Raw genomic sequence first — 72,089 nt, 5'->3', positions numbered from 1 at the left:
TGACTTTGAGGCGACAGTATCAGTTGTTGAGAGGGGAAGCTGTTTTAAGACCAACTCAATATTTAACTCTAATTATCTTTAATTTTGAGCAGAGCCCGCTTTAACAAAAAGCCTGCACCCAGTTAACTGCCGGCAAGATTTAAGATGCAGATGGCTGTAATCAAGACTAAGAGGGCACTGACACTGTACATTGGTGGATTTTTTATGTTTTGTTCTGTACCTGTATTGCTTTTTCTGCCTCAGAAGTGCTAGCTCTGGTCATGGCATTAGGGCTGGTGGTCTCTCCCGGAAATGAATAAGAACATAAGAAGAACATAAGAACATAAGAAAGTTTACAAACGAGAGGAGGCCATTCGACCCATCGTGCTTGTTTGGTGTCCATTAATAACTAAGTGATCCAAGGATTCTATGCAGTCTATTTTCAAATGTTCCCAAATTTTCAGCATCTACCACATTGCTGGGGAGTTTGTTTCAGATTGTGACTACTCTCTGTGTAAAGAAGTGTCTCCTGTTTTCCGTTTTGAATGTCTTGTAGCCCAATTTCCATTTGTGTCCCCTGGTGCGTGTGTCCCTGCTGATCTGGAAAAGCTTGTCTGGTTTGATGTGGTTGATGTCCTTCATGATTTTGAAGACTTGGATCAAGTCCCCACGTAGTCTCCTCTGTTCCAGGGTGAAAAGGTTCAGTTCCTCAGTCTCTCAGTAGGACATTCCCTTCAGACCTGGAATTAGTCTGGTTGCTCTCCTCTGAACTGCCTCTAGAGCAGCGATATCTTTCTTGAAGTGTGGAGCCCAGAACTGTCCACAGTATCCAGATGAGCTCTAACTAGTGCATTGTACAGTCTGAACATTACTGCCCTTGTTTTAAATTCTACACTTCTGACAATATACCCTAGCCTTGTGTTTGCCTTTTTTATTGCTTCCCCACACTGTTTGGATGGAGAAAGTGAGGAGTCCACGTAGACTCCTAGGTCTTTCTCATGCGATACTTCATCTAGTTCTATTCTTCCCATTGTGTAATTATAGTGGACATTTGTGTTACCTGCGTGTAATACTTTGCACTTGTCCACACTGAATTTCATCTGCCAGGTGTCACCCACAACTGAATGTTATCTAAGTCCCTTTGAATAGCCTGTGCTGCAGAGATTGTATCTGCTGAGCCACCTATTTTAGTATCATCTGCTAATTTGACAAGTTTGCCAACTATCCCAGAATCCAGATCATTAATATATATTAGAAAAAGCAAAGGCCCTAGTACTGATCCCTGTGGATCTCCACTAACAACCTCACTCCAGTCAGAAGCAACTCCTCTAATCGACACCCTCTCTTTCCTATACATCAACCAGTTCATAATCCATGTACTTACATTACCCTGAATGCCTACAGCTTCCAATTTAAGGATCAGTCTTTGGTGTGGAACCTTATCAGAAGCTTTTTGAAAATGTACGTATATCATATCATATGCTTCCATATGATCTACAGCTGCAGTTACATGTTCAAAAAACTCTAATAAATTAGTAAGACATGATCTGCCTCGTCTAAACCCATGTTGACTATCTCCAAGAATATGGTTTTCATTAAGATGCTCCTCTATTTTCTGTCTAATAATTTTTTCCAACATTTTACAAGTGATGCAGGTGAGACTGATTGGTCTGTAATTTCCTGGCTCAGTTTTGTCCCCTTTCTTGTGGATTGGTATGACATTTGCTGTCTTCCAGTCAGTTGGCACATCCCCTGTTCTAAGTGTCTTTTGGAATATTTGAGTTGGCGGCCTGTAAATAATTTCCCTAATTTCTTTAAGTACTGTTGGAAATATACCATCTGGCCCAGGTGATTTGTTTGTTTTTAATTCTGCTAGTCCCTGTAGTACCTCCACCTCATTTATCCTGATCTCTCTTAGGTTTTGACTGGACTTGTTATTATCCTGTGGCATGTTATCTGTTTTTTCTTTTATAAAAACCTCTAAAATACATTTACCACATCTTGTTCATTTTCCAAAATACTTCAATTTTTGACCTTTATCTGTTTCACTTCATCCTTTATTGACCTCTTGATGTTGTAGTATTGAAAAAAGCTCTTTGCATTAGTTATAGCTCCGAGAGTTATGTTTCTTTATATTTCCCTCTTTGCTTTCTTGATCCCTTTCTTAAGATCAATTTGCAGTTCAACATATTCTTTGTATTTTGTTTAGTCTCTATCCCTTTTTTATGCGCTATACAACATTTTCTTTCTCTTGATATTTTTCTTTATACTTCCATTAAACCATTTTGGCCACTGTTTTTTGGTTTGCTTTTCTAAAATTGTAGACCATTGATTTAGACTTGGTCCTTGTTTCTTGAAAGAATACCTCAAAGATGACCATATTGTGATCACAGTTTGCTATTGATTCTATAACTAGTGTCCCTCTAACTCTATCTAACATCTCGGTTATTTGAAGGGAAATCTGTCAAGGTCACCGTTGACAATTGGAAAAAGCTCTGCAGTGGAATATGACAGTAATGAGGACATAAGTGTACAAACATAAAGAAAGTCCTGCTATTACAAACTGCCAGCAAATGCATGTAATGCATTACTCATCTATTCAAAATACCTAGTTTACTGCATTACTATGATTATTATTATCCAATATAGAAATATATTAACACATTAGTCTCAGTAACGTGCATTTTTCACCTTTAATTTTGTGTAATTTCCAGTAAAATACTGTTGATACATTTTGAATAGTCAGTGAAACATATCAATTTTCAATGACTTCATGTCTCTCTTAACAGCCCTAGCAAACAATGCATTTACAGCATATTAATAAATAAAGAATACTTTAAGGGGGATGGTGTAAAACATCCATAGGAACAGCAGAGAAACTGTAAGTTAAACCTGAACCTGAGATATTTCCACAATGTTTCTGGGTTAAAAAATAGGATCACCAAATAAATAAGCAAGTAAATCCATAAGAAATTAAAGTACAGCTATAGATAATTCATTTTTGTAAGGATATTATACATTATTGACAATGTTTTGCTGTATCAGTTGTTAAAACCCCTAAAAAGAGCACGTTAGAAATGGTCAATGTGATTTATTTCCAGCACACAATCCCCAAATAAATGACAACAGGAATTTAGGACTGTGTTGTGGAAATACCATTTTAACTTGTATAAAAGGAAAGCTTTAAAGTTAATCTCTACTTTCTTTGGGTCTCAAATATTTAATTCTTAATTCCCCTAACTGGTCTTGGTTTGTATCGTTGAAATGCAATTTGATCACAGAATTTCCCAATCTATTTAACATGTCAAACAGTAGGTGGCAGAGTTGCATTAATCACAGAGTGTGCCAAGGCTCCATGTGATTCTTTATTGCACTTATACTGTTATTATTGTTTATTTGATTTAATTTGTATTATTCACTGATTGAGTCGTGTTCTCAAATTGTTTGTTTTCATTGATTGTATTCACTGATTGATTGACTTTAATTGATATTCACTATTATTGAACAGGCAGAAGCTTTGATCCCCGATGCGGCGCACCTGTATCACTGAGCAGCGGCCGCCTTCCCTCATGGCCACTACACCTGTGGACACTCAGCTGGAGATAAAGGCTGCCCTGCCAGAACAAAGGGGCACGGCGGAGCACCAGCAGGGACAGTGACTGCAGGACGGGTTACAGAGGAGAGGATATCGGCTGTGAGGGTGCCAGCCGGTAGGCACTAACTCCTCGCAGGGTCGGAGCGGGTCCCTGCAGATCGGGAGCTGCCTGGAGAAACATTAGCCGCTGGACGCAGTGACTCGACAGCGACAAGAGGATCTAAGGGACTATTACTGGCCAGAGACATTGACTTGGCTTCTACAAGACTGTATTCCTGGACTTGCCTTCTTGGCTCTGCGGTTTCCAGCTTCTCGGCGATAGACGGCACTTTGGGGCTCCGGACCAGCAGCCGGAGGGAGAAGCACATAGCGGACGGGTGAGAGGGACGCGCTCAATATCCCTGTGAGCTTGTGATCGCAGCACTTGCCAGTGAGCGAGCGTGTCCTCCTCCTGAGACTGCTCTTTGTCCTGGATTGGGGCTGCTTGTGCGGACGAGCTGCTCGTTTGTGAGGATCTCTAGCCTGGGACGGAACCGGAGGCCGAGCCGGGTTGGGACTGTGTAATTGAGACCATTCTCTCGCCATTCTCCATCGTTTCATACATACGTTTTTTGATTGTGAATATAGGGGGTATTATGTGGCCAAATCATAATGACAGGCAGGACGATGCCTGAGGTTTCAGTGTTTTCTTTTCTCTCCATTCATGTGTACTGTACAATACTGAAACTTTTTGTTGCTTGATGATACAAAATGTATATTTGTTATATATAAATACATTTATAATTTTTGGGTGGCCAGGATCAAACTTTGTATAATATAAAGTTCTTCTTTACTGGCTGTGTTGGTGGATTCTTTTTGTTTTCCTACATGAATCTTCCATTTTGATGAGAGAGTTTTATGGCTGGAACGGGTGGGTACTAGTTGCAGGCAGGCCGGCCAGGAGGGAGTTGCAGTAGTTCAGGTGGGAGAGGACCAGTGACTGGACAAGCAGCTGAGTCAAGTAGTCGGTGAAGAAGTGTCAGTGTCAGAGTATGTTGCTCAGGAAGAATTGACAGGTGCATGTCAGCATGGTGATGTGCTGAGTGTAGGAGAGCACAGGATTGAGGGTGACTCCTAGGTTCTTAGCAGAAGAAGAGGGAGAGAGTGTCATAGATTCCAATGGGAGTGAGATGGAGAGGTGAGAGCAGAAGGTGAGCAGGAGGGGGTGGAAGAGGATATCAGATTTGGAGAGGTTGAGATTGAGGTGCTGCGAGTGCATCCAGGTGTAGATAGCAGACAAAGAGGAAGAGATGTGAGAGGGGATGAGAGGCTCAGAAGAGGGAAGATCTGGGCATCATCTGTGTAAAAATGGTAAGAGAAACCATGGGATGTGATGACGGGGCCCAGGGAGCGAGTGTGGAGAGAGAACAGGAGGGGGCCCAGTACAGAGCTTTGGCATCTGCCAAGAAATAAAAATAATAATAATAATGAAGAAAAGGAAGCTTGATTAGTGGGAGACTTTGGCACAATGGGAAAGGAGGGAAGAACTAGCAGATGTCTGTGATCTTGGAGGAGAAGAAAGAGGCAAAATCATCTGCACAGAGAGAGGAAGGAGGAGGAGGGGTTTGCAGGGGTTATTGACAGAGGATTCAAAGAGTGATTGGAAGTAAGACTTCTTAGCTCCGTCAAGTTGCCCCCCCGACTTACAGCACAAACGATAAAGTATATCGTTTTATTTGTTTGTGCTATGTTTGTGCTGGTTTGTGCCATTGAAATAAATGTTTGTGCTGCTTTGGTTTTGAAGATATTAACATTTATAAATTTTCTGCGAGGGCTGAATTTTCACTCAGCCCCCCCACAACAACAGAATCAGACCAAACATATCACTTTCGTTTGTGCTACGTCTGTGCTGGTTTGTGCCGATTAAATCAATGTTTCAGTTATTATACTTTTAAAAATATAATGAAATGAAATTATAATAAAATTAATAGAAGCAATTGCGTATGAAAAACAAATACCGTAGAGTCCTAGAATACTCTTGGATACACTGGAGTAGGGCTGTTGAAATTTGTGTAATACATTTTAATAATAATACAATATATGCTTATAGACTGCAGTATTTATTTTTCATGTATAGTGTATATATACAATATTAGGAAATTATTTGAGAAATATCAAATTTTAATATTATTTATAGACTAGGCATGAAGCCCTACCACTTCCCTTAAAGCAGGTGCATGTTGCGACAGGAGGTGTAACGTGTCATAAACCTAGAACCTTCTTATACAGTTATTATAAAATTATTCAACCCCCATTGCAAATCAGGTTCATTGTCAAAATGTACAGACTGTCAGTTGTTTGTAATGAACAAATCAAACAAAAGCAATTGAAATAGCTCAACACAATGACTGCTTCAAGTGGTTTCCCCAAATTAAACTGAAAATGCAACTTATAATGACTTCTCCAGTCTCAAAATTATACAACCCCTTCATGGCAAGCATCTTTAGTACTTAGTAGAGCACCCTTTTGCTGTTATGACCTGCTGCAAACAACATGCATAGCCAGACACCAGCTTCTGTCAGCGTTCCTGAGGAATCTTAGCCCATTCCTCATGAGTAATTACCTTCAATTCAGTAATATTCTTGGGTTTGTGTGCTACAACTGCCTTCTTCAAATCCCACTAGAGATTTTCTATGGGGTTCAAGTCAGGTGACTGTGATGGCCACTGTAGAATCTACCAGGACTTCTTCTGCAACCAAGCCTTGGTGGAATTTGAGGTATGCTTGGGATCATTGTCCTGTTGGAAGGTCCAATGACGCCCAAACTTCAGCTTTCTCACAGATGGCATGACGTTTTCTCCTAGGATTTCCTGATACTTCAATGAATCCATCTTGCCTTCCACATGCTGCAGGTTTCCAGTGCCAGAAGATGCAAAGCAGCCCCAGAGCATCACTGAGCCACCATCATGCTTAACTGTGGGCAGAGTGTTCTTTTCAGCGTATGCTTCATTCTTCTTCCTCCAGACATACCGCTGATCCATCATGCCGAAAAGTTCCAGTTTTGTTTCATCTCTCCACAGGACAGAATCCCAAAACTTCTGTGGCTTATTTGACCATATTGGAGCCAACTTTTCTTGTGCTTTTGGGTCAGTAGTGGTGTACGTCTTGGATTTCTGGCATGGAAACCTGCGTTTAGTACACGCCTTATTGTGCTCACTGAAACCTCAGTGCCTGTTGCTACCAAGTCTTGCTGCAGGTCTTTTGCAGTCACTCGAGGGTTTTTCACAACCTGCCTTCTCAGCTATCTGGTTGCAGCTGTTGATAGCTTCCTTTATTTGCCCTGTCCAGGTAGTGTAACCACTGTTCCTTTCACTTTGAACTTGTGAACTATGCTTCCAGCAGTGTCTCTAGGAACATTCAGTGCCTTTGCTATCTTTTTGTATCCTGTTCCTTGTTTGTGAAGGGTAATGATCTATTCTCTTAACTTTGTGGACCATTTTTTTGACTTAGCCATATTGCGATGCAACCCCGGTTATCTGAAAAAGGAAGCACTGCCCAAGTGGGGGGGGGTTCTGTGCATATCCGTAGGAACCCGATCGAAACGTCACTCTATCAAAGCTGCCATTGGCCCATACGCTCGTCACTCAGAACAGGTCCCTTCCCACTTCCTGTTCTATAAAACGTGACGTCAGCGCAAGTTCATCCTCTTTTGCCGGGAGCCAGGACTCCCGCGCGACCTTGCAACCCTTGGACAGGAGGGGTTGCTGTATAACAAAACCGTCGCAAGGGCGGAGGCAGCAAGCTGATAAGGGAGCCTGCCCTGAGGTGCACCGCTAGGGGGACTCAGCAACACAACTCCAGACAGTAACCTCAGGGGCCCCGTAGGGCCGCACCTGAGCCGTCCAGGAGCGAGGACCGTAGTCACGCTCTACCGGGAGCTGTCTGCAATCAGCATATACAAAGCGGGGCTACAGAGGTTAACTCTTACACCCTCTGCTTACAAGAGCAAGGCCGGCTGCTCTACTAGTGCAGCTAGGAGCGAGGCCGAATCTACTTGCACAATGTCTGGCGCAGGCAATCAAGCACTTGTGCGGCCTCCGCGCAATATCATGGCAGTGGATCCCTGATCCAATAGGAGCGGGGCCACAGACCCAATGAGAAAAATACAATATAATACATAGCTGGCTAGTCAACAGAGTAGCCGAGCTGAACAATATACAATATAAACATATCGCGTGACAGCAAGACATATCGCGTGACAGCACAAGAGCATCCAACTCAACTAAACAGTACAGAGTGGAAGAGCTCCATTGTGCTGACAATTTAGATTTCGTACAAACGAACTATATACACCACGGGGCGCAGGAACAAACTCATGTGCCACCCATGGAACACAGGAGCAGTTGACACCTGGTGGTTAGACCGGCTAACTCAGGGCAACATTAGTTCTACTGTGTTAACAAGGAACTATATACACAGCGAGGCAGCGAAACTCAAGCGCCATCAGCTGGGAACAGCAGCAGTGAACTCCATTCTACAATCTTAGAACGGAGCCACAGTCCTGCTGTTTAACACATAATACATATATACACATATATACATCACGGGGCGCGGCGCCGCTATCTCTGAGATTCGGGGCGGGGTGGGTGATGTGCCATGTTGCTCCGAGGACTCCGCCAGCTGAGCCAAGTACAAGGCCAGCAGGCTTTCTGTTGGGGCATGCCAGGTCGTGTGGCTCCGTGGACAGCGGAGGTAGGGAGACTAGCGCGGCTATGGTGGAATTTACACGGGGAAAATCTACCGTGCCCCCTTGGTCCTAGCATAAACCTCCCCTCTCCTGGCTAGGGCAGGGGCTGTTGCCGGATGGTCCCAGGTAGCCCTCGAGGAGGTCAGGCAGCAGCGGGAGGGCCTGTGTGGGCCGCTGCGCACGCTGACCCCTCTCAAAACTGGAGCGTGGCGGGGCAGGATCAGAGGGCCAGGGGAACTGAAGAGACTCCACAGCCCTCTGGATGACTGCCCAGAACTCCCTGTCCTGTCCTGTGGGAGCAGGAGGGGCGTCCATGCTCAACAGAGGAGGAGGGGTGGGAGCAACCAGCTCCGCCTCGAGCTCTGAGCCCTCGGGTGGCCCGTCTGCTGCCCTCCTCCTGGGATGAGGCAGACAGACTCCCCTCAGTCTCCATCGGCGCGGTGTGAGCCGGTGGCGGAGCATCATGGTGTGGGGGGGGGCGGCACCTGTTGCGCTGCTTGCGCTGCCTGCGCGGCCAGGAGAGCGCAGATTTGGTCCATCCTGCTGTTGAGAGCAAGGATGGCCTCATCGCGCTCCCTGTCCGCTGAGCCTGACCTCCTTCGCCGACGGCACAGCGGGGAGGAGGCCAGCGAAGACTCAGAAGAGGGGGAGGGAACCCGGGGGGCATCGCTCCGCCGCTCTTCCTTGTCGCTCATGTGCACACACATGGGGGGCACGCACGGCCGTAGCGGCGTGCACCGCAAGCACTGCAGGCAGGGGCGGCGCGGCTGCTGTGGGGGATGCAGCTGCCATCGCAGGTGCGGGAGCGACAGCCAGCGCAGCAGCGGGAGTAGGTTCGGATGCCGGCACAGGAGGCTCAGCTGTCCCCAGCACTACCATCCTGGAGGAGGAGACAGAGGGGATCGGGGAGAGTCGGAGATCCAGCGCCTCCGAAGCCCCCCTGTCACACTCGACGCCGCGCCCAGTAAGATGGTGGACCTCCGGGGGGCGCCGTAGCTGACCCGGAAGTCGCGACCAAATTGTGCCCCTGCTGTCGGTGCCCAGACAGACGGGACATAAGACTTCCCCGCTCCAGGTGGGCAAGGTGCGCTGGCCGCAAGCGGCACAGTGGCGGGGGTGAAAGGAGCTCATCGCTGAGCATCGAGCACACACGCGCGTGCACAGGGTAACGTGCAGCAGAGGCGCCGGTCAGTGTTTGCACCGGGGGCACACAACAACTGGAACGCCTCTGCAACAATTGGAGTGCCTAGCGGGCCCGCCGCTGTAATTGCGTCTCCACCCGGCAACATTTATATACACGGGGGCGCTGCGACACCAACCACATGCAACCTTGCTGTTGCCGGACTGAACACTGTGTATACCAAGCACCAGGTGCTGGATACAAGTGCTGCGTAGGCCCGTAGGCTTAACCACACCGTGTGTGCCAGGGTTTCCGGGGACACTGGGTGACGCGGAGTCCGGGGTCCGCGGGGGCCGAGGGTAATAGACCACCAGCCGTAGCGAAATCTAAAACTGAGGCACGCACACACAGACCGGGAGGGCTAGCAGTGCTCGTTCTCAGCGAACCGAGAGAGCGAGATCTCCTACAGCTGCAGCCGCGGGCTTTAGTGCGGGCACAAGCCGCCGGAGGAGCACCTCAAGCGGGCGAGAACTCTTACGATCTCTTGCTGCTGCTAGCGCTCCTGCTGTGGAAGAAGAAACCCTGTGGACAAAAAACCAACACAGCAAGCAGTCAGAATATATATAGCACTATATAATCACTACTATTGTTTTTAAAAGGCTCTTCTTGTGAACGAAACTGAAACTGAAAGCGCAGCCGGACCTCCGGTGCACGGACGGGGCAGAATCGGGATTAGCTATCAATAATAACTAAACACACACAAGACATTTTCTTTGATAGAGTGACGTTTCAATTGGGTTCCTACGGAAGTGCGCAGAAACCACCCCCCCTCCCTTGGGCAGTGCTTCCGACTTAAAAAAGAAGCGACTTATGAAAGATAACTAACATGCAGTCAAACATGACACTCAAAAAACCCCTAGCCAGTTCAGGTACTGCATGTGTTCTAGCTGAAGATCACCTGGTGCAACTAATGAAGCCCTTGATTAGTTGCATCAGGTGTGCTTAAGACAACACCTGTTTTGCATATTTGTCCTGTTGTGAGGGATTCTATTCAGGGGGTTTAATAATTTTGAGACTGGAGAAGTCATTATAAGTTGCATTTTCAGTTGAATTTGGGGAAACCACTTGAAGCATTCGTTGTATTGAGCTATTTCAATTGCTTTTGTTTGATTTGTTATTATTATTATTATTATTATTATTATTATTTGTATTTCTTGGCAGACGCCGTTATCCAGGGCGACTTACAACATAAGTGTAAAACAAAGTGCAAAAACTTCATATGCAGCCACACCACCTCTTTTGATTAACGAGAGAGGACCTCATACACCCACTCGCTCTCTCCCCGGGCAGGCTTGACGGGACCCCAAGACACCACCACAAGGACGGGTAAGTTTGAACAATAATGATATTATATGATTGCTAACACAGGGCACGAAGACTGTACGTTAGCAGGGAACACAATACAAGGGACTTGGGGGTAAATATATAAAACCTATGCTAAAACTGCTTTAAATTATAGGGGCAATAAAACAGTAAAAACCCTACCAAAAACACAAAGAAAATAATAAACAAAGGGAGCTAATTTAGAATAGATAAAACCCAATATCCCAGTTTCTAATAAAATATGATAAGACAACATCTCTTATTATTTTCCACAGGAAGGTGCAGCAGTGCCCACCACTGCAGGTAAGTGACTGCACAAGAAGGACCTCCCCCCTCAGAGGATGTCAGAAACTACTTATTTTCAGGCACCCAGGCCAGTGCCCTGTCGGCCAAACGGGATCCCAGCAAGACAGCAGTTATGAATATTATAAGTATTAGATCAGATTTTAAAGTCACAAATAAATGAGTTAATCAATATCTCAGTATCTTGTTTTAACACAGGTGCAGCTCCAATGCCAGTTGCTAGAGGGGAGAAAGCAGGACACGTGGCAGCAAACTTCAAAGACCCAAGGAAGCTATGAAACTTATTGTAATCCAGGTAAACACAGTATTAAAGTGCCAATGCAGAATCTCTTCATTTGTTTCAATAAAGAATATCTTATATCAACTGTGTGTATCTTTTCCTTTGTTTAATTTATCCAAGAAGAATACTTAACGGTCCATAGTCTCACCATTGACTCTAGCAGTTAAGTCCTTCTTTGTTACTTTGTCGCCATTCTGATTTCCAGGTTGCTTCTTCTGCAATTATTTGTAATCCTTTTTATGGGAGCTTTTGCCGTTTTCCTTGTACTGCCGTCCCCAACGCCTCCTACCACTCCAGCACTGCATCTTCTACTCAGTTGCAAGCATGCACTGCACTCCAAGTGTGCTCTTGCTATCAGTCTCTGTGTCACTCCGCTGAATGAAAGAAACCCTCAGCCTATATAGGCAGACCAAGAGACAGTGGCACAAGTGAGGATAATTAACAAGGGAAGGTTCAGGTAAGTCCACGTGAGAATGCTACTTGGTGGCGTGCATCAGGCTAAAGAACAATAATTAACCCAATCACCACAATTACAAGAAATCATAATAAAACCACACAAAAAAAAAGTATAGGAAGCAACTGCTTCAATAAAAATAAACAACCAGTGAAACCACTTAATACATCTATATATTTAAAAGTAAAAAGTGCAAAGAACCAAAATCAGCAATTAAAGAATTAAAATCAAGTGCAATTAATTAAGGCCCGTCATGCCCCGCCTGACATTTACTTTCCCTTATAATTTGTTTTTTGTCTTTATATACACCGATCAGCCATAACATTATGACCACCTGCCTAATATTGTGTAGGTCCCCCTTTTGCAACCAAAACAGCCCTGACCCGTCGAGGCATGGACACCACTAGACCTCTGAAGGTGTGCTGTGGTATCTGGCACCAAGACGTTAGTAACAGATCCTGTAAGTCCTGTAAGTTGCGAGGTGGGCCTCCATGGATCGGACTTGTTTGTCCAGCACATCCCACAGATGCTCGATTGGATTGAGATTTGGGAGTTGGGAGGCCAAGTCAAAACCTTGAACTCGTAATTCATCAGGGCCACCTTCTTCCATTGCTCCGTGGTCCAGTTCTGATGCTCACGTGCCCATTGTAGGCACTTTCGGCAGTGGACAGTGACTGGTCTGCAGCTACGCAGCCCCATACGCAACAAACTGCGATGCACTGTGTGTTCTGACACCTTTCTATCAGAACCAGCATTAACTTTTTCAGCAATTTGAGCTTCAGTAGCTCGTCTGTTGGATCGGACCACACGGGCCAGCCATCGCTCCCCACGTGCATCAATGAGCCTTGGCCGCCCATGACTCTGTTGCCGGTTCAATGCTTTTCCTTCCTTGGAGAAGCTCTGACCCAGTCGTCTAGCCATCACAATTTGGCCCTTGTCAAAGTCGCTCAGATCCTTACGCTTGCCCATTTTTCCTGCTTCTAACATATCAACTTTGAGGACAAAATGTTCACTTGCTGCCAAATATATCCTACCCACTGACAGGTGCCATGATAACGAGATAATCAGTGTTATTCACTTCACCTGTCAGTGGTCATAATGTTATGGCTGATCGGTATATATTATATATATATATAGCTCTGGAAAAAATTAAGAGACCACTCCAAGTTCAGAAATCAATGTTAAGTGGTCTCTTCATTTTTTTCAGAGCTGTATATATTTACATATACATATATACAGTGCAGTTTTCACATTGTGTTGCTTTAATGTTTGCACTCATGACACTTTGAAGTAGGAATAATATATGTTATATACACAACCTACTCCAAACATAGAATAGAAGTAAATAGAATATTAATATGAAGTAAATATGGAAAAGTCATGAGTGCATAAGTACTCAAACCCTTTCGTGTGGCAAACCTAAATTAAATCAGGTGCACAAAATGACCTTAACATGCTACAAAATTAGTTGAATTGCCTTGGTCTATGTACAATAATGGTTCTTGTGATTTCAGACTAAAAACAGCTGTCTGTGTGAGGTTCCTTGATTAGGTATTTTGGTACCTTGGTCTAGTTCATAACAAACAAGGTACTCAGATCACTTTTGACAAACTCTAGCTAACAGAGGAAGTGTACATGGGTGTGGCAAACATATTTTATGAGTTTTGGTTCTGGCTGAATAAATCTCCTCTTGGAGAAAACCTGTCACTGCTCATAAAAAATATTCTTGCATAACCCTGGTATTTGGCATGTTTTTGATTTCAGCATAGCTCTTTCATTATATTTATCATGTACAGACATGTTAAGAAGGACACTATACTTATTACAATAATTTTATAAAAGACAAGTCCTAAATGACATTTAAATTAAATTAAGAAAATTACTCTTCAAAAATCTATTGAAAGGTGATTAACAGAAAGCATGCAAGAGATACATACTCCTTCTCTGTCTCACCTTACATCAATTTAATATTATTAGTGATAGAATAGACACTCACAGATTCCATGAAGTACAGTGTGCGTCCTCCCAATCAATACACCCAAGAAAACTACATTTCTATATTTCACTGTACTTTGCCATTTCTTTAAAAGTTACTTTATTGATTCATGCGTGATAGGTGGTTCTTCCCTTACATGCATTGAATAAAATACCTGCAGCTGAAAATCAACCTGAATCTTGAATCTCTTTGGATAACAGAGAATAATTCCACTACACAGCAACCAGGGTTTAGCTTGTCACACTTGATGTATTAGGCCCTACTAAACTGTTTCTAAACAGAACAAGACCAGTCTGCTACCAATGATCACAACTGAAGTGTTTGGAACAATTCAAACTGTACACCTTGTCAATAATTGTTACTTAGTTTCAAGGTGGGCTGTCAGCACTGATTACTGCCTGTTTGCCTGGCTATTGAATTCTCTGGTTTTGTATTACAATTATTAATACCTGTATTTCATGAAAGTCTAGAACGCTAAGGGAAAATTCACTTGCAAATTCCCTTTCAGTGTTAAAATGTATATGAAGATTTAACTTTAAACTGACAAGTATGATTGCTTGCTTGGTAAACAACTACAAAATAAAAAAACAGAAAGAAACATAATCTGTGCTGACAATCTGACAGTAATCTGTGCTGGTGTGGAAGAGTGGGTTGATGTTTCAGCTGTCATCAATAATTAATACCAAACTTTATTTAACAGATCAAAAAAACAAAACGATCACTATACAGTATTCTTAAACACCAAATCATATAAACTGGCAGCTCAACAAGAGAAGCTAATGATCAAACATATCAAAGAGTGGTGGAATTGTTTACTTGCATTCAGGCATAACATACCCACACCCCACTCTCACCTCGATCAAAACACAGTAAACACACACACACACACACACACACAAGAAATACAAAAAAATGGCTCACAAATTAATCTGCAGGTGATTTTCCTCAACCCCAAACAACACTACCCCCACACCCACAGCATTAGGAACATGACCAGTTGGTGGACCAGTTTTATGATATGTGAACTCCAATCTGACTCTACAGGCTCAGGAGGAAGTTGGCCAGCAGCACTGTGTGTGTCTTATTTTTACAGGTCTGTACCCCTAAAATTAAAACAGTGTCTCTGAGCAAGACTCCCAGCCCAGCAAACAACTCCTTAAGAACAACAAACAGAGGCTGTAGCCTAGGACATGTTAAAAAGCAATTGTAGCTGTCATGTCCTTGGCCACAAGGTCAAGAAAGTTGTACAGGTCACTCGCTAGGCTTTCCATTACCCCTTCGTAGGGCCTGTGGAGCTGGAGCACTGTTTCCGAGAACACAGGATTCAAAGACCAGTGAGAACATATGTAAGTCTTGATTGCTTTTATTAAAGTATTGTTTCTCAGGCATGTACACAGTCTTGCCAGCTAACGCCAAGGGGATGAAGAAGAAGAGGGCGTTGTGCATCAAACATCCATTTTTATAAGCCTTGTAATAGGTCACGTGTTCAACATGTGACGCTGCTCATTAACATAAAAGGCAACATTATGTGACAGTAGCCCTTATTTTAAATAAGCTAATAATAACAATGTGTAAAACAGTTGTGTCCAGCACACAAACAGTTAACTGCCTCAGCAACTGGCATTTCAGGGGCCTTACAAATAAATGTATATTTTTATAATGTAGGCGCTTTCGGCAGTGGACAGTGACTGGTCTGCAGCTACGCAGCCCCATACGCAACAAACTGCGATGCACTGTGTGTTCTGACACCTTTCTATCAGAACCAGCATTAACTTTTTCAGCAATTTGAGCTTCAGTAGCTCGTCTGTTGGATCGGACCACACGGGCCAGCCATCGCTCCCCACGTGCATCAATGAGCCTTGGCCGCCCATGACTCTGTTGCCGGTTCAATGCTTTTCCTTCCTTGGAGAAGCTCTGACCCAGTCGTCTAGCCATCACAATTTGGCCCTTGTCAAAGTCGCTCAGATCCTTACGCTTGCCCATTTTTCCTGCTTCTAACATATCAACTTTGAGGACAAAATGTTCACTTGCTGCCAAATATATCCTACCCACTGACAGGTGCCATGATAACGAGATAATCAGTGTTATTCACTTCACCTGTCAGTGGTCATAATGTTATGGCTGATCGGTATATATTATATATATATATAGCTCTGGAAAAAATTAAGAGACCACTCCAAGTTCAGAAATCAATGTTAAGTGGTCTCTTCATTTTTTTCAGAGCTGTATATATTTACATATACATATATACAGTGCAGTTTTCACATTGTGTTGCTTTAATGTTTGCACTCATGACACTTTGAAGTAGGAATAATATATGTTATATACACAACCTACTCCAAACATAGAATAGAAGTAAATAGAATATTAATATGAAGTAAATATGGAAAAGTCATGAGTGCATAAGTACTCAAACCCTTTCGTGTGGCAAACCTAAATTAAATCAGGTGCACAAAATGACCTTAACATGCTACAAAATTAGTTGAATTGCCTTGGTCTATGTACAATAATGGTTCTTGTGATTTCAGACTAAAAACAGCTGTCTGTGTGAGGTTCCTTGATTAGGTATTTTGGTACCTTGGTCTAGTTCATAACAAACAAGGTACTCAGATCACTTTTGACAAACTCTAGCTAACAGAGGAAGTGTACATGGGTGTGGCAAACATATTTTATGAGTTTTGGTTCTGGCTGAATAAATCTCCTCTTGGAGAAAACCTGTCACTGCTCATAAAAAATATTCTTGCATAACCCTGGTATTTGGCATGTTTTTGATTTCAGCATAGCTCTTTCATTATATTTATCATGTACAGACATGTTAAGAAGGACACTATACTTATTACAATAATTTTATAAAAGACAAGTCCTAAATGACATTTAAATTAAATTAAGAAAATTACTCTTCAAAAATCTATTGAAAGGTGATTAACAGAAAGCATGCAAGAGATACATACTCCTTCTCTGTCTCACCTTACATCAATTTAATATTATTAGTGATAGAATAGACACTCACAGATTCCATGAAGTACAGTGTGCGTCCTCCCAATCAATACACCCAAGAAAACTACATTTCTATATTTCACTGTACTTTGCCATTTCTTTAAAAGTTACTTTATTGATTCATGCGTGATAGGTGGTTCTTCCCTTACATGCATTGAATAAAATACCTGCAGCTGAAAATCAACCTGAATCTTGAATCTCTTTGGATAACAGAGAATAATTCCACTACACAGCAACCAGGGTTTAGCTTGTCACACTTGATGTATTAGGCCCTACTAAACTGTTTCTAAACAGAACAAGACCAGTCTGCTACCAATGATCACAACTGAAGTGTTTGGAACAATTCAAACTGTACACCTTGTCAATAATTGTTACTTAGTTTCAAGGTGGGCTGTCAGCACTGATTACTGCCTGTTTGCCTGGCTATTGAATTCTCTGGTTTTGTATTACAATTATTAATACCTGTATTTCATGAAAGTCTAGAACGCTAAGGGAAAATTCACTTGCAAATTCCCTTTCAGTGTTAAAATGTATATGAAGATTTAACTTTAAACTGACAAGTATGATTGCTTGCTTGGTAAACAACTACAAAATAAAAAAACAGAAAGAAACATAATCTGTGCTGACAATCTGACAGTAATCTGTGCTGGTGTGGAAGAGTGGGTTGATGTTTCAGCTGTCATCAATAATTAATACCAGACTTTATTTAACAGATCAAAAAAACAAAACGATCACTATACAGTATTCTTAAACACCAAATCATATAAACTGGCAGCTCAACAAGAGAAGCTAATGATCAAACATATCAAAGAGTGGTGGAATTGTTTACTTGCATTCAGGCATAACATACCCACACCCCACTCTCACCTCGATCAAAACACAGTAAACACACACACACACACACACACAAGAAATACAAAAAAATGGCTCACAAATTAATCTGCAGGTGATTTTCCTCAACCCCAAACAACACTACCCCCACACCCACAGCATTAGGAACATGACCAGTTGGTGGACCAGTTTTATGATATGTGAACTCCAATCTGACTCTACAGGCTCAGGAGGAAGTTGGCCAGCAGCACTGTGTGTGTCTTATTTTAACAGGTCTGTACCCCTAAAATTAAAACAGTGTCTCTGAGCAAGACTCCCAGCCCAGCAAACAACTCCTTAAGAACAACAAACAGAGGCTGTAGCCTAGGACATGTTAAAAAGCAATTGTAGCTGTCATGTCCTTGGCCACAAGGTCAAGAAAGTTGTACAGGTCACTCGCTAGGCTTTCCATTACCCCTTCGTAGGGCCTGTGGAGCTGGAGCACTGTTTCCGAGAACACAGGATTCAAAGACCAGTGAGAACATATGTAAGTCTTGATTGCTTTTATTAAAGTATTGTTTCTCAGGCATGTACACAGTCTTGCCAGCTAACGCCAAGGGGATGAAGAAGAAGAGGGCGTTGTGCATCAAACATCCATTTTTATAAGCCTTGTAATAGGTCACGTGTTCAACATGTGACGCTGCTCATTAACATAAAAGGCAACATTATGTGACAGTAGCCCTTATTTTAAATAAGCTAATAATAACAATGTGTAAAACAGTTGTGTCCAGCACACAAACAGTTAACTGCCTCAGCAACTGGCATTTCAGGGGCCTTACAAATAAATGTATATTTTTATAATGTAGGCGCTTTCGGCAGTGGACAGTGACTGGTCTGCAGCTACGCAGCCCCATACGCAACAAACTGCGATGCACTGTGTGTTCTGACACCTTTCTATCAGAACCAGCATTAACTTTTTCAGCAATTTGAGCTTCAGTAGCTCGTCTGTTGGATCGGACCACACGGGCCAGCCATCGCTCCCCACGTGCATCAATGAGCCTTGGCCGCCCATGACTCTGTTGCCGGTTCAATGCTTTTCCTTCCTTGGAGAAGCTCTGACCCAGTCGTCTAGCCATCACAATTTGGCCCTTGTCAAAGTCGCTCAGATCCTTACGCTTGCCCATTTTTCCTGCTTCTAACATATCAACTTTGAGGATAAAATGTTCACTTGCTGCCAAATATATCCTACCAACTGACAGGTGCCATGATAACGAGATTATCAGTGTTATTCACTTCACCTGTCAGTGGTCATAATGTTATGGCTGATCAGTGTATATCGGACACTGTTCATGTGGTCTGCTTTTGAACTGCAAGAGTGGTAGGACATACAAACTGATGAGACAGAATTGTGGTGTAATTTTATTTTATATAATGTTTTTTCTTTCTTTTAGTTCTTTTTTATAGTTGATAGGGATAGGGAATTACAGTTTTTCTCAATTGCTTTGGCACAATCGTTGAATGACTATCAAACTTTGCCAAACACTGTATGAAATACTCCATACCATTAGGTAATTTGCTCACATGACTATAGTAATTTCTCATTGCTTTCACACAAAATGCATTGAGTAAGTCTTGCTGATCAGAATAGTTTACATTCATTTTCTGTGGAATGACATTATTCTCACATGCAATTATACACATGTTCATTGTGTAAATCCTTACATGCTAAATAGAACAACCAACAGTGACAATAACCTGTAAAAAATATATCAGATAAATAGCAGTTATGTGGTATTGTTGTAATAGTTGTCCGATGGATTGACTTAGGCTAGATGGGAAACAATTAGGTTTTCTCAAATTTTAGAACAACCCATAGGATAAGCTGTCAAATTTCGCTTACAGGTGCAACTCATAACCTATCAGTTCTCAAACATATCTATACTGCAAGGGCAAGACTGAATTTTACAATTGCGGAATATGGAACAGGCAGGAGACAGACAGGGGCAAGAGCCTGCTAGTGCAAGAGGAAGGGGCATTAGAGTGTGTGGTGGTGTGGTGAGAGGGAGAGGAAGAGCCAGAGGAAGGCAAAGGCACAGAGCAATCTCATATGATATACAGGCAACAATTATAGACCATGTAATCAACCATGGCCTAAGTATGACAGAGGCTGGTCAGAGAGTGCAGCCCAATGTGTGCCAGTCCACGGTGTCGTCAATAATCCAGACATTCAGGAGAGAAAACAGGTGTGTAATCATATATTGTACTGCAATATTTCTTCACATTGGTGTAAGATAGTATTTGTTATAATGTATTTTTCTATGGGAAATTCTGTATAGGAAACAGTTCGGTATAGGAAACAGACTTCTTCCCTTTTATCTAGTTCCCTAAATTTTAAGGTGACCCCTGGTAGACCCTGGTAGCCTGGCTTATCTATGTGTCCAGAAGCCAAAAGATACCTGTCCTCTGATTGGCTCCTAGCCAAATTCAAAAGACCCCCACTATGTAAGTTACATCTGTATCAAGCACCCAACTCATGGTGATGGCAAAATGTGATTGGTTGAAAGGAAACCTTATAAACTAGGAAAACAAAGAGAAGTTTAGTTTTTCGGGAGATCAAAGAGAAGACAACGACAAGAGAAAGAGACTGTAATCTGTAATCCAGCAGAAGCTTAATATTACTTATTTTCAGTAATATAATTGAATGATATTAGTTTGCTATTTTTGTCACAAATAAATGATTATTGCACATATGTGACTTGACCGCATCTTCCCTCTAAAAATAATCTTAAAAGAGAAACCAATTGACCTATGAGTTTTCAGTTCAACTATTTATTTAGATTGACTGAAAAACCAAGTGAAGAGTTGTAGAAATCCGGAGAGAGATATATGTTTCCAAACAAAGGTTTTGAATACATGCAGCTGCAAGGAAGAGGTGGTCTTAAGAACAGTCTTAGAGAAGTTACAAACTACAGGCACTTTTATGCAGACCAGACAGACAAACAAAAATTAGTTTGTAGTGACAATGGTTTGTAGTGACAATGGACACCTCACTAATGCTCTTGTGGCTGAATGGAAGCAAATCCCTGAAGCAGTGTTCCAACATCTAGTGGAAAGGCTTTCCCAGAAGAGTGGGGGCTGTTATAGCAGCAAAGTGGGGACCAACTCTATATTAATGCCCATGATTTTAGAATGAGATATTCAATGAGCAGGTGTCCACATACTTCTGGCCTTGTAGTGTATCAGTCAGAGAGTAGAAAATCGAAGACAGATTCATATTTGTGGAGGACACATTCATTTATAGATAGATCATAAATGAAAATATAAATTAATGTTGCCAGACAGTAATTAAATTTCACACAAGATAGTGATGTTGAGGAAACACAGCCTATATTAAAGATTAAATTATGAAATATAATATACATTAAAGACAAAAAAAACCACTTCCGCTGTGGTTTTTCTTCACCCAAGTTCTGACCAGACTTTCCAGCACAAACTGCATATCTGGTATGTAGATTATTTCAGTTCATAAGTACAGTAGTCACCACCACTGGGCAAGTCCGTGGGTTGCTGAGGATTCAAAAGATCTTAGCTTAAAACATGCCTTAGAACAATTGTTCTCAATTCTGGTCCTGGGGACCCCCTTATGTCTTATATAACCAAGAGCCCAGTTGGAACAAAATCCAGCAGACACAAGGGGTACCCAGGACCAGGGTTGTGAATGACAGTTTAAGAAGTCACTGGGCCTGATATTCAAAATGTTTGTGCACCTCGCAGAGTGGTATGTACGTTGCAAATGGCTATCACGCCAAGATGTTCATTATTTACCATATTCAAAACCTTGTTTTGCGTGGTGAAATATGGGAGGAGTGGCTCAAAGCTATGCAAAAAACATGTTTGTGAGACACAGAATAAGGCTTATAAAAGGATGGCGTTACAACTCCGTGCACAGCACCATACCGCACACAGCACCATTCTAGCACAGTGGGAAATGTGGGAACTGTCTCTGTTTTTATATATGATTGTATGTGTGTGTCACAGCCATGTCTAACACTTCTACAATCCCAGTCTAAAGCACTTCCACAGTTCCCCACCATAGGTTGCCATTGCCTTATCCATACCAATCTCCTCTCCCAGCTCACAGCATGCAATCATTGCTGTAATCACCCTGATTACTTACCACACACATGCTCCTCATCATCCAGGTCATCTGCTTCCCTATTTAAACCCCTCCGTGGCTCTCACTGCAAAGTTTTGTATTCCTAGCGTTTCATCTCCAAGCAGTTTCCTTTGTTTTGATCATGTTTTCCACCTCTGACTTCTTGTGACCTTGACTTTTGGATTGCCTCTGACACACTGTTTGCCTGATCAACTGACCCTTGCCTGTGACCACGACTATGCCTTGCCTTGCCTTCGTTTGCCCTGCCTTGCCGGTCCTTGACCTTGTTTTTGATCGCCTCTACCTCGCTCCGCACTTGGGTCCTCCATTTCCCTGTCGTCCCCAGTCCTACAGACCGTGACAGTGTGCTGCACCAGAACAAATCCCTAACAGGGTTATCTTTCAAGTTCGAAACACTGCCCAAGGGGGAGGGGTTTCTGAGCACTGATAGAAAATATCACTCTATCAAAGCTGCCATTATCCCCTACGCACGTCACTCAGACAGGTCCCTTCCACTTCCTCTTTGTATAAAAGGTGACATCTGCACAGGTTCATCCTCTTTTGCCATTTCGCTGGACCCGAGAATGTGAGCTTTCTGTGTCTGAGTATTTAATTAGACCTTAAAAACGATGTATTTCATTTTTCTGGCTTCACTAATAGTATTGTTCACCATCATTTCACTGCATGTCTGTCTGTATGTCTATAGTTGTGTATTATTAGTTATATTTATAGCTAATTCCGGATCTGTCCGTCTAGGCGTTTCAGTTGTTGTGTGCCCCCTGGTGCAAACACTGACCGGCTCACCCGCTGCACAAGGGAAGCGAGCAAACCACGAAGTGCCCCCCTCCGTATTTTATTCCCCATACTTCCTAGTGCCAAAGAAAGATGGCGGTTTTCACCCCATGTTGGATCTGAGGTGCCTGAACCACCAATCCTAGGGTGTTGCGCTTCAAGATGCTCAACCTGTGCACCATGTGCCAGGCCATTAGGCCCAGTGACTGGTTCACTATGGTGGATCTGAAAGATGCTTACTTTCACATCCCCATTGCACAGGCAAACAGGAAGTTTCTACGCTTCTCCTTTGAGAGCAGAGTGTTCGAGTTTGCTGTTCTCCCCTTCGGCCAGTCACTAGCCCCACGCACTTTCTCCAAGTGCATAGACGTCGTGTTAGCCCCCTTTTGTTGCCAGGGGGTCGGCGTCCTCAATTTTCTAGACGACTGGCTGGTTTGTTTTCACTCGAGGGAGCAGGTTCAGAGCCACACGAACCTGATTCTAGGCTGTTTCTCCAAATTGGGCCAAAATGCTGGTGCCAGAGAGTTGCTTTAATACACACGTGTCTCTCCCTCTTCCGACTGAGAGTTCGTGACGGGGTGTACAACCGAGTGCTTTCTGTATGTACTACATATGCATACACTTCAAGACAATACACATACACAGAATAAATAATATAATGATATTATCTACATTACTATTGCAGTGTGTCCAACATTTATGTGTCTAGCGGTGTTACTGCAGTAGTGTTTGGAATAGTATATGAAAGTAGACAATAAAGAATGTCCACAATGCATGTACACACACCTATGTCTTGACTGCCTGATTCCATGCCACCCTCCACTTCATGGATGGAGAGGGGCCAAAAAGAGGCAGCCATCGCCTGCTCCTCGGGGCACAGACATAACTCAGAGGAGGGTCCTCCCCAGTGCCTTGCTGCTCTCGGCAGAGAGCAGTCAGGCACTCCTTGGATCAGACGCGAAGGCCACTCACCCCCATCTTCACCTCTGTGACCAACCTGTTGTGTCCCCCAACTACATTGACAGTGTCAGTCATGGCCACCCACGCCCTTTCCCTCAGGATGTCATCATGGGCATCGAACTGCTACTAGCACAAAATGTAGCTAATTAAAAAACACAAGAATATAATAGATAATGACATGTTTAATTTTTGACTCTCGTGTAACACTAGTGGTACATGTTTTGGGAGCATGACCCAAATATGAATTAGACAGCTCTCTCACAATTATGGGAATACTATTGTAAACAAGGAGCCACAGAAGTGGTTGGATATGCCTCTGTAATTCTTGTATTTCTTTTACTGTTTATTGAGGTTGAGCATTTTACATATTCAAATAATAAAAACATTCAAAATTTTAATACTTATGATTAAAATTCTTTAAAATTCAATTCTAAAATCATCTCTAAAACTTTTTAAAATCCTAAAAAGTTTAAATCAAACAAGTGAATTCAAAAGTGCATCAAAACAATTCGTGTAAGATGGCAAACTGCCAAAATAACAAAACAAAACATACTGCTAAAACAAAACAAAACAGTCTAATGCATTTCTTTTCAGTACTTAAAATGGTCAACACATCAGACAAACCATAAACATAAAAAAAACCTCAAAACCTTGTGTGTTTAAAAACATTTAAAACAAAGATAATAATCAGTCTTTTCATTTTTCAAAATTAAAAACAATTATTGTAATACAATCTTGCAGAGAAGGCCCTCACAGTCCTGGTGAAGATATTCTCTATGACCCTGTTCACATTTGAGATTTAGGCCGGCCCAGGGCCGCCTTAACTCAAATGTGAACAGGGTTATAGATTTAAGGCGGCCCTGGGCCGGGTCAAAACTAGTCCTGCTTTTTGACCCGGCCTAAATCTTTTGACCCGGCCTAAAGGCGACCTAAATGTGAATGTAAAAAGCGTGAGCGTGTGACGCAACTCAAGCCCCGCCCCCAGAGAATGCGTGTCTGAGTCAAAGGAGACGCCGCTTTGCCAACACAGAATAAACACAGAGTAAACACGGGCACCAAAACAGCCTACACACTGCACAGGACACACAGTATTGTCTGTATATTGTTTGAATGTCATATCGATCTATAGTCTTAAATGTACAGATACATTTCACTAGCTCACATCTTTATATATATTAAAAAGTCTAGGCTAAGTAATGAGTTATAATGATGTAAACAGTTCAGACTACTCGGTCGATTACAATAAAAGTGTGTGTAGCTGGTAAACTTGCTATTGTTTTTTCTTGTACTAAGTATGATTGAAGTCTGAAATTTAACAGAATGCATTTTACACGTGAAAATTGCATTGTGAAATTGTGAACGGGACCAGGTAACTTTATTCACTTATCTGAATTTTGCATTAAAACTATATCAATTTAACCGAAGCAGGTTTCCATTCAAATCAATGCATTTTAAAACGAGACCAGCTGTTTACTATGGAATCCGAAATGCGATTATATTGAGCTGAGCAGTACAAATGCTGGCGCTGGAGGTAACAACTGGGACGATGCAGAAATTAAAGTGCTGTTTACAATGTGGATGAAGATAAAGTTAAAAAGAAACCGCAGGAAGTGTACGAGCACTGCTGTCTATGAGGAAATAACTACAGAAGCGACCACAGAGGCTTCTCTCGATGCATACGATTGATAACTAATGCATATGATTTCTTGTGATTTAATGTAGATTTAATGTCCTACTAAATGTGCTTCGCTTTCGGGTGAATTGTATAACAGCAGAACCGAAGATAGGCATTTGAAAAGGGAAATATATTAATTAGATTACCCATTGAACCAGCACATTTTTTAATTATATTAGAAAGCTTCGGCTGCAAAGGGTTAAGGTTACTTTCAAATAAAATATAGAACCGAACAATAGCCTATATATATATATATATACATCAATATTAATAAGTTGTGATTATAAATACATCGCATACAACTGTAAGCAGACATAATGTCATGCGTCACTGGTTTGTTTGAGGAGATTTGTTTATTCCCGGCATGCATTTCATCTAGGCCTCCTTTTCGCCCACATATGTGAACGCACTTAGGCCTCCTAAAACTGCAAATGTGAACGGGGTCTCTAAAAAAACCCAAACTAAATTTGAGGCTGCCCAGGGTTGGCCTATAAGTGTGAACGGGGTCTATGCTTCCCAGTGTTGGTGCTTCACTCTGGACCGGCTCCTGTCTCTCCTGTGCTGACTCCTCTCTGCAGGCTGTGGTCCCTCGCTGGCGCCTCACGCTGTGTAGATGTTGTCTAGGTGCCGGCGCCTCGGCATCCTCACAGACCTGCAGAGAGAGAGACAGACAGAGAGCCAGTCCGGGTGCACATAGGAAGCTTCACTCAACGTCTGTACCACTGAGACCAGCGTGTCACTGAGTAGCAGCCCTGAGGTGGGGGCCCAAGGACACCCAGACCAGACAAGTTAGGAGGAGGAATGCCTTTACTTCCACCTCCCTACATATCGATCTTCCTAACTAACTTATCCCCTCTCCTTCTCTCCTTTGACTGCTTGGACAGCTCCTCCTCCGCCACAGAGTCTCTGGCCCCAAACATCTCCGTGAATTTCTCAACGGGGACCCCTGAAGGGTGAGACCGTGGGATAGCCGCTCCTCTATCCCCCTTACCTCTACCGCTGGCTGAAGCCGCTGCAACATCTCCGAGGTGGCTAGAGGAGGCACCCTTCTGTTGCACTGGCAGGTGAAGTACAGACGGAATAATTTAAGGACTGGTTGGCCTTCTCTGCTTCTGGCATCTCCCTGCAAATCCTGGTCAGGGAGAGGTGAGATAAAAGGAGAGAGTACACAAAATAAAACTAAACAAATAAAAATAGCAAAAGAACAGAAAACTAGAGGCAGGTGGGGCTGTTCCCAGCCTGATCCAGGTGATGGAAGATCGGTGTTCCCTCATTGAAGGAGGCCCACTCTGCTGGTTGGGGTTGCTAGGCCGGTCCAGCCTAGTCCGCACACCAAAGCCTGGTGCTTGCCTGGTCTACTGCTGGTGATGGAGGTTCCAGTGGGCTGGTATCAGCGAAGAGGTCTGACTGGCATCACTGCTCCAGTGGGCTGCGCTCCTCCCGCTGAGGCCTGGTCCTGGTCTCCCGGGGGCACTGCCTCCTTGAAGCCTGGTCGCCGATCAAGGTCCTCCCCGATCTTCGGTCCCACTTATCCAGGCAGGTATAGGTCCTCGGCTGCTCCCCTCAGGTGGATCATCCTCAGCTGGGCCTCCCTCGCACCGGAACAGGAACACCGCTGGATCAGGAACTCCGAAGGATCTGGGTCGCCTCCAGACTGCCTCTGCTGGAACAATTAAACAAGTGTCAATCTCTGCAAGAATCTACTCCGGATCCCCCTGCAGGTAATGAAGGGAAACCCGAGTCTGAGATTAAAAAACACAAGAATATAATAGATAATGACATGTTTAATTTTTGACTCTCATGTAACACTAGTGGTACATGTTTTGGGAGCATGATCCAAATGAATTAGACAGCTTCGAAATTGTCTAAAAGTCTCTCACAGTTATGGGAATACTATTGTAAACAAGGAGCCACAGAAGTGGTTGGATATGCCTCTGTAATACTTGTATTTCTTTTACAGTTGCTGAATGTGCTTTGCAGCATGGCGGCAAGGTGGTTAGAACTGCTGCCTCACAGCTCCAGGGTCCCAGGTTCAAGCCCTGGCTCAGGGGGCCTGTCTGTGTGGAGTTTGCATGTTCTCCCCATGTCCACATGGGATTTCTCTGGGCACTCTGGTTTCCTCCCACCATCCAAAGACATGCAGGTTAGGTTGATTGGTCATTCTAAATTGCCCTGTGTGTGCCCTGGCATCCCATCCTTGGGTGTATTCCTGCCTTGCACCCTATGCCTGCTGGGATTGACTCCAGCTTCCCTGAAACCCTCACCAGGAAATTAAAGACTCAAGTTTCAGTGATGCTTCTGCATCCAATGTAGCTCCTAGTTGTATCTAGTCCTTCTCACAGTTCTCATCATCCAGAATACAGGTATTTAGGTTGCAGTAATCACTGCACTGCATTTAACTCTATCAATGTTTTTGATTTTCCAGGTGACATTCCCCTTGTTATGTTCATGAAATGTGTATAATACTGATAGTAGTTGTAAGGTTAAAAGGTTATCTGAATCCCATTGACTTATAAGCAGAAACAATACTGACAAGCAATGCAAAGTGTACATTGATAAAGGAATTAAGATTAAGCAGATGTTGACAAAGACACCATCTTTGATAGACATCTACTTGACATATAACCATTTTCTTGCTTAACCAGGAAATCAGTTGTTTGTTTCAAACTGAAAAATCTGGCACAGGGACAGAGGTCTCAAAATAGGGAAACAGCAGAAAAAACATTTGAGGACAGACTGCTATTAAAGCAGCTTGCCAGGCTGACAACATTGTCTAGTGATATAGAGACAGGTCGTTTTTGGTCAGTGTAAAGGAACAAAAATAGTTAAACGTTTTTGATTATAAGACAAACATAACCTTAGCAGAACCTGTGCTGCCAGCAGCCATGTGAATACACTTTTGTATTGCAGTTTTCATGTTTAAGGAGTGTTGACATTTATCTTATGCCAGCTATCAACCTATTGCAAAGTGCAATCCCACACAAATTCTTCTGATGGAACAGACCCAACAACCTCCATTAGTGACCTTTAGGTTTTGCAGAAACAAAAAAAAACAAAAAAAACATAGTATATGAATAAACTTCTTCACTCATCCTTCACTCATATTTTGCAATCTTTTTATGAAATACACATAATGTTCTGCTGCATAATATAAATCATTATACTTGTTCATTATTAGGTTTAGCATTTACTGTATATATTTTATAAAGCTATCGACACAGTGCAGGATGCTTGATTTTGACTGTAGTGTTACAGCACAATGTGTTTTGGATTGATTATGATTTAATGCCTCGGCGCACATATGTGGAGCTCGGTAATGAGCAAATTGTGACCAGGTATCATCTCAACCAAGACATCCTGAATTATCTATATCACATGCTGCATAATGACCTGGCCAGGACAAAGCTGTGTAGTGCTGCATTATCCGCACAGCTGATAGTGTCTGTCTGTATATGTGTCCTGGCTACCAGGACCTTCCAGACAGTAACATGTGACCGAGCCACCTTGACTAAGCCTTAACCGTTACGACATGCTGAGGAACACATTAAATTCCACAGTACCAAAGCAATTAGGAAGGAGATGATGCATGGGATTTATGATATTGTGCAACTGCCGTGGGTTGATAGGTGCCATTGACAGCACCCACGTCGCTATCTGGGCACGTGCAGGGGTGGAAAAAGCTGCATTAATGTCCTGGCAAAGTACTTGAGGGGGGATCATGATACATACATCTGGCATCAGTCCAGACTGTGCAGTGCTTTCGAGTCTGGACACATCCTGTATGCATACCCCCTTGGTAAGTATTGTATACCTCTATGTCACTGTCCTGAACACACCCAACAGATACTCAGAGCAGCACCCTTGCCATACAGCATATTCCCTGACACCATGGATTATGACACCAGTACTCAGACCTGTGTCTGCTGCAGGGAGGGAATACAACAAGGCTAATACACATAGTTGAATAGTCGACTAATTAAGGGTGTGGTTAACCTCAGTGCTGCTAGTCGACAAACCGGAAATGTCAAGTGACCATTCACATTATTTGCTAAAACGGCGGTCATAGGTTGGGATCAAAAGAAAAGCAACAAAATAATTTAGTGTGGAAGTAATTTAAAAAACTGCAAGACAGACAGTACTTCAGACAGTACTTGTAATATTAGTCCTTTTAATCCACTGTAAGATAGCACTTCACAACATTTTACCATGCTTCTTGCGTTACTAATACTTGTATTACTGATTGATTTCCCCCTTGCTCCCTTTCCTGTAGCCCTTGACTGTGACCTAACATCTTGACAGCACTTAGCTTTTACTTTCCAGGATGTATGACCTCATTTACTGTATTTACCTGTGTAAATTGGAAGTTGTAAAATGTATTATACTTTGAATTGCTTTGTATAATGTAAATTTGAATTTGTAATGATGGCGGTCTCTTGACCTTGGCTCCCAGGCAGCAGCCCAGGCAGCTATCCTGCCCCCCTGCTGATATTCGAACCAGCAGGCAGGCTCCCTCCACGGCAGCCCAGCGCCAGGCCTTACGTCCTGATGCCCGGCGGTCCGGCATGACATGCATCAGGAGGACGGCTGGTGGAACTCCGCCCCCTCCAACCCCATCGGGGTCATATTGCAATTTCTACAAGAGCTGTTGGACCAGGGCAAGTCCCCATCCACGCTTAAAGTGTATCTGGCGACCATCTCCGCATGTCATGTCTGGATTGATGGCGAGCCCCCTGGGTCTCATTACTTGGCTGTGCAGTTTTTAAAGGGAGCTTGACGGCTGCAGCCTTCTCGAACCATTCACTGCCCACATGGCGTCTTGATGTAATGCTGGACGCACTTTTCCAAGCCCCATCTGAGCCACTGAACTCAGCTGGGCTGAAGCTGGTGTCACTTAAGACTGTGTTTTTGCTGGCAATCACCTCTGCAAAATGCGTGAGCGAGTCACACGCCCTGTCCGTACACCCTTTTTGTGTCTGTTTTGCGGGAGATGGCTCCAGGGTCACGCTACGGCCCAACCCTGCGTTCCTCCCTGTCTGCATTCCATGTCAACATGGCTTTTCATCCTCCTCCCTTCGCTTCAGAGCAAGAGAGTTGGCTTCACCTGCTCTACCATGGCCTACGGGTCCACCGAACACCTGGTGGTTAGAAGGAACCGGGCCCGTCACGTCCAGCCTGTAGAACTGAACAAAGGTGTGCGGTGAGACCCAACTCGCAGCCGCACAGATGTCTGCCAGTGGCGAGCCTCGAAAAAGGGCACACGAAGTGGCTACTCCTCGAGTTGAGCGGGCCACCAGGTCGAGTTGGCCAGCAGTGGGCACCGGGGCTCCAGCCGACTCGTAGGCCGGTAATGGTGTCCACAATCCAGTGGGAGAGGCGCTGCTTTGAAATGGCCTGGCCCTGTGTCCACACTCCGTAGGACAGAATCAATTGGTCCGAGCGTCAAATGTCCTTGGTGCGCTCCAAATAGCACCTGAGAGCCCACACCAGGCAAAACAGGCGTAGCCTACTCTCCTCTTCCAAAGAGAAGGGAGGAGGATGGAAAGCCATCAACTCAATAGGCCTGCTGATATGGAAAGGAGACAGCACTGTTGGGAGAAATGCAGGATTAGTCCGAAGCATAACCCTGGAACCATCTCCCGCAAATCGGACACACGAAGGGTGAACGGACAAGGCGTGTAACTGACTCACGCTTTTTGCAGAAACAAATGCCAACAAAAACGCTATCTTCAGTGAAGCTAATCTTAGATCAACTGATTGCAAGGGCTCAAACGGGGCCTTGAAAAGCATCTAGCACTACATCAAGGTGCCACGTGGGCAGGGAAGGGGTGCGGGTAGGCCTCTGCCTTCATGCACCTTTCAAAAACTGCGCCGCCAAAAAGTGATAGCCCGGAGGCTCGCCATCAATCCTAACATGACATGAGGAAATGGCAGCCAAATAAACCTTGAACATGGACAGGGACTTGCCCTGGTCCAACAGAATTACACCTATATGGCAATTAACTGGGTCATGAAACTTCTTCTGACACCAAGTTTGAAAAGTCTGACGGCGGTAGAAGGACTGTGGCCTCATACTATTTGTACTACCAGCCAGCCAAAAAATGCAATTTCTGATTTTATTCACAAACACAGAAGCTCTCACCTGTCTTGACGAACCAAGGTGAATAGGAAGTCTTTGTGCAGACGTCACCTTTTATACAAACAGGAAGTGGAAGGGTCCTGTTTGAGTGATGGGCACAAGTGTCAATGGCAGCTTTGATAGACAAATGTATTCGATTTGTTCCAGCGAAAGCGTGCTGAAGATCCCTCCCCCTTGGGCATTGCTTCAAACTCGTAAGATATCAAATGTTTTAAGCAAAAGTTTATTAATCATTTTAGAAGAAAAATAAACATTAACAGTGGATATATTATTTAAATTAAATTATTTAAATTAATATCAAGTGTAATTATTATGTTTCTGTATTTTCAACAAGGGTGGGTAATCTGTGAGCGAAAGTGTAGGAATTTAGGCAGTATTTAATTCAACATAAGCACACAGCTGTAAACTAGCAGTTTACATATACATATTTTGGAGACCATGAGTAAATTATGTACATCTCTCCAAAATATACATGTGATAGATATGTTTCATTATGCATTAACATTAGCATTAAGTTTGGCGGGGTATGAAAAATATAATTACTGCTGACAAATGTTTTTAAGAAGAAAACTGGTCTGTAAACAATTTTATTCTTAATCTTTATCATATTTGGATAAAAGTTTGACTACTTACCTATTCATTCATTCATTCATTCATTCATTCATTATTAATTTATTTTATTGCCACACAGCCAAGCTGGTGAAAATTTTCTTTTTGTAAAAACATGATACAAAATGTGCTCCTTTACATACAACATGACAACATAATAAATAAACAAACATCACCTAAAACACCAATGTGCACCTATGTGCATTTTTTCTGTCACAGATATGAAGGAAACATTAAACACATTGCGATACCAAATCTTACCCATTCAATCCCAAACAGGAGATTCTTTGTACTGCAATTTGCGGCTGCACCAAGTGCTAACATTAAGATTATCACTCATGTGCTTGTCTATACATGATACTCATACTGAAATATTATTTAATACTGTTCTTCCTGTATTGGATGGCTAGATTTATGAAATAGAAACTTAATTTACCAACTGCTTAATGCAATTGTTCACATTGATTAAAGAATACTTTTATTAGGCTTTCTAGATGTTCTAGATCTAGCTACAAGATCTAGCTACTCCCAGCTATGACTTTTTTATGTAGCATTTCACACCCAGGAACAAATGGAGAGACACCTAAGAAACAGGAGAACATAACAGAGAGAGAACAAACAAACTAGTGCTTGTTTTAAGCCTTTTATTATTTATTAAAAGGACTAGACCAAAGTTTGACCTACCTGGATATTGCAAATAAAAAACTTGTACCCTATCACATTTTTTTGTTCACATTCTGAGAACCATGGTTTTATTTTAACCTGCCTACAGTTTTGTAACGTGTGTTTCACTGACAGGTCAGTGTCCTGATTTGGTCTAGACCAAATTCAGAAAAGTTATTAATTTCTATTATTTTAAAATTAAAACATTAAATAAAATAAAAAAACAATGTGTATTTATACAGGCAGTGTGACAGATCTATGTGAATCACTAAGTCTGTTTGCCTCACCAAGTTACACTTGAAAATCAGGCCCGAAAAAAAAAAAAACCTGTGAAAAGTAAATAGTGATAATTGTATACACACCCATAGGAACTAGGGTGATAAGGAAAGGAATTCAAAGTATTGTCAAGGAAGAGAGGACTGTTCTTTAAGGATCAGCTTCGAAGTAAAGAGGAGGAGCATTCTCAGCTATTCAGTATATTTGTCTTAACTCTGGAGGTTTGCTGGAGTTTTGGGTGCAGCCCTGAAGTCAAAGTAACACTTTTGCTCGAGCTGCTGCCACAGGCAAGATCTCACCACTTGCACAATAAGAAGTCATATTCAACTTGAGACGTAAGTTTTTATGCACTAAGGAAATGTACTCTGAAATTGCTGTATTTAAACTGTTCTAAGAACAACAACTGCAATGAGAAATGTTGGAAACTTGGAAACTTTACTGGTGATTTAAATGCATTACAGTTTCTTTGTTATATTTATTTTCTTTTTGTTAGAAAAATGTCTTGCCACAAGTTTGACACTTCTGATAGTACAGGGGCGTTTCTAGACTTATGCAAGTTTTAGGGGGGCTTCGAAGCAGTGTCCAGGACCGGGGCGTGGGGTTGGGTTTTTTCTGGTGTAAGAGCGGGGGGGGGGGGGGAATCTTGGATTCTTTTGTTGTATTATTTTTAGGGAGGCTGAGAGAATATACAGGGGGGCTGACTGAAGCGACGCCCCGCATGATGTAATTCTTGTGAAATGAAATTCATTTGTAATTCAAGTATGTGAATTCATAATGATTTAAAGGCTCTTATTAATATGGAATTCATTTTTAATAAATTAAGTTGATCACATATATAAATCATGTCTTAAATATAGTGTATGACTTTACTATAATGGTCTGCTCATGCAGTGTCACAACTATAAAATAATTGTCTGTAAACATGAAGTACATGTGATTTTCTTGTAAATAAGCATGCTTCTTTACAAGAAAATTTAACTTGGAATAACGCTGATTATTGCATGGAATAATACATTTTAAAATCCAAAATTGTGTTTAATCCATACATTTTGTTTGCTTTTATTCAGTCCTGATTTGTATATGTGATTAACAACATTTGTTGCAAAGGAATTACTCATGAATTAATGAGGAACATACAGGAGAAAAGAAGACCCTTAATAACCATGAATCATAATGAATTCATACCCTCTTACTCGCTCTCCAGGGGGTTGTGAAAACATGAATTAATGTGTGAAGACATGATGATTTATTAAAAATGAATTCCATATGAATAAGACACTTTAAATCATTATGAATTCACATATTTAAATTACAAATGAATTACATGTGAGTTCACAAGAATTACATCATGTATTCATGTGTTGTAGTATCAGAATTCATGAGGAATTAATGCCCATTATTGTAAAGTGTTACTGACACTTTTTAAATGGGTTCAATTATGAAACAGTTAATGTATAACAGTATTTTAGCACTTCATTTATCATTTTGGCTTAATATCCAAAATGAGTTACAAAAAATGAATGACTAATTACTTTAATAACATTTATTTTACATGTATGGACATAACCTACAATTGGAAATGTGTAGGCTGCTATGGGTATATTTATATTAAATATTTCAAAACAAAGGTTTGAAACACATTTGTCTTTGCTAAAATGTAACGTTTCAGCTGAGGAATTTCTTTGGAATGCATTGAACCATAGACTGGAAAGAAATGCTATGGGGTTAATGTAGGATTCAGAATAGTGCTGCAGTGTACAAATAAGAGAGCAATAGCATATGGTGTACACTACTTTAAAATATTAAAAAATATTTGTTATGTAATGTTTCAGGCAAATGTTCTTCAACTGTGTGAAAAGAAAACAGTGTAATAAATGTGAAAATCAAAGTCTGTTTGTAATATAGTTTACTTTTCTTCCGGAAAAGGATTTTGGTCCAAAACATTTGGTAAAAAAATATTTTGTAATCATTTTAACTTAGTGCATACATACCAATATTTAATCCTCTGAGGAATCAAATTCATTTTAAAATGATTGGGTCTTTGTGTGAAGTTTTAGCAACTCAAAACTGTAGGCCTTTTCCTCTGACATGCGTTCCTGTATTACAGAGTGAAATTACATAAATCTGAGCAGTTTTTTTCTGTGGAACTGGAAATATTCTGTGCATTGTGCATCAGTTGTCACATAGTTTTGATAGATGCTTTTTTTCTGTATTTGTTACCCAGGGAAGAAGAAGTTTGAAGACATTTAGAGTGTATAGAGTGGTAAGTAACAAATGAGCACCACAAGGTTGTTGTCTCAGTCATTTACTCTATAGCCTTTTTACAAATGACTGTGTTGCCAAATATCTCAAAAACAATATCTTAAAATACGCAGATGATACTACAGTGATTGGTGTAATAAGCAACCTATCCTTATGGTGTTAGGAGAACAATCTGGCTCTTAATGTTGATAAGATAAAATAGATCATTATCAATTTAAGGAAGATCAAAGACACTTACAACACAGTTTTCATCAATAGGACACCTGTGGAAGTGGTTAATAGTTTCAAATATATTGGTATACAGATCTCAAACTCTCTTTCTTGTTCTCTTAAACCAGCTGTTTACTACAGATGTCTCAGCAGACAACATTTGGCAACCTGAATGAACAGGACCATAAACTATTGAAAAGGACTGTAAAATCAAAAATCTTAGGCACAAAACTACTTCAGTTCCAGGGCATTTACACCACTCGCAGTATGAGGAAGACCCAAAGCATAATAGAGGATGTCAGTCATCCAGCACATGACCTATTCTCAGTTTTGTCATCTGGGAAATGCTATCAAAACATTAAACTCAGACTACCCATTCAAAGACAGTCAGGGTCATGAATAGGAGTTGCAGATTGAACTTATGCACATGCACACACTTGCACATTAGGTGGTTATTTGTTTTTGTTGTCTTGTTCAGGGCCGGCCCTGAGCAATTTGGTGCCATAGGCAAGATTTAAGCTGGTGCCCCTTGCATCGCAGCCAGTTCCACCACCGATCATTGTGTGCATACACTCACACAGAAACTGCATAGTTTTATGTCTTTGAGATTTGTATATTTTAGAAAAACCCACAAAATAAAAACAGTATTAAAGAAACAAGTGACATAAAACAAATTATAAATACAATATAAATAATAGTATTGCACGAAAAAAATATATTACAGAAACCTTAGTGCAATATGCATAATGTAGCAATGTTCTACAGCCTTACTCACCTTGTCTTTCTTGCAGCAAACAAGTGACATAAAACGAATTATAAATAAGTGAATAGTTCGTGCAGCACACAAAAGTGTATTTCTCAAAATGATGTTATAGGTTAAGTTATTCCCCAAACACCTGAATAGTCTTTCCAACCTACCCTAATGAATTTAAGGTAAGAAGTATTTACAGTATAGTATGCAATAGTAGGAAATAATAGTATACAATAAATTACTGATTTCACTACATACACTTTTTTTCTTATTGTGTAGAAAGCACTGGATTCTGGTCTTACAGAACTTTTATAAGAACGATTTCTTAGTAAATACAAAGCTTAGGAGATTACAAGAATTTCCTGTGGTCACCTCAAACACACTTTCAAACACAAATACCAATCTGTACCCCCATTTCTAGAAGATTGTAAGATTGTAAACCCTTTCATCAGAACTGGTGATAAAAGAGGGTTTCTATCATATTAAATCAGTTTAACCTGTACTTTTCACATATTCATTTGTGAAATGGAGTATAACCAAAACCCAGTACCATGTTAATTTCTATTACTTGTTTGACTGTTCATTTTTATTAAAGGGGTAAACATAATCTGTGGGCATGGAGATATTCTCATGTTTACATTTATAGGGTTTATCAAACATTGCATTAATATGATTTAAGTCAATATTTGATAATGCTGTTCAGAAAAAAAAAAGCAATGGGATGAGGGCTTGGCCTGAACATGCATTTTGAAGTTTGATTCAATCAAATAAAGTATTAAGACCAAAAGAGTTGTTAGTTAGAAATGGATTATTGATTTGGAAATTATTTGATTAATCTATCATTTGTAAATGTATTTATTTATTTGTAATCATAACATGCAAATATGCCTCATTAATAAAATAAGTATATAGAGCAGTTTTGTTTCTGAAATTTAAAAGGACAATTATAATTTCTGTTGTGGGTTTTAATGGCTGCTTGCCAAGTATGATGTAAAGTTGACAAAGCCTTAGATTCCGGTGCAGGAAGGTGTGACAGTGGCTTTCAAGCACCAACCTGTAACAAATCCATAACATATCTTATCAATAAAGGCATTATGTCACTGTTCCAGGAACAACAGGAAAACCTGTGTCAGCAGACTAATCCCACAGTGGTGAAGTTTACATTTTGCAACAGTTAAACTATTAAATTTAATCGCAGTGAGCTGGAGCCTAACTCAGATGACACAGGGCATAAGACAGAGTACTCCCTTCATGGGATAAAACATAATTAGCGCTATCTCTAAGTATTATTGTATTATTATTATATTTCAGCAGACACCCTTATCAATTACAATTGTTAGAATATACAACATTATGTTTACATACAATTAACCCTTTATACAGCTGGGTACCTTGCTCAAGGGTGCAACATCAGTGACCCCCAGCTAGGATTGAAACCATGACCCTCCGCTCTGAAGTCCAGAGTAACCACTATGGCACATTGCTGCCCAATTACATATATTATATATTACCTTGAGCATGATTTTGTAATGTGGAAGAGTGTCTCAAGCATGAAAAGAATGTCATAAGGATCAACCCTATGTTTAAAATACCTAAATCACAATAGACAAATGTATTCATAAATATCTGAATCACACTAAAATGGTATTTGTTTATATATATATATATAAAAAAATCTTTCTTGATAAAGTGCTGTGTATGGATTTAATGGTGACATTTGAAATACAGAGTTCATCCTGCCGCCGGGACTGATCAAGATGCAGTTTCACTAAAAAATGCATACACTACTACTAAATGCAATGTATAAATATGCAAGATAATTAAACTGGCGCAAATCTTAATTACCATTTTAATTGTTTGAACTGTGGATACAAATAAACAATTTCAATCCGTCATCCATATTAAATGATAATCAGTATTCTGTAACGGAATACTTTTTAAAAGTATTCACACACACCATACACACCATACTAATCATTGTTAAGGGTGAAAAAACATTACTGTTAAATAATGTATATTAAAAACACAAGTCTCCAGCCCAATGAGTTACTTAGTGGAAGTAACTTTGGCAGCAATTACAGCTGTAGAATAGGTCTCTACCAACTTTGCAAACCTGGATTTGGCAATATATGACGATTTTACTTTACAAAACGTCATGGTCTGTCAAATTTCTTGGAGTACTGATGGACAGAAATTTTCAAGTCATGCCACAGATTTCTGATTGGATTTAGGACATTTACCTTTTTACCATTTACCTAGCTGTATGCTTTGGGTCCCAAGTCCCTGCCAATGAGAAACATCCCCATATCATAATTATGCCACCACCCTGTTTCACAGTAGGGATGGTGTCCTTTGGGTGATGTGCTGTGTTGGGTATGTGCCAAACATAACACTTTGCATTTAGGCCAAGTTCAATTTTAGTTCAATCAAATCACACACAAAAATTTGCCACATGGTTACAGCTTCTCCCAATTCAGTCTACTTCTTGCTTTGATCATTCAATTTGGAGGAACGTCCTGATTGGTCTTGGTGCCATACACCTTCCACTTCTTAATAATTGTTTTGACCATGCTCCAAAGGATATTCAAGGCCTTAAATATTTTTAAATACCTATCCTCTGATCTGTGCCTTTCAACAACTTCATCCCAGAGCTCCTCGGTGCTCATGGTTGTGTCTTTGCTTTGAAATGCTCTACAAATCAATGGAGACCTACAGGAACTGCTGCAGTTATCCTGAAATCATGTGAATCACTACAATTTAACACAGGAGGAGGCCACTTAACTTGGTGTGTGATTTTGTAGACAATTGGTTACACCTGAGCTAATTAAGGATTGATTAAGTGGACCAAGCTTTTTCAGTTTTTTTCTACACATTTCTAGAATATTTTTTTTTTGTGGGGTAGGAGGTTTAAGTGAAACGATAGGTTGAATATGTAACCCCGGTTATCTGAAAAAGGAAGCACTGCCCAAGGGGGAGGGGTTTCTGCGCACTTCCGTCACTCAGAACAGGTCCCTTCCCACTTCCTGTTCTATAAAATGTGACGTCAGCGCAGGTTCGTCCTCTTTTGCCGGGAGCCAGGACTTCCATGCGACCTTTCAACCCTTGGGCAGTGCTTCCTTTTTCAGATAACCGGGGTTGCAAGTCGGAAGCACTGCCCAAGGGGGAGGCGTTACTGTAAAACAAAACCGTCGCAAGGGAGGCAGCGAGCTGATAAGGGAGCCTGCCCTGAGGTGCACCACTAGGGGCCTCGGCAACACAACTCCAGACAGTAACCTCAGGGGCCCCGTAGGGCCGCACCTGAGCTGTCCAGGAGCGAGGACCGTCTGTTCTACTAGTGCAGCTAGGAGCAAGGCCGTAATCTACTTGCACAATGTCTGGCGCGGGCAATCAAGCACTTGTGCGGCCTCCGCGCAATATCACAGACCCAATGAGAAAAATACACATAATACATAGCTGGCTAGTCAACAGAGTAGCCGAGCTGAACAATATACAATATAAACATATCTCGTAAGACACGGTTCACTAGCTCCCTCAGGATGCACTTACAGGGGCAGACTGGGAGAGGAAAGGCAGGAGCCAGAGCCCATAGGCTACTGGGGCTCGACTGCAGCCAACACTGGGTTCCCAATGGAAGGGACTGGTCTCGTCACATCCAACCTGTAGAACCAGGCAAATGTAAGCGGCAAGGCCCAAGCTGCAGCCACACAAATGTCTGCCAAGGGGGCACCTTGAAAAAGGGCCCACGATGTGGCAATGCCTCGAGTCCTGCTTGTAACTCCAGGATGTTTATATGAGGGCCCATGCTGGCTCCGTCCACCTGCCTCAGACTCCACGTCCATCACAGACTGCTCCCCATCCCTGCTTGGAGGCGTCTGTCATCATGACTGCTTGGTGGTAAACTGGCCCCAGGGACACACTGAGGGTCAAATTGTGGGGGCTCCACCACCAACGGAGCGCCTTCCAGCATGCCAGAGTGACTGTGACTCGGTGTGCTCGATCACGGCAAGGGTGCATCCTGAGAGACCTGAACCACCACTGCAGTGGCCTCAACTTGAGGAGGCCGAGGGGGAGGGTCTGTGATGCAGCCGCTAGGAGGCCCAGCAGCCTCTGGCAAAGGGACACCCTGACACGAGCTCTCAGTCGGAATAGGAAGAGACACGTGTGTATTGAGGCAACTATCTCTGGTGCCAGCGTGGCAACGGAATCGAGGCACATCGGAGGAACTGTGCCTGCTGAGTTGGCATCAGGCGGCTCTTCTCTCAATTGACCCGAAGGCCCAATTTGGAGAGAAGGCCTAAAATCAGGTTCGTGTGGCTCTGAACCTGCTCCCTCGAGTGAGAACAAACCAGCCAGTCGTCTAGATAATTGAGGATGCAGACCCCCTGGCAACACAAGGGAGCTAACACGTCATCCATGCACTTGGAAAAAGTGCGTGGCGCTAGTGATACGCTGAAGGGGAGAACAGCAAACTCGAACGCTAAGCCCTCGAAGGCGAAGCGGAGAAACTTCCTGTGTGCCTGCGCAATGGGGATGTGAAAGTAAGCATCTTTCAGATCCACTGTGTTAAACCAGTCGCCGGGCTTGATGGCCTGGGACATGGTGCGCAGGTTGAGCATCTTGAAGCGCAGCACCTTGAGGTGGCAGTTCAGGCGCCTCAGATCCAAGATGGGGTGGAAACCGCCATCTTTCTTGGGCACAAGGAAGTATGGGGAATAAAATCCCTCGTGCTGCCCCGGCACTCGCGTTCACACCACACCCTGGAAGGGGGGTGGACGTGTCTGAAATTGCAGGGAGTAGCCAACTGATATAATTTGGAGCACCCAAGGGTCTTGGGTGCGGAGTTGCCAATTTAAGAGTTGCTGGGGGGTGTAAGGGTGGGCCAGAGGCTGCTGGAATGCCTCAGGGACAGGGCTTGGGTGGCAGAGGGGGTGGGGTCGGGCCGGGTCCCCTCCTACCACGAGCCGCCGTGGGCCACCGGGGGCCAGCGCGGCGAGCCTGGAGGGGCACCTGCCTGCTGGTGATGCCAAAGGTAAAGCCCGTTGAAATAGGGGTGTCCTTTCCGCCTCAGGGACCCTCCGTGTGGCGCGCTGCCACAATGGCTGACAGGGATTGCTCACTTGCCCTTGCCCCCTGGCGCATCACAGCGATGAGCTGGTCAGCCGTGTCTGCTATCTCAGAGATTGGGGGCAGGGTTGGTGATGCACCATCATGCTCCGAGGGCTCCGCCAGCTGGGCCAAGTACAGGGCCAGCAGGCTCTCTGTGCTTGGGCTCCTGCCTCATAATCCGTGACGCGACACTGCCTGTTGAGGCAGGCCAGGTCGCATGGCTCTGCGGACAGCGGAGGTGGGGAGACGAGCATGAGTGTGGTGGAATTCACGCGTGGAAATGAGCCTATGAGCCTGACCTCCTTCACCGACGGCACCTGGGAGGAGGACCGCCTGTCTCTGGGTTCGAGAGGGGTCAGCGCGCACAGTGGCCCACACGGGCCCTCCCGCTGCTGCCTGACCTCCTCGATTAACTGAGGGCTACCTGGGACCATCCGGCAATCGCTCCACCGCTCTTCTCTGTCGTTCGCATGCACCTGCGGCTGTCGCAGCGGGAGTAGGTGGGGAGGCCAGTGCAGGAGGCGCGGCTGTCCCCAGCACTACCATCCTGGAGGAGGAGATGGAGGGGCTCGGGGAGAGGCGGAGATCCAGTGCCCCTGAGGCCCCCCAGTCTCTCGGTGGAGTGGCACAGTGATGGGGCACACACGCGTGCACAGGGAAACGTGCAGCAGAGGCACCCGGTCAGTGTTTGCACCGGGGGCACACAACAACTGGAACGCCTCTGCAAGAAGTGGAGCACCTAGCGGGCCCACTGCTGTAAGTGTGTCTCCACCCGGCAATGTTTATATACACAGGGGCGCTGCGACACCAACCACACGCAACCTTGCTGTTGCCGGACTGAACACTGTGTATACCAAGCACCAGGTGCTGGATACAAGTGCTGCGTAGGCCCGTAGGCTTAACCACACTGTGTGTGCCAGGGGTTTCCGAGGACACCGGGTGACGCGGAGTCCGGGGTCCGTGGTGGCCGAGGGTAGTACCAGCAGCCGTAGCGGGATCTAAAACCGAGGAATGCACGCACGGACCGGGAGGGCTAGCAGTGCTTATTCTCAGCAAACTGAGAGAGCGAGAGCACCTCACGCGGGCGAGATCTCTAAAGACACACTGCAGCCCGGATTTTACTGCAGCTGCTAGCGCTGCTGCTGTGGAGGAAAAGGTCCTGTGTCCGCAGTCGGAATATATATAGCACTATAAAAACACGACTAATATTTTTAAAAGGCTCTTCTTGTGAACGAAACTGAAACCGAAAGCACAGCCGGACCTCCGGTGCGCGGACAGGACAGAATCGGGATCAGCTATCGATAATAACTAAACATACAGACAGAAACGCTTTGTAGTGAAAACGGTGGTGAACAACACTATGAAGTGAGCCAGCCAGCCAGCCGAAATATGCAGTTTGAATGTTTATTACAAACACAGAGAACTTACATTCCTGAGTCCAGTAAAGAGGCAAAAGAGGATGAACCTGTGCTGACATCACGTTTTATAGAACAGGAAGTGGAAAGGGACCTGTTCTGAGTGACAAGCACAGGGGCCAATGCCAGCTTTGATAGAGTGATGTTTCGATCGGGTTCCTACGGAAGTGTACAGAAACCCCTCCCCCTTGGGCAGTGCTTCCGACTTGAAAGATAACAAAATATATATATATATTTTACTGCAGTTTAATTTCAGGGCATAAGGCCACAAAAGGTGAAATTTTGCAAAGGGGGTGTAAACCTGTATATATTGAGATATCTGACACCTAGGTGTGCTAAGTCCATGTCCTTAGCATCTCTTGTTAAACAACATGTTATCTTTCATGTCGGAAGCACTGCCCAAGGGGGAGGGGTTTCTGCGCACTTCCTTAGGAAGCGGCCATTGGCCCCGCACGTCACTCAGAACAGGTCCCTTCCCACTTCCTGTTCAATAAAACGTGACGTCTGCACAGGTTCATCCTCTTTCGCCAGCTATTTCGCTGGACCTGAGAACGTGAGCTCTCCGTGTCTTGTCTGTGCACTAGACCATATTATTATTGTTATTACCACTGTTTTGGTTGATTGGCTTCACAGCTGTGTTGTTTGCCACCATTATTATTGTGTGTGTGTCTCTGTTTATTGCATATGTTATTATTGATAGCTAATCCGATTCTGTTCCATCTGCGCACCGGGATTCCAGCTGCGCTTTCGGTTTCAGTCTCATTTTAGATAGAGCATTTTTGAAAATAATAGTCGTGTTTATATAGTGCTTTATATATTCCGACTGCTTGCTGTGTTGTTTTTTTGTCCACAGGACTTTTTCCTCCACAGCAGAAGCGCAAGCAGCGGCAGTAAAATCCGAGGCTCTGCTGCTGTGCCCCCACGGGGGCCGCGCCCCCCCACCTGACGTGTCCGCAGTGCACGCCCCACATGTGAACGACACGGAAGAGCGTCGGAGCGACACCCACGGGCTCTCTCACACTCTCCTGAGTCGTTGCTAGCCCCCTCCCCGCTGCACCGTTGGTGATGGAGGTCCGGCTCCATGGACAGAGAGTGCGATGAGGCTATCCCATGCTTTGAACAGCAGGATGGATCCTATCTGTGCTCTGCTGGCTGCTCAGGTGGTGGAAACAGCTGTTTTCCAATGAAGACACATATTTCTAGCAGCGCACAAATCAAGAGTTGTGCATCCTCACCCATTACAATTACAGAGCTCCACCAAAATAATCTGTGATTGACAAGCACTAGAGACCGCGTCCAATTTGTCAGCATAATCTCAGTTGATATGTAATTTTTCGCTGGTGATATGTGGATGTGAAGCAAAGATATGTTTAAACCTGAATCTGCCTGATTTCATGGAGATTTTGAGCTATGTTTTTCGACTTTGAAATGACTCAGAATCGTGCATTTCACTCAGGTCTCCAATTGTCAGGACCCCCAGACCCCCAGCCCTGAATTCCTCAATCCTCTTTGCCCTCATTTCTCAACATTCATTTTGTGCAATGCACAGTGGGGCAAAGGGAAATGGTAAAGACTTAAATCTAATAAGACACAAAATGCTTTGTTGGAAAGGGGCATTTGAAGGTGTGATTCACCTCCTTCATGCATAATATGTTTTCTTATATTAATGAAAGAAACAGATTTATGAACTTAAGTTAAAGGAATTTTCCATTAGACACACCAGTACAGCAAACAGAAACTCAATACATAACTAAAATTCTTGCAAGTACAAGCCCCAGATCTTGTATTGCCAACTTTCAGATATTATTAGTTTTTTAAACCTCTCCTGCAAACATATGACTTCTTATCAATGTTAGACATTTTGGTACAAGATCTGACAACAGTTTTAGTTTAACTAACTCAATAGTCCAAACTAAAAACTGTTGTCAGATCTTGTACCAAAATGTCTATAATTGATAAGAAGTCGTATGTTTGCAGCAGAGGTTTAAAAAACTAATAATATCTGAAAGTTGGCAATACAAGATCTGGGGCTTGTAATTGCAAGAATTTTAGTTATGTATTGAGTTATGTATTTGTTTCTTCACTAGATTGGTGAAGAGAATAAAGATGTATTGTTCTACCTCAGGAATACCATAAATGCATAAACCTTTGACACATAACTCCAATATAACTATATTATGTAACAAGTTTTTTAGTGCTCCTTTAAATCAACAATTATATATATATATATATATATATATATATATATATATATATATATATATATATCACATTATTTTTACATACAATTACTCATTTATACAGCAGAGTTTTTATCAGAGCAATCTAGGTAAAGTACTTTGCTCAAGGGTACAACAGCAGTGTCCCTCACCTGCTCCACTTCAGAGTCCAGAGTCCTAAACACTACTATGCTGCCCACATATATATCAGATTTTCCCTTTTCTACAGATTACCACGGCTCCTTTCCAAAAACACCTGAAGTTGCTTTTCATCAAACAGGTAAATTTGTTTAAAGAATATTATGTACCTCTCCTATTAGTATAAACAAATTGAATTGACTGGGAATACATTTCATTTAGATTTTTGTATAAAAGCAAGTTTTGCTGAATGTGCTTCATGTTCTGTATTTTCTGAACTACCAAGGTATGCAATATATAGGTCTTCAATAATCAGAATTAATCAAATTTAAATAAAACAACCACACTTATTTTCTGTGATCACAGTATTCTGGGCTCAGTATAATTTAGGATTTGCAATAAATGTCAAGGCAAATTTGGGAAATCAGTGCTAAAGTTTGTCAGTTTGTCAGTTGTATATTTCCTATTGGAATTTTACCCTTACCCCCTCCCAATTTCCAAATTAACTTTTTTAATCTAATAGTTGTAAAATGGTGAAAGGAAGATACAAGAGGGATTAGATTTGTAGGTACTGACTTTTTTCACAAGCTTCAGTGAAAGTTCAATACATATATGTTAAATCAGACCTTTGTTTCTATTTGATAATTCAGCCACTATTTACATTTTGGTGAGCTCTAAAATGAAAAGTTGAAACCATTTGCTTCAGTTAAATTCAAGATGATCTTATTCTTTCTTTAATGTTTTAATATCTCAGTTGAAAATAGTTCCCTTAAGGGTGTATGGGATATTGCGTGACACATTAGAAAGGCTGAAAACTGGTAGGCTGATTAGTCAGATTAAACTTCCCTCTTCTCTGTTCATCTACACAGCACACAAGCTACACTCCCTGGTTTGAAGATGCTTCACAACTACTTATTGCTTGATACTCCTCAAACTCTAAACCCCATATATTGTTTAGATTTTGACACAACTACATCCTTCTGGGTTCAAAAGCCAGTGGCTGCCCTTTCATGGTTTTCTTTCATTATTTATTTTTTGTTCGTCTTTGTTCTGCAGACTAGGCTCTAGTTCTGCTGTTTATTACTTATTCAAATTTCCCAGAGCAACAGTCTTCCACTGTATATCCCTTTTATTCAGTTTCTGTGTCCACCAGGCCTATACCACGTCTGCCAAAATTGTATCAGTAGCTGTGCAGGAAGTGATTTACCCCCTTCTCCAGTTTGTGGCTGTGGCTGCATTCTTGAGTGTTTGTAGGACTGCACTGAATATGTCTAGGGCTCACTTACTCCACTAGTTTGACTGTCTGCCTCTAGCTTTAATACCTCCCTATGGACGCTGGGCTCACTTTCAGCACTCCGCAACTGTCTTTCCTTGACACCATGTCAACGTTAATGTAAATTTAGGTTGGGCATCACTCCACATTGATGCCTAGGGCCTTCTGGTGCTCCACAGTCGACACTGGATGCTGCTTGTTGCATCATTAATGCTCTCAACACCAACTCAATAAAAGATGATGTAATGAGGCCCACGTGCCCCCTTTTTTTAACTTCTTACATATGTACTGTATATATTCATATACATAATTTTTGTCTCTATTATACTGCAGTACAATTTGAGAATGTCCTCCCAATCTGGGAGCACATCCTTCCAGTACTGCAAGTCCTGGCCAATATTGCCTAGATTCTGACTATGCAATGTCCGCATTGAAGGACCTCTTCACATCTGCATGTTTTTTCAAGAGCATACATTTTACCACAGGGCCAGGAGGACTGTAGGTGATTGTAGGTGATTGTAGGCTCCCACATAGCCTCTGTTCTCACTGCTATCCTGGAGAAAGAATTACTCCTAGCTCTTCCTGTGACTCCTGCTGCCAGCTATGATCTGTATAGGCAGAGTGCCATGCACGTGGCCACTTACCCTGGCCCCACAGGAACTCCTCTCTCTCTTGGTGCCCCCCATGGTGTCACTACCCCTTGCACAACACTAGAGTCCGGCTGTTGTCAGAGCAGATGAGGAATCATACAGCTGCAACACTTTGTTTTGGTCAGTGCACAACCTCTGGCGGTGTCCCTGACAGCTATACCACCACTGCTTTGCATCCTTGTGAGTGCAGCACACGCCCCCACTGCCTCAGGTGTCTCCAACTGTTGTAGTTCCAATCAGTCCCCTCTCTGATTGGCAGAAGTGCTTTCCATCTAGGTGTCTGGAGCTGAGTATGGACAAGAGTGCTGCAATGCTGTTCCTGGCAATGAGAAGAATAGTAGGTTTCTGCCCACAGCCTCTCACGATCCCCAGGCTCTTAGCCTTCCCAGCTCCCCCTCCAGCAGATTGTGCACCGCCATGTGCCAGGGGTGGAAAATAACTAATTACAACTACTCTCGTTCCTGTAATTGAGCTTTTTCGTGTTCTTGAGTATTGAGTAATCTTACTTTTACTTAAGTATTCTTTGAGTTTGAAGTATTGTTCTTTGCTACTTTTAAAAAGGCATTTGTTGCAGAGTACAAATTTTGTACATGGGAAAAAAAAGGATGACAGAGAAAAAGACCAATAAATGAAGGAGCAATACATTCAAATGTCAAGCATTCTGCCCACAGCACTCAGCAGCCAATCACATTGTGTGTCGTGTTGGTTACGGTCATTCAGTAAATTAAATTATTTAAGTCAGTCATCCAGTCCAGCAGCAGTAAGGTAAGTTAACTAGCTATCTAGCCTTGTGTATTAGTCAGTAGGGGTGTATATTGTTTAATTCGAAATCGAAGATCGATCGAAATGAGCGTTTCATTTCGACCATCGAATTTAAAGATGGGTCGTGATTTATTTATTTATTTGGCTCTGCCAAACCAATATTAATTAAAGTATCAGAAAAACAAAACGACGTCAGACAGTAAATATCTCTGAGTGTGTGAATTTCTCCTGCTTATCCATTTTTATATGTCATTAAATATTTGACTTAAATACCTATATAGCATTTCAGCTGTGAACTCCTCAAATGTAATAAGTTATAAACACTTTCTTCTCCAACCGCGGAACTTGTAGTTCATGCGGTAGGATATACTGAATACAATATAGCTGACAATCTGGGTTTGGTAATAAAAATAATCATTGTGAAAGAGTTTTAATCGTGTTGATTCCTGAAATGTGATTTTCTACAAGTCATATACTCATATATTATTGTCATTATTTATTTAACTAGCAGATTTGCTATAGCTCTCGTCTGCCTGCCCTGTGATCGGCTCAGCAAGTTTCTATCTTTCCTTTGTAATTCAATCTTGATCACGTTGCAAACCCAGGTCTCTGGATTAATGTTTGATCATTACCTGTTTGATGGTAATTATTTTATATTATAGGCACTGTATTGTTGAAAAGCATTTACTGCATTGATGTACATAGCTGTAATACTAGACCGAGCCATTTCAAAGCACTTTCACGTTGCATAATACTATAGGCTATGTAATATACTTTCACTTTCATGCTAATTGTGTAAATAGTTCTTTATTTTATACTTGTATATCTCTTCTAGGATATGTGCACACCGATTTATATAATGTATTGTGTAAAGTTGGTTTTATTATTATTATTCTTGGGTATGTATATGTGCACGTTTTGATACACAGTTGAGGAATGGCAGCTGATCCAGCTCCTGTCTGCCTGTCCTGACCGGCTCAGCGAGTTGCTAACGTTCCTTGGAATTCAAGACAACTCCAGAAAACTGTTCATGCAAATCTAGAACTACTTAGTCCATTAAAGTGCGTTTCATACTCCCATACTGTTAATTTACTGTTAATAATGTTATTGTTGATTTCCTGGCTGGCAGTGTTAAAATAATTGTTCGATTTTTGTCAAAAAAGGTTATTAATTTGGAGACAAGTGTGTGAAGAAAAATAACAACTGCAATCGAAAATTGAACCGAATCGAAAATGTGTGGAATCGTTACAGCCCTATTAGTGAGCAAACATTGAAGAGCTTCGTGGCAAAACGTGATAATGAAGCCAATTCCACATATAATTCAGGTTCTTGCTATGGATATACTCCTAGAGGGTACCCTTTTCACATAGTATACACAGTTTAATCTAAAACGAGTTATGTCTTGTAATCTCAATGCAAAAAACTGATTGTTTGCTCCCAAAATGTGACATTTGACATTCCTGATTTATATCAAAATGCAATATATCTATTTTAGCCAATCAGCATCGCGCCAGTTTTGAAAATAACACTGATTTCTGAAAAGGTAAACATTCACACAATCCACAATGAATACATCTTTCAGCAATGTCGACAAAATATCAGACAATATCACAAATTAGAAACCCATACTTAAGAGCAATTTGCTATTTGGAAAGAGATGTTTTTGTAAAATACAGGGGACAGACTAAAATGAATGGGCATTCCACTCCCCATTATATTCAATGGGCATTCAGATTTGTCATTTGTTTTAGTCTGTGCCAAATAAATAAATAAACTAACAATAAAGTTATATCAAAATTTCTTTGTGTTCTAGGTCATTTGGTATTGTGATTGTATTTGTATTTATTTATTTAAATATCAGCTACAGCCATTTAGAAATAATAATAATAATAACACAAACTTTTAACCTCAGTACTTTATTGTTACATATCTCTGCACTCTGGCCATGATTGAGAAAAAACAAATTATATATATACATATATACATACACCGATCAGCCATAACATTATGACCACCTGCCTAATATTGTGTATGTCCCCCTTTTGCCGTCAAAACAGCCCTGACCCGTCGAGGCATGGACTCCACTAGACCTTTGAAGGTGTGCTGTGGTATCTGGCTCCAAGACATTAGCAGCAGATCCTTTAAGTCCTGTAAGTTGCGAGGTGGGCCTCCATGGATCGGACTTGTTTGTCCAACACATCCCACAGATGCTCGATTGGATTGAGATCTGGGGAATTTGGAGGCCAAGTCAACACCTTGAACTCGTGATTCATCAAACCAGGCCACCTTCTTCCATTGCTCTGTGGTCCAGTTCTGATGCTCACATGCCCATTGTAGGTGCTTTCGGCAGTGGACAGGGGTCAGCATGGGCACCCTGACTGGTCTGCTGCTATGCAGCCCCATACGCAACAAACTGCGATACACTGTGTGTTCTGACACCTTTCTATCAGAACCAGCATTAACTTTTTCAGCAATTTGTGCTACAGTAGCTCCTCTGTTGGATCAGACCACACGGGCCAGCGTTCGCTCCCCACATGCATCAATGAGCCTTGGCCGCCCATGAACCTGTCGCCGGTTCACCGCTTTTCCTTCCTTGGATCACTTTTGATAGGTACTGACCACTGCAGACCGGGAACACCCCACAAGAGCTGCAGTTTTGGAGATGCTCTGACCCAGTCGCCTAGACATCACAATTTGGCCCTTGTCAAAGTCGCTCAGATCCTTACGCTTGCCCATTTTTCCTGCTTCTAACACATCAACTTTGAGGACAAAATGTTCACTTGCTGTCTAATATATCCCACCCACTGACAGGTGCCATGATAATGAGATTATCAATGTTATTCACTTCACCTGTCAGTGGTCATAATGCTATGGCTGATCAGTGTATATATATATATATATATATATATATATGTATGTAGTGTTAGTGTTTGCTCAGAGATCATGTGACAACGCTTTGTTAAAAGTAACTATGTGACTTGTAATCCAAGTACTTTTTAAATGAGCAACTTTTTACTTTCACTTTAGTAGTTTTTATACCAGTAAAATACCAGAGAGCAGGTAGCCACAGTTACTGACAACTGGTCAGGAAGACCCATATATAGCTAAACCAGGGGAAATTAAGGCATATGCAATATTTAATATAAGAGAGGACTTGTATGATGTATCAAGCCCAAATCCCTGGAAAAAAATGTTCTTATCAGACCCTTTTGTTCTGGCTATCAATCAATCAATTTTTATCAATCAATTTTTATTTGTATAGCGCCTTTCGCAAGGTAGCCACAGAGCGCTTTACAGACTGGTAAACATACAACAAACGTACAGTAAAATAAAATACATAAATACAATAAAATAAAATATAGACCTGTAAACATTTTACGTGATCTAGAATAAAGTGAGTGAATATTTAAGTTAATAACCCATTTAGGCACGGAGGAGAGAAACACAAAAAACTCCTAAGGATGGCATGTAGGAAAAATGAATCTCTGGGGGTCCACGGCTTAGGGCCTAGGCCTAATGGTTGCCTCCCCTCCAGGCAGTATACTTATTATAGCAGCAAGGAGATCATAAAGTTCTTTATCAGTGCTGCTGGCTGTGGTCTTCCCTGTGGAGGAGGCCTCTCGCTGGCCATCGGGGGTGGAGGGTTTGGACCATCAACAGGCTTTGGGTTGCGATGGCTCATCAAACCTTGGGTGTGGATGCCCTGTTGACCCTCCGTTGTGAGGTGCTTCTGGGGTGGGTTGTGCCTCATCAGACTTCCATGGTGGGTTGAACTGTGGCACAGTACTGTAGCATAGTAAGACCATGACACAGTGACCTTGTTTACACAGACACACAGGGAAAGAAATGCATTTCTTCACCACTGGCAGCTGTTTCAGACCTGGTATCTGGCCAGAGGTCATGAGCTGGTCTCCTGGCACATGGTGGACATTTTACAATGTTTACAGGATATGTTGGGTGGGGGGAAGTCCCTATCCACGATCAAGGTCTACCTGGCAGGTATATCAGCCTGCTATTTTCAAATTGATGGTATGTTGCCTGCAGTGTACATAAACAGAGAAGGGGGAGGGTTAAGTAAGTTCACACAAAGGCTTATTGACAGGTTTGCTATGAGTTCTAATTTCTAATTTGTCATGCAGTATCCCATACTCACTTTTGGGAACTATTTTCCATTTCAGATAACCAGGGTTGCATTCGCAACCCAATGTTTTGTATATAAAACAAAATTCAGCATTGTACTTGTAGAGCATTCTAATCTTCTCTTTAACATTAATTCTCAAATATTTTTAATTTACAACACGCCTAATATTAAGAAGAGTAAGGATTTGCAGATTATGTATTTCATGTAATAAAGGAATATTAGACAATAACAAAACTTGAACATTAACTGCAGCACATATTACAGTAATTAAGTAGACAGTCAAGTGTGCCATAGCATAATACTTTGAGGGAAAAGAAAGACATATTGAGAGCAAATCTCGATAGTCTGTTTTGTTTCCACTTGAAGAATTATGTGACAGCGCACTGATGGACTTGTTAATCGCTGTAACAAATGTATTGTAGATTATCACCTGATCTGCATAGTTTGTAATGGAAACACACTATTAATATGAATCCATAAATGCAAGATTCATTATAAGATTTCCTTTTATTTCAGCAGTTTACTGTTCCAGTCTTGACAACTTCATATACAGACAAGACAAGACATCAGCATAAAGCTGATTTTCTAAAAGTGAATGGTATGTATCACTCTGAATAAACTTGCCAGTTAAATATCAATATTTATAAATGATCAATTAATAATGTATGTTATAGTAAATTATGCTAACTCTAATTAGTTATATTCTTTTCAACAGTAACAACCCCAAACAACTGCCAACTTACCATAACAACAATATAAGCAGTGTCATCAATACATACTCATGTTTAGTTGTTGATTTTCTCATCAATATGTTTGGTTCTACAGAAAGGTAAAAGCAATAATATTTCACCTGAAAATGTTTTGTATATTGAAAATCAAAAGAGCTAGCCCCCAAAAATATATACAACACTGGTTATCCACTGTTGTATACACCTTTACATATGGTGAACTGGAAAATGTTGATAAACAGGGTATTAGCATTGACATAACTTTTCAGTAATAAAACACTTAATTTCACCTTTAACTAAATAGCTATGTCTCTACTTTTATTATAGATTAGATGCATTTATCATTTATTTATTTATTTTCAAATAATGCAGACTGAAGACAAAGCAGTATGCAGACAGAGAGAATGGCGCTGCCACAAAATACTCACCAGGACTTCACAGGCACTGTGGCTGGGGTGTTCTTGGAAATGTCAAATGAGAAAATAACAATTTATCAGGCCATTAAAAAACGCTTACTGAAACAAGGAACAGGTTTAGCCCTCCTAGAAGCACAAGCAGCCAGTGACGGTATCATTGATCCAATCAACAATAAAAGATTTCCAGTTGAAGAGGCTGTGAAGGCAGGTTTAGTGGGATCTGAAATGAAAGGGAAACTCCTCGCAGCTGAAAGGGCTTTAAATGGTTACCAAGATCCCTACACTGGCCAGACGCTGTCTTTGTTCCAAGCCCTACAAAAAGACCTGATTCCAAAACCCTATGCAGTTCGGCTGATGGAAGCCCAAATAAGCACAGGGGGCATTATTGATCCAGTTGAAAAATTCAGGGTTGTTATTGAAGATGCCTGTACACTAGGACACTTTGATGAAAAGATCATTGCTGACCAAGGCGAAGAGAACAAAGTGTTTTTTGATCCAAACTCACAAGATAAACTTACATTCAGGCAACTACTAGATAAATGCACAGTGGATCCAGACACTGGTTTGCTTCTCTTACCTATAGGAGTTACATTAAAAGGCCTGAGAAAAGGGGTTTCTATCACAGAACTCCTGGCATCTAAAATCATAGGGAAGGAGTTGTTTGAGGACTTGCAGCAGGGAACAACAACTACAGAGGAAGTAATGCTTCTGGAAACAGTGAATGATTATCTTGAAGGTACTGGGAGCATTGCTGGTATAGCAGATCTTTCATCTAACAAGATAATGAGCATATATCAAGCAATGAAGGAGGGTTTACTCATGAAAGGAACAGCACTGATCCTTCTAGAAGCTCAAGCTGCCACTGGATTTATAATTGATCCAGTGAACAATAAGAAATTAACTGTGGATGAAGCTTTAAGAAATAAACTTGTAGGACCAGAGTTTCATGGTAAACTACTTTCAGCAGAAAGAGCAGTTACTGGCTATCAGGACCCTTATACAGGACAAAAAATATCCTTATTTCAGGCAATAGCAAAGGATCTAATTATTAAAGACCATGGCATTCGTCTGCTGGAGGCTCAGATCAGCACTGGAGGCATAATTGACCCAATACACAGTCACCGTTTGCCAGTTGATGTAGCCTATCAGCGAGGCTACTTTGATAAAGTGATGAATGAGATTCTTGCTGACCCAAATGATGATACCAAAGGCTTTTTTGACCCTAATACAAATGAAAATCTCACTTATTTACAACTGATGGGTCGCTGTTTTGTGGATTTGGCCACTGGACTCTGTCTGCTGCCACTTAAAAATCAACCTGGTGTAGACAGCAAGAACTTTATTGACTATGAAACCAAAATGGCTTTCAAAGAAGTTAAAATATCTGTAAACTGTGGAAAGTTCATGGGAAAGACTGTTTCCCTCTGGAAATTGTTGATGTCAGAATACTTCAGTGAAAATCAAAGGCAAGATATGATTCGTCAGTACAGGGAAGGCAGTCTCACTATTAAGACATTAACATCGATAATTCCTGACTTTATTGAACATTCAGTGAAAAATGCTGAAATTGACTTTGATGGATTAAGGGAAAAGGTTACAGCACAGCAGCTTCTAGATGCAGAAGTCATTACTAAGAATGATTTTGAACAACTAAGCCAAGGAAAAAAGACAGTTAAAGATGTCACTGAAGATGAAACAGTAAAAACATACTTACAAGGGACAGGATGCATTGCTGGTGTTCTTCTTTCTGACTCTGGGCAGATAATGACCATCTATGAGGCTAGAAGAAAAAATAAACTTATGCCAGGGACATCACTGATTCTTCTAGAGGCACAAGCTGCCACAGGATTCATCATTGATCCCATTATGAACACAAAGTACTCTGTTGCTGAAGCCGTGAAAGCCAAAATTATTGGCGCAGATGTTCATGGAAAGTTGTCTTCAGCTGAAAAAGCAGTGACTGGTTACAAAGATCCCTACACTGGCAATACAATCTCTCTGTTTCAAGCCATGAAGAAAAATCTAATTGTAAAAGACCATGGGATTCGCCTGCTGGAAGCACAAATTGCCACTGGAGGCATTATAGATCCTGTAAACAGTCACCGCATCCCTGTTCATGTTGCTTACAAGCGGGGCTATTTTGATGAAGAAATGAATCAGATTCTTAATGACACAACAGATGACACTAAAGGCTTCTTTGACCCCAACACTCAGGAGAACCTTACATATTTGCAACTCTTGGAGAGATGTGTAACTGACAGCAGCACAGGCCTTTGCCTATTGCCTCTGAAGGCAAAAAGCAGCAAATTCAGTGTTAATGAGCAGACAAAAGAAACATTTCAAGCCAAGACTGTGAATGTCAAATATGGCAGATTTACAGGCAAAAATGTGACTCTTTGGGATGTCATAAATTCTGAATATCTGTGTGAAGAAAAAAGGCAAGAGCTGTTCAGATTGTACAAGAACAGGAAAATTACAATAGAACAAATAATTACAATCATCGTGACAATCATTGAGCAAAATGCGGTTCAGCACCAGGCTAACCTTTTGTTTCAAGGTCTTAGGAAAAAAGTATCTCCCTGGGATCTTGTGAAGTCACAAATAATAGACAAAGAAACATATGATGGATTGATCAATGGGAAGTTGAAACAAGAAGATGTTATTCAGATGGACCACGTCAAAACATATTTAAAAGGGAGTGACTGTGTGGCTGGGTTAGTGCTAACGTCTACTAATGAAACAATGAGCATATATGAAGCTCAGAAAAAGTGTATTCTGACTCCTGGTACAGCCCTTTACCTGCTGGAAGCCCAGGCTGCTACTGGCTTCATAATTGATCCACTTCAGAACAAAAGGCTTACTGTTGATGAGGCTGTGAAAGCAAAACTCATTGGTCCAGAACTATACGAAAAGCTTCTGTGTGCAGAGAAAGCAGTGACTGGGTATATAGACCCCTACATGGGCAAACATATTTCACTCTTTGAAGCAATGAAGAAAGATTTAATTTTAAAGCAACATGGCATTCGTTTGCTTGAAGCCCAAATTGCCACAGGTGGTATCATTGACCCTTTAAAAAGCTGTCACTTGCCTCTTGAAGTTGCTTACATGCAGGGGTATTTTGATGAAGAAATGAACAAGACACTCTCAGACCCCAATGATGATAACAAAGGATTTCTTGACCCCAACACTAAAGAAAACCTAACCTACTTGCAGATAATAAAGAAATGCATCAAAGACCCCCAGACAGGTCTTCTGCTCCTACCACTTTCAGGCAAATTTGAAACAAAGCAAACTACTGAAATAACAAGGACAGATAAAAAAATAAAGGAAGAATTTACAAAGCACACACTTAATATTTCAGCTGGGAACTACAGTGGGAGATTTGTCAATCTATGGGAGTTGATTCAATCAGGATACTTCACTGAAGAAGAAAAATCTAATTTAATTGAAAAGTACAGATCAAAGAGAGTTACAATCGAAGAGATCATAACAACTGTTACCACAACTATCACAAAATTGGAAAGGCAAGATGTATCTCAACAAACTGTAATGGGACTAAAGAAGCCAGTCTCTCTTGTAAAGTTACGGAATGCAGATATTATTGATGAAAAAACTTTCAAAGAGTTGGAGGAAGGTCAAAAGTTAGTGCAAGATGTAGTTGAAATGGATTCCGTGAAACAATATCTAAAAGGGACAGGAAGTGTTGCTGGGATTTTGGTTGAACCTTCTAAAGAAATTGTATCTATTTATCAAGCCAGTGCCAAAGGACTTCTAATGCCTGGCACTGCACTGCTACTTCTTGAAGCACAAGCAGCCACTGGGTTTATCATTGATCCAATCAGAAACAGACATTTTTCGGTTGATGATGCCATCAAAGAAGGACTCATTGGGCCAGAGCTTCATGAGAAATTGCTCCAGGCTGAACAAGCTGTGACTGGATACACAGACCCATGCACAGAAGAGACAATATCTTTGTCTCAAGCCATAAAGAAAGAATATATTGAGAAAAATCATGGAATTCGTCTACTGGAAGCTCAGATTGCCACAGGAGGAATTATTGATCCAATAAATAGCCATCGTGTCCCTCTCAACATTGCATACAGATTAGGATACTTTGATGAAGAAATCAATCAAGTGTTGTCTAACTCTACTGATGACACAAAGGGATTCTTTGATCCAGAAACTAAAGAAAACATCACTTATTCTCAATTGAAAGAAAAATGTGTGAAAGATTCTAACACACGTTTGCTTCTTCTTCCACTACTTGGAAATGGCAGTAGTTCATTCCGCACTGATGCAGAAACAGAAAATACATTCAAAAAACAGACTGTAAACTTCAAGTCAGGAAAGTATAAGGGCAAGACCCTAACCGTTTGGGAAATTCTTTTCTCTAAATACATTACAGAAGAAAAAAGGACACAGCTGGTTAATCAGTACAAGTCAAGAGTATTAACAATGGAGAGCATCATAGAAATTATTACTATGATAATAGAAGAAATAAACTCAAAAACAGAGAAGTTCAGAGGACTCAGGAAGCAGGTATCTGCAAGTGAACTATACGAATCTAAAATAATAACCAAAGACATGTTCAACAAAATTATTGAAGGCAATGTTAGCACAGATGATATAACCAACAATAAGTCAGTGCAAAACTACCTTCAAGGAACTAATTGCATTGAAGGTGTAATTATTCAGTCATCAAAGCAAAAAATGTCCATCTACCAAGCAATGAGAAAAGGCATTCTTACTCCTGGCACTGCACTGGTTCTGCTAGAGGCCCAGGCTGCCACTGGATTTCTAATTGACCCCGTGAAGAACAAGAAGCTTTCAGTACAAGAGGCAGTGGCTGAAGGGCTGGTGGGCAGAGAATTACGTGGTAAACTGTTGTCTGCAGAAAGGGCCGTTACAGGCTACACTGACCCCTACACAGGAAATACCATCTCCCTGTTCCAGGCCTTGAAAAAAGACCTGATTGTGAAGGATCACGGCATCCGCCTCCTGGAAGCCCAGATTGCCACTGGAGGCATCATCGATCCAGTCAACAGTCACCGTTTGCCCATAGAGGTGGCCTACCAGCGAGGATACTTTGACAAGGAAATGAATCAGATCCTCTCCGACCCTGACGATGACACCAAAGGCTTTTTTGATCCCAACACCAAAGAGAACCTCACCTACTTACAGCTGGTGGAAAGAGGAGTCAAAGACCCTGAAACTGGACACTTCTTACTGAATATAGTAAACAAAGGAGAGGAATACTTCTATGTTGATGAAAGAAGTAAAGGGATTCTCAAGTCAACCACCACAGCAAATGCAGTGGGTGCATTCAAAGGTGAGACGGTATCCCTGTGGGAGATCCTCTACTCCGATTACATCACTGAAGAAAGAAGGAGAGAACTTCTGCGGCAGTATACATCGGGACAGCTAAAGCTCGAGCCTTTGACAGATATTCTTCTGACCACAATTCGACAGCAGACAAGCACGTCAAAGACAATCACCACAATAACAGAGACCACTGTCACCAATACGTTCCACGGAATTCGAAAAGACGTTAGTGCTGAAGAGCTTCTCAAATCTAAAATCATTGATCAGACAGTCTATGAAGGTCTCCGGCAAGGAACAATAACTGTTGATTCGGTCAGCAAAAAGGGCTCCGTTCAGAAATACTTACAAGGAACAAACAGCATTGCGGGGGTGCACATTCAGTCCACCAAGGAGAAGATGAGCATCTACGAAGCCAAGCGCCGAGGCATTCTGACTCCTGGCACTGCACTGGTTCTGCTGGAGGCCCAGGCTGCCACTGGATTTGTCATTGACCCCGTGACCAACAGGAAACTCTCAGTAGAGGAGGCAGTGGCTGAAGGACTGGTGGGCAGAGAATTACGTGATAAACTGTTGTCTGCAGAAAGGGCCGTTACAGGCTACACTGACCCCTACACAGGAAATACCATCTCCCTGTTCCAGGCCTTGAAAAAAGACCTGATTGTGAAGGATCACGGCATCCGCCTCCTGGAAGCCCAGATTGCCACTGGAGGCATCATCGATCCAGTCAACAGCCACCGTTTGCCCGTAGAGGTGGCCTACCAGCGAGGATACTTTGACCAGGAGATGAATCAGATCCTGTCCGACCCTGACGATGACACCAAAGGCTTTTTCGATCCCAACACCAAAGAGAACCTCACCTACTTACAGCTGGTGGAAAGAGGAGTCAAAGACCCTGAAACTGGACTCTTCTTACTGAATATAGTCAACAAAGGAGAGGAATACTTCTATGTTGACGAAAGAAGTAAAGGGATTCTCAAGTCAACCACCACAGCAAATGCAGGGGGTGCATTCAAAGGTGAGACGGTATCCCTGTGGGAGATCCTCTACTCCGATTACATCACTGAAGAAAAAAGAAGAGAACTTCTGCGGCAGTATAAATCGGGACAGACAACGCTCGAGGCTTTGACAGATATTCTTCTGACCACAATTCGACAGCAGACAAGCACGTCAAAGACAATCACCACAATAACAGAGACCACTGTCACCAATACGTTCCACGGAATTCGAAAAGACGTTAGTGCTGAAGAGCTTCTCAAGTCTAAAATCATTGATCAGACAGTCTATGAAGGTCTCCGGCAAGGAACAATAACTGTTGATTCGGTCAGCAAAAAGGGCTCCGTTCAGAAATACTTACAAGGAACAAACAGCATTGCGGGGGTGCACATTCAGTCCACCAAGGAGAAGATGAGCATCTACGAAGCCAAGCGCCGAGGCATTCTGACTCCTGGCACTGCACTGGTTCTGCTGGAGGCCCAGGCTGCCACTGGATTTGTCATTGACCCCGTGACCAACAGGAAACTCTCAGTAGAGGAGGCAGTGGCTGAAGGACTGGTGGGCAGAGAATTACGTGATAAACTGTTGTCTGCAGAAAGGGCCGTTACAGGCTACACTGACCCCTACACAGGAAATACCATCTCCCTGTTCCAGGCCTTGAAAAAAGACCTGATTGTGAAGGATCACGGCATCCGCCTCCTGGAAGCCCAGATTGCTACTGGAGGCATCATCGATCCAGTCAACAGCCACCGTTTGCCCGTAGAGGTGGCCTACCAGCGAGGATACTTTGACCAGGAGATGAATCAGATCCTGTCCGACCCTGACGATGACACCAAAGGCTTTTTCGATCCCAACACCAAAGAGAACCTCACCTACTTACAGCTGGTGGAAAGAGGAGTCAAAGACCCTGAAACTGGACTCTTCTTACTGAATATAGTCAACAAAGGAGAGGAATACTTCTATGTTGACGAAAGAAGTAAAGGGATTCTCAAGTCAACCACCACAGCAAATGCAGGGGGTGCATTCAAAGGTGAGACGGTATCCCTGTGGGAGATCCTCTACTCCGATTACATCACTGAAGAAAAAAGAAGAGAACTTCTGCGGCAGTATAAATCGGGACAGACAACGCTCGAGGCTTTGACAGATATTCTTCTGACCACAATTCGACAGCAGACAAGCACGTCAAAGACAATCACCACAATAACAGAGACCACTGTCACCAATACGTTCCACGGAATTCGAAAAGACGTTAGTGCTGAAGAGCTTCTCAAGTCTAAAATCATTGATCAGACAGTCTATGAAGGTCTCCGGCAAGGAACAATAACTGTTGATTCGGTCAGCAAAAAGGGCTCCGTTCAGAAATACTTACAAGGAACAAACAGCATTGCGGGGGTGCACATTCAGTCCACCAAGGAGAAGATGAGCATCTACGAAGCCAAGCGCCGAGGCATTCTGACTCCTGGCACTGCACTGGTTCTGCTGGAGGCCCAGGCTGCCACTGGATTTGTCATTGACCCCGTGACCAACAGGAAACTCTCAGTAGAGGAGGCAGTGGCTGAAGGACTGGTGGGCAGAGAATTACGTGATAAACTGTTGTCTGCAGAAAGGGCCGTTACAGGCTACACTGACCCCTACACAGGAAATACCATCTCCCTGTTCCAGGCCTTGAAAAAAGACCTGATTGTGAAGGATCACGGCATCTGCCTCCTGGAAGCCCAGATTGCCACTGGAGGCATCATCGATCCAGTCAACAGCCACCGTTTGCCCGTAGAGGTGGCCTACCAGCGAGGATACTTTGACCAGGAGATGAATCAGATCCTGTCCGACCCTGACGATGACACCAAAGGCTTTTTCGATCCCAACACCAAAGAGAACCTCACCTACTTACAGCTGGTGGAAAGAGGAGTCAAAGACCCTGAAACTGGACTCTTCTTACTGAATATAGTCAACAAAGGAGAGGAATACTTCTATGTTGACGAAAGAAGTAAAGGGATTCTCAAGTCAACCACCACAGCAAATGCAGGGGGTGCATTCAAAGGTGAGACGGTATCCCTGTGGGAGATCCTCTACTCCGATTACATCACTGAAGAAAAAAGAAGAGAACTTCTGCGGCAGTATAAATCGGGACAGACAACGCTCGAGGCTTTGACAGATATTCTTCTGACCACTATTCGACAGCAGACAAGCACGTCAAAGACAATCACCACAATAACAGAGACCACTGTCACCAATACGTTCCACGGAATTCGAAAAGACGTTAGTGCTGAAGAGCTTCTCAAGTCTAAAATCATTGATCAGACAGTCTATGAAGGTCTCCGGCAAGGAACAATAACTGTTGATTCGGTCAGCAAAAAGGGCTCCGTTCAGAAATACTTACAAGGAACAAACAGCATTGCGGGGGTGCACATTCAGTCCACCAAGGAGAAGATGAGCATCTACGAAGCCAAGCGCCGAGGCATTCTGACTCCTGGCACTGCACTGGTTCTGCTGGAGGCCCAGGCTGCCACTGGATTTGTCATTGACCCCGTGACCAACAGGAAACTCTCAGTAGAGGAGGCAGTGGCTGAAGGACTGGTGGGCAGAGAATTACGTGATAAACTGTTGTCTGCAGAAAGGGCCGTTACAGGCTACACTGACCCCTACACAGGAAATACCATCTCCCTGTTCCAGGCCTTGAAAAAAGACCTGATTGTGAAGGATCACGGCATCCGCCTCCTGGAAGCCCAGATTGCCACTGGAGGCATCATCGATCCAGTCAACAGCCACCGTTTGCCCGTAGAGGTGGCCTATCAGCGAGGATACTTTGACCAGGAGATGAATCAGATCCTGTCCGACCCTGACGATGACACCAAAGGCTTTTTCGATCCCAACACCAAAGAGAACCTCACCTACTTACAGCTGGTGGAAAGAGGAGTCAAAGACCCTGAAACTGGACTCTTCTTACTGAATATAGTCAACAAAGGAGAGGAATACTTCTATGTTGACGAAAGAAGTAAAGGGATTCTCAAGTCAACCACCACAGCAAATGCAGGGGGTGCATTCAAAGGTGAGACGGTATCCCTGTGGGAGATCCTCTACTCCGATTACATCACTGAAGAAAAAAGAAGAGAACTTCTGCGGCAGTATAAATCGGGACAGACAACGCTCGAGGCTTTGACAGATATTCTTCTGACCACTATTCGACAGCAGACAAGCACGTCAAAGACAATCACCACAATAACAGAGACCACTGTCACCAATACGTTCCACGGAATTCGAAAAGACGTTAGTGCTGAAGAGCTTCTCAAGTCTAAAATCATTGATCAGACAGTCTATGAAGGTCTCCGGCAAGGAACAATAACTGTTGATTCGGTCAGCAAAAAGGGCTCCGTTCAGAAATACTTACAAGGAACAAACAGCATTGCGGGGGTGCACATTCAGTCCACCAAGGAGAAGATGAGCATCTACGAAGCCAAGCGCCGAGGCATTCTGACTCCTGGCACTGCACTGGTTCTGCTGGAGGCCCAGGCTGCCACTGGATTTGTCATTGACCCCGTGACCAACAGGAAACTCTCAGTAGAGGAGGCAGTGGCTGAAGGACTGGTGGGCAGAGAATTACGTGATAAACTGTTGTCTGCAGAAAGGGCCGTTACAGGCTACACTGACCCCTACACAGGAAATACCATCTCCCTGTTCCAGGCCTTGAAAAAAGACCTGATTGTGAAGGATCACGGCATCCGCCTCCTGGAAGCCCAGATTGCCACTGGAGGCATCATCGATCCAGTCAACAGCCACCGTTTGCCCGTAGAGGTGGCCTACCAGCGAGGATACTTTGACCAGGAGATGAATCAGATCCTGTCCGACCCTGACGATGACACCAAAGGCTTTTTCGATCCCAACACCAAAGAGAACCTCACCTACTTACAGCTGGTGGAAAGAGGAGTCAAAGACCCTGAAACTGGACTCTTCTTACTGAATATAGTCAACAAAGGAGAGGAATACTTCTATGTTGACGAAAGAAGTAAAGGGATTCTCAAGTCAACCACCACAGCAAATGCAGGGGGTGCATTCAAAGGTGAGACGGTATCCCTGTGGGAGATCCTCTACTCCGATTACATCACTGAAGAAAAAAGAAGAGAACTTCTGCGGCAGTATAAATCGGGACAGACAACGCTCGAGGCTTTGACAGATATTCTTCTGACCACAATTCGACAGCAGACAAGCACGTCAAAGACAATCACCACAATAACAGAGACCACTGTCACCAATACGTTCCACGGAATTCGAAAAGACGTTAGTGCTGAAGAGCTTCTCAAGTCTAAAATCATTGATCAGACAGTCTATGAAGGTCTCCGGCAAGGAACAATAACTGTTGATTCGGTCAGCAAAAAGGGCTCCGTTCAGAAATACTTACAAGGAACAAACAGCATTGCGGGGGTGCACATTCAGTCCACCAAGGAGAAGATGAGCATCTACGAAGCCAAGCGCCGAGGCATTCTGACTCCTGGCACTGCACTGGTTCTGCTGGAGGCCCAGGCTGCCACTGGATTTGTCATTGACCTCGTGACCAACAGGAAACTCTCAGTAGAGGAGGCAGTGGCTGAAGGACTGGTGGGCAGAGAATTACGTGATAAACTGTTGTCTGCAGAAAGGGCCGTTACAGGCTACACTGACCCCTACACAGGAAATACCATCTCCCTGTTCCAGGCCTTGAAAAAAGACCTGATTGTGAAGGATCACGGCATCCGCCTCCTGGAAGCCCAGATTGCCACTGGAGGCATCATCGATCCAGTCAACAGCCACCGTTTGCCCGTAGAGGTGGCCTACCAGCGAGGATACTTTGACCAGGAGATGAATCAGATCCTGTCCGACCCTGACGATGACACCAAAGGCTTTTTCGATCCCAACACCAAAGAGAACCTCACCTACTTACAGCTGGTGGAAAGAGGAGTCAAAGACCCTGAAACTGGACTCTTCTTACTGAATATAGTCAACAAAGGAGAGGAATACTTCTATGTTGACGAAAGAAGTAAAGGGATTCTCAAGTCAACCACCACAGCAAATGCAGGGGGTGCATTCAAAGGTGAGACGGTATCCCTGTGGGAGATCCTCTACTCCGATTACATCACTGAAGAAAAAAGAAGAGAACTTCTGCGGCAGTATAAATCGGGACAGACAACGCTCGAGGCTTTGACAGATATTCTTCTGACCACTATTCGACAGCAGACAAGCACGTCAAAGACAATCACCACAATAACAGAGACCACTGTCACCAATACGTTCCACGGAATTCGAAAAGACGTTAGTGCTGAAGAGCTTCTCAAGTCTAAAATCATTGATCAGACAGTCTATGAAGGTCTCCGGCAAGGAACAATAACTGTTGATTCGGTCAGCAAAAAGGGCTCCGTTCAGAAATACTTACAAGGAACAAACAGCATTGCGGGGGTGCACATTCAGTCCACCAAGGAGAAGATGAGCATCTACGAAGCCAAGCGCCGAGGCATTCTGACTCCTGGCACTGCACTGGTTCTGCTGGAGGCCCAGGCTGCCACTGGATTTGTCATTGACCCCGTGACCAACAGGAAACTCTCAGTAGAGGAGGCAGTGGCTGAAGGACTGGTGGGCAGAGAATTACGTGATAAACTGTTGTCTGCAGAAAGGGCCGTTACAGGCTACACTGACCCCTACACAGGAAATACCATCTCCCTGTTCCAGGCCTTGAAAAAAGACCTGATTGTGAAGGATCACGGCATCCGCCTCCTGGAAGCCCAGATTGCCACTGGAGGCATCATCGATCCAGTCAACAGCCACCGTTTGCCCGTAGAGGTGGCCTACCAGCGAGGATACTTTGACCAGGAGATGAATCAGATCCTGTCCGACCCTGACGATGACACCAAAGGCTTTTTCGATCCCAACACCAAAGAGAACCTCACCTACTTACAGCTGGTGGAAAGAGGAGTCAAAGACCCTGAAACTGGACTCTTCTTACTGAATATAGTCAACAAAGGAGAGGAATACTTCTATGTTGACAAAAGAAGTAAAGGGATTCTCAAGTCAACCACCACAGCAAATGCAGGGGGTGCATTCAAAGGTGAGACGGTATCCCTGTGGGAGATCCTCTACTCCGATTACATCACTGAAGAAAAAAGAAGAGAACTTCTGCGGCAGTATAAATCGGGACAGACAACGCTCGAGGCTTTGACAGATATTCTTCTGACCACTATTCGACAGCAGACAAGCACGTCAAAGACAATCACCACAATAACAGAGACCACTGTCACCAATACGTTCCACGGAATTCGAAAAGACGTTAGTGCTGAAGAGCTTCTCAAGTCTAAAATCATTGATCAGACAGTCTATGAAGGTCTCCGGCAAGGAACAATAACTGTTGATTCGGTCAGCAAAAAGGGCTCCGTTCAGAAATACTTACAAGGAACAAACAGCATTGCGGGGGTGCACATTCAGTCCACCAAGGAGAAGATGAGCATCTACGAAGCCAAGCGCCGAGGCATTCTGACTCCTGGCACTGCACTGGTTCTGCTGGAGGCCCAGGCTGCCACTGGATTTGTCATTGACCCCGTGACCAACAGGAAACTCTCAGTAGAGGAGGCAGTGGCTGAAGGACTGGTGGGCAGAGAATTACGTGATAAACTGTTGTCTGCAGAAAGGGCCGTTACAGGCTACACTGACCCCTACACAGGAAATACCATCTCCCTGTTCCAGGCCTTGAAAAAAGACCTGATTGTGAAGGATCACGGCATCCGCCTCCTGGAAGCCCAGATTGCCACTGGAGGCATCATCGATCCAGTCAACAGCCACCGTTTGCCCGTAGAGGTGGCCTACCAGCGAGGATACTTTGACCAGGAGATGAATCAGATCCTGTCCGACCCTGACGATGACACCAAAGGCTTTTTCGATCCCAACACCAAAGAGAACCTCACCTACTTACAGCTGGTGGAAAGAGGAGTCAAAGACCCTGAAACTGGACTCTTCTTACTGAATATAGTCAACAAAGGAGAGGAATACTTCTATGTTGACGAAAGAAGTAAAGGGATTCTCAAGTCAACCACCACAGCAAATGCAGGGGGTGCATTCAAAGGTGAGATGGTATCCCTGTGGGAGATCCTCTACTCCGATTACATCACTGAAGAAAAAAGAAGAGAACTTCTGCGGCAGTATAAATCGGGACAGACAACGCTCGAGGCTTTGACAGATATTCTTCTGACCACTATTCGACAGCAGACAAGCACGTCAAAGACAATCACCACAATAACAGAGACCACTGTCACCAATACGTTCCACGGAATTCGAAAAGACGTTAGTGCTGAAGAGCTTCTCAAGTCTAAAATCATTGATCAGACAGTCTATGAAGGTCTCCGGCAAGGAACAATAACTGTTGATTCGGTCAGCAAAAAGGGCTCCGTTCAGAAATACTTACAAGGAACAAACAGCATTGCGGGGGTGCACATTCAGTCCACCAAGGAGAAGATGAGCATCTACGAAGCCAAGCGCCGAGGCATTCTGACTCCTGGCACTGCACTGGTTCTGCTGGAGGCCCAGGCTGCCACTGGATTTGTCATTGACCCCGTGACCAACAGGAAACTCTCAGTAGAGGAGGCAGTGGCTGAAGGACTGGTGGGCAGAGAATTACGTGATAAACTGTTGTCTGCAGAAAGGGCCGTTACAGGCTACACTGACCCCTACACAGGAAATACCATCTCCCTGTTCCAGGCCTTGAAAAAAGACCTGATTGTGAAGGATCACGGCATCCGCCTCCTGGAAGCCCAGATTGCCACTGGAGGCATCATCGATCCAGTCAACAGCCACCGTTTGCCCGTAGAGGTGGCCTACCAGCGAGGATACTTTGACCAGGAGATGAATCAGATCCTGTCCGACCCTGACGATGACACCAAAGGCTTTTTCGATCCCAACACCAAAGAGAACCTCACCTACTTACAGCTGGTGGAAAGAGGAGTCAAAGACCCTGAAACTGGACTCTTCTTACTGAATATAGTCAACAAAGGAGAGGAATACTTCTATGTTGACGAAAGAAGTAAAGGGATTCTCAAGTCAACCACCACAGCAAATGCAGGGGGTGCATTCAAAGGTGAGACGGTATCCCTGTGGGAGATCCTCTACTCCGATTACATCACTGAAGAAAAAAGAAGAGAACTTCTGCGGCAGTATAAATCGGGACAGACAACGCTCGAGGCTTTGACAGATATTCTTCTGACCACTATTCGACAGCAGACAAGCACGTCAAAGACAATCACCACAATAACAGAGACCACTGTCACCAATACGTTCCACGGAATTCGAAAAGACGTTAGTGCTGAAGAGCTTCTCAAGTCTAAAATCATTGATCAGACAGTCTATGAAGGTCTCCGGCAAGGAACAATAACTGTTGATTCGGTCAGCAAAAAGGGCTCCGTTCAGAAATACTTACAAGGAACAAACAGCATTGCGGGGGTGCACATTCAGTCCACCAAGGAGAAGATGAGCATCTACGAAGCCAAGCGCCGAGGCATTCTGACTCCTGGCACTGCACTGGTTCTGCTGGAGGCCCAGGCTGCCACTGGATTTGTCATTGACCCCGTGACCAACAGGAAACTCTCAGTAGAGGAGGCAGTGGCTGAAGGACTGGTGGGCAGAGAATTACGTGATAAACTGTTGTCTGCAGAAAGGGCCGTTACAGGCTACACTGACCCCTACACAGGAAATACCATCTCCCTGTTCCAGGCCTTGAAAAAAGACCTGATTGTGAAGGATCACGGCATCCGCCTCCTGGAAGCCCAGATTGCCACTGGAGGCATCATCGATCCAGTCAACAGCCACCGTTTGCCCGTAGAGGTGGCCTACCAGCGAGGATACTTTGACCAGGAGATGAATCAGATCCTGTCCGACCCTGACGATGACACCAAAGGCTTTTTCGATCCCAACACCAAAGAGAACCTCACCTACTTACAGCTGGTGGAAAGAGGAGTCAAAGACCCTGAAACTGGACTCTTCTTACTGAATATAGTCAACAAAGGAGAGGAATACTTCTATGTTGACGAAAGAAGTAAAGGGATTCTCAAGTCAACCACCACAGCAAATGCAGGGGGTGCATTCAAAGGTGAGACGGTATCCCTGTGGGAGATCCTCTACTCCGATTACATCACTGAAGAAAAAAGAAGAGAACTTCTGCGGCAGTATAAATCGGGACAGACAACGCTCGAGGCTTTGACAGATATTCTTCTGACCACTATTCGACAGCAGACAAGCACGTCAAAGACAATCACCACAATAACAGAGACCACTGTCACCAATACGTTCCACGGAATTCGAAAAGACGTTAGTGCTGAAGAGCTTCTCAAGTCTAAAATCATTGATCAGACAGTCTATGAAGGTCTCCGGCAAGGAACAATAACTGTTGATTCGGTCAGCAAAAAGGGCTCCGTTCAGAAATACTTACAAGGAACAAACAGCATTGCGGGGGTGCACATTCAGTCCACCAAGGAGAAGATGAGCATCTACGAAGCCAAGCGCCGAGGCATTCTGACTCCTGGCACTGCACTGGTTCTGCTGGAGGCCCAGGCTGCCACTGGATTTGTCATTGACCCCGTGACCAACAGGAAACTCTCAGTAGAGGAGGCAGTGGCTGATGGACTGGTGGGCAGAGAATTACGTGATAAACTGTTGTCTGCAGAAAGGGCCGTTACAGGCTACACTGACCCCTACACAGGAAATACCATCTCCCTGTTCCAGGCCTTGAAAAAAGACCTGATTGTGAAGGATCACGGCATCCGCCTCCTGGAAGCCCAGATTGCCACTGGAGGCATCATCGATCCAGTCAACAGCCACCGTTTGCCCGTAGAGGTGGCCTACCAGCGAGGATACTTTGACCAGGAGATGAATCAGATCCTGTCCGACCCTGACGATGACACCAAAGGCTTTTTCGATCCCAACACCAAAGAGAACCTCACCTACTTACAGCTGGTGGAAAGAGGAGTCAAAGACCCTGAAACTGGACTCTTCTTACTGAATATAGTCAACAAAGGAGAGGAATACTTCTATGTTGACGAAAGAAGTAAAGGGATTCTCAAGTCAACCACCACAGCAAATGCAGGGGGTGCATTCAAAGGTGAGACGGTATCCCTGTGGGAGATCCTCTACTCCGATTACATCACTGAAGAAAAAAGAAGAGAACTTCTGCGGCAGTATAAATCGGGACAGACAACGCTCGAGGCTTTGACAGATATTCTTCTGACCACAATTCGACAGCAGACAAGCACGTCAAAGACAATCACCACAATAACAGAGACCACTGTCACCAATACGTTCCACGGAATTCGAAAAGACGTTAGTGCTGAAGAGCTTCTCAAGTCTAAAATCATTGATCAGACAGTCTATGAAGGTCTCCGGCAAGGAACAATAACTGTTGATTCGGTCAGCAGAAAGGGCTCCGTTCAGAAATACTTACAAGGAACAAACAGCATTGCGGGGGTGCACATTCAGTCCACCAAGGAGAAGATGAGCATCTACGAAGCCAAGCGCCGAGGCATTCTGACTCCTGGCACTGCACTGGTTCTGCTGGAGGCCCAGGCTGCCACTGGATTTGTCATTGACCCCGTGACCAACAGGAAACTCTCAGTAGAGGAGGCAGTGGCTGAAGGACTGGTGGGCAGAGAATTACGTGATAAACTGTTGTCTGCAGAAAGGGCCGTTACAGGCTACACTGACCCCTACACAGGAAATACCATCTCCCTGTTCCAGGCCTTGAAAAAAGACCTGATTGTGAAGGATCACGGCATCCGCCTCCTGGAAGCCCAGATTGCCACTGGAGGCATCATCGATCCAGTCAACAGCCACCGTTTGCCCGTAGAGGTGGCCTACCAGCGAGGATACTTTGACCAGGAGATGAATCAGATCCTGTCCGACCCTGACGATGACACCAAAGGCTTTTTCGATCCCAACACCAAAGAGAACCTCACCTACTTACAGCTGGTGGAAAGAGGAGTCAAAGACCCTGAAACTGGACTCTTCTTACTGAATATAGTCAACAAAGGAGAGGAATACTTCTATGTTGACGAAAGAAGTAAAGGGATTCTCAAGTCAACCACCACAGCAAATGCAGGGGGTGCATTCAAAGGTGAGACGGTATCCCTGTGGGAGATCCTCTACTCCGATTACATCACTGAAGAAAAAAGAAGAGAACTTCTGCGGCAGTATAAATCGGGACAGACAACGATCGAGGCTTTGACAGATATTCTTCTGACCACAATTCGACAGCAGACAAGCACGTCAAAGACAATCACCACAATAACAGAGACCACTGTCACCAATACGTTCCACGGAATTCGAAAAGACGTTAGTGCTGAAGAGCTTCTCAAATCTAAAATCATTGATCAGACAGTCTATGAAGGTCTCCGGCAAGGAACAATAACTGTTGATTCGGTCAGCAGAAAGGGCTCCGTTCAGAAATACTTACAAGGAACAAACAGCATTGCGGGGGTGCACATTCAGTCCACCAAGGAGAAGATGAGCATCTACGAAGCCAAGCGCCGAGGCATTCTGACTCCTGGCACTGCACTGGTTCTGCTGGAGGCCCAGGCTGCCACTGGATTTGTCATTGACCCCGTGACCAACAGGAAACTCTCAGTAGAGGAGGCAGTGGCTGAAGGACTGGTGGGCAGAGAATTACGTGATAAACTGTTGTCTGCAGAAAGGGCCGTTACAGGCTACACTGACCCCTACACAGGAAATACCATCTCCCTGTTCCAGGCCTTGAAAAAAGACCTGATTGTGAAGGATCACGGCATCCGCCTCCTGGAAGCCCAGATTGCCACTGGAGGCATCATCGATCCAGTCAACAGCCACCGTTTACCCGTAGAGGTGGCCTACCAGCGAGGATACTTTGACCAGGAGATGAATCAGATCCTGTCCGACCCTGACGATGACACCAAAGGCTTTTTCGATCCCAACACCAAAGAGAACCTCACCTACTTACAGCTGGTGGAAAGAGGAGTTAATGACCCTGAAACTGGACTCTGTTTACTTTCTTTATATAAATGATGGTTTGTAAAAGTATTCATTTAATTATACACCTAGTCTTTTTTCTCGTGATTAAAATCAATCTTTGTAGTTGAAACTTTGAAAAAGTAATCATACGAATAACAAGACAAGCTAGACTGTTTTTTTTTAATAGATGGTGACAATGTGGAAGGACAACATATTGCATTGACTTAAAAAAGGTTTTAAAATTCATATCAGAAAAGCGTATTTCACACAGCAGTGTATGTAAATTGTGAAAAATCCTTTTTAAATTTTGGTTTTATGGAGTGGGGGTGGGTTGGGTGGAAGGGTTGGCACACAGGCTTCCAGATATATTCAGCAAAGTGTATGTGTTAGTGTTTAAAGAGAGCTTTTGCCCATTCTTAGTTTTAAGTTTTTGTCTTAGTTTAATAATTATTTTAATTTGCGGAGATGGATGGATGGATGATTGAGCAATCTCAATTTTACTGGAAATTTGCTTTGGGGAAAAAAAAAACATTAATAAAGGTTTTAAAGCAAGATTGTGTATGGTTTTTCATGTTTTGTATTCATACCAAGAACACCTTTGCTTATTCTTCCATTAGTTTAATGATAAATTCACAATAACTTAAGACCATGGAACAGTTATGTCACCATTAATAAAAATGATAACAATATCAGAAAAGTTTTCAGATAGTTGAAACTTCTGGTGTTCCAATAACGGAAAATTATGTTTTGATTACTTGCTCAGTTCAAACCCTTGTGTTGAAACAATGTTATTCAGATTAATTATTGAAATACAT

General features: G+C 43.1%; 1 protein-coding gene across 2 annotated transcripts; it reads left to right on the top strand.

Moving 5' to 3' along the window:
• Positions 1 to 33,148: 33,148 nt before the first annotated feature.
• eppk1 (epiplakin 1) lies at positions 33,149 to 71,826 on the top strand. Of its 2 annotated transcripts, XM_066716089.1 has the most exons (5): positions 33,150 to 33,244; positions 35,134 to 35,172; positions 45,102 to 45,152; positions 52,353 to 52,434; positions 52,937 to 71,826. In XM_066716089.1, the coding sequence occupies exon 5, from the start codon at positions 52,954 to 52,956 to the stop codon at positions 71,326 to 71,328; it is 18,375 nt and encodes a 6,124-aa protein (XP_066572186.1). In that variant the 5' UTR covers positions 33,150 to 33,244; positions 35,134 to 35,172; positions 45,102 to 45,152; positions 52,353 to 52,434; positions 52,937 to 52,953; the 3' UTR covers positions 71,329 to 71,826. The 2 variants fall into 2 exon arrangements, with proteins under 2 accessions (XP_066572185.1, XP_066572186.1); XM_066716088.1 differs by lacking the exon at positions 45,102 to 45,152 and having other exon boundaries at positions 33,149 to 33,244.
• Positions 71,827 to 72,089: the final 263 nt, after the last annotated feature.

This window comes from Amia ocellicauda, chromosome 10 (assembly GCF_036373705.1).
Source record: "Amia ocellicauda isolate fAmiCal2 chromosome 10, fAmiCal2.hap1, whole genome shotgun sequence".
Classification (NCBI taxonomy): Eukaryota; Metazoa; Chordata; class Actinopteri; order Amiiformes; family Amiidae; genus Amia; species Amia ocellicauda.
This window is presented reverse-complemented; position numbering and strand designations above follow the sequence as displayed.

Excerpts from the sequence above, each read along its gene's own strand:
- eppk1 (XM_066716088.1), top strand. The coding sequence starts at position 52,954 with ATGCAGACAGAGAGAATGGCGCTGCCACAAAATACTCACCAGGACTTC.